Source organism: Apteryx mantelli, chromosome 5 (genome assembly GCF_036417845.1).
Source record: "Apteryx mantelli isolate bAptMan1 chromosome 5, bAptMan1.hap1, whole genome shotgun sequence".
Taxonomy (NCBI): domain Eukaryota; kingdom Metazoa; phylum Chordata; class Aves; order Apterygiformes; family Apterygidae; genus Apteryx; species Apteryx mantelli.
Window position 1 is genome coordinate 708569 of NC_089982.1, and position 59976 is coordinate 768544.

The 59976-nt window shown below is 55.5% G+C and overlaps 5 protein-coding genes across 5 annotated transcripts; 4 read left to right on the top strand and 1 right to left on the bottom strand.

The window, feature by feature from the left end:
• The first annotated feature begins 447 nt into the window (after nucleotides 1-447).
• PRAG1 (PEAK1 related, kinase-activating pseudokinase 1) lies at nucleotides 448-20208 on the top strand. Its single transcript, XM_067297298.1, has 5 exons — nucleotides 448-803; nucleotides 1997-3831; nucleotides 12116-12273; nucleotides 15490-16229; nucleotides 18693-20208. Exons 1-5 carry the CDS (start codon nucleotides 519-521, stop codon nucleotides 19728-19730), a joined length of 4056 nt encoding a protein of 1351 aa, XP_067153399.1. The 5' UTR covers nucleotides 448-518; the 3' UTR covers nucleotides 19731-20208.
• Nucleotides 20209-22398: 2190 nt separating this feature from the next.
• Nucleotides 22399-24424, bottom strand: MBOAT4 (membrane bound O-acyltransferase domain containing 4). The gene is made up of 3 exons (XM_013951182.2): nucleotides 24306-24424; nucleotides 23565-23780; nucleotides 22399-23311 (listed from the first exon to the last, which is right to left on the bottom strand). The coding sequence occupies exons 1-3, from the start codon at nucleotides 24422-24424 to the stop codon at nucleotides 22399-22401; spliced, it is 1248 nt and encodes a 415-aa protein (XP_013806636.2).
• Nucleotides 24425-35175: 10751 nt separating this feature from the next.
• Nucleotides 35176-39761, top strand: LOC136992242 (interferon-inducible GTPase 5-like). The gene is made up of 2 exons (XM_067297299.1): nucleotides 35176-35487; nucleotides 37916-39761. Exon 2 carries the CDS (start codon nucleotides 37947-37949, stop codon nucleotides 39249-39251), a length of 1305 nt encoding a protein of 434 aa, XP_067153400.1. The 5' UTR covers nucleotides 35176-35487; nucleotides 37916-37946; the 3' UTR covers nucleotides 39252-39761.
• A 6914-nt stretch (nucleotides 39762-46675) lies between these two features.
• Nucleotides 46676-47919, top strand: LOC136992122 (interferon-inducible GTPase 5-like). The gene has a single exon (XM_067296975.1). It carries the CDS (start codon nucleotides 46676-46678, stop codon nucleotides 47708-47710), a length of 1035 nt encoding a protein of 344 aa, XP_067153076.1. The 3' UTR covers nucleotides 47711-47919.
• A 4653-nt stretch (nucleotides 47920-52572) lies between these two features.
• Nucleotides 52573-55333, top strand: LOC136992123 (interferon-inducible GTPase 5-like). Its single transcript, XM_067296976.1, has 2 exons — nucleotides 52573-52829; nucleotides 53998-55333. Exon 2 carries the CDS (start codon nucleotides 54029-54031, stop codon nucleotides 55331-55333), a length of 1305 nt encoding a protein of 434 aa, XP_067153077.1. The 5' UTR covers nucleotides 52573-52829; nucleotides 53998-54028.
• Nucleotides 55334-59976: the final 4643 nt, after the last annotated feature.

The following is a 59976-nucleotide window of genomic DNA, read 5'->3' on the forward strand; positions in this document are numbered from 1 at the left end:
TCTATCTCCAGCCCTTTTTTTACTTTCCGGAGAGGGGATGTCACTTGGGAAAAGGAATTTTTCCTGCCTGGCTCTGCTTTTGGGGCTCTGAAGAGCTATTTCCAAGACCTCTTTCCTTTACCCTTGGTCTAAACCTTGCATGAGGTTGGTTGCAAGTGCTCGTTAAACGGGGAATTAAATCACGTAGGAATGCTGCTTGTTTGATGTCTTCTCTATTATAGAGTTATGCTTAGAAGTTGAGGCTTTTTAAGCGATTGTGTGGGCTTTGGCTAGGCTGTGAAAGAGGCCTCGTAAACAATGAGCCTTTGTAACGAAGGCAGACTAAGCGCAATTATAACCCTCTCCTATTAAAAACCTCGCCGTCTTCACGTACGACAAGACTAATTGGACGGCGTTGTGCTTTTGCAGGTAACGAGGCGGTCTTCAAGACTGGCGCCGGGGAGCGAACGCAAAATGAGCAGCAGCAGACGGTGCGGAAGACGCGGAGGGCTCTCAGTCTGAGCCGAGAGGATCCGAAGATGTCCGCGTGCGGCGAATTTGTGGAACACGTTTGGAAGCCCGGCTCCTGCAAGAACTGCTTCAACCCAAAGAGCTCCCATCGGCTGCAGACGGCCCCCGCCGCGGGTGCTTGCGGCGCGCTGCCGAATGGAGGCAGGACCAAGCCCGAGAGCCCCGTGTCGGAAGACGAAGGTGTAAATACCTCCTCTTTCTCGAAGCCGACCATTGCCGTGAAGCCGACTATGATCAGCTCGGATGTCTCCGACCCGTGGGCGGATATGAATATGAATTCGGATCTGTCGCAGGTAATGATTAACCAAGGGAGTGGCGATTCGGCACACACCTTCCCGTTACTCACCTCTAGAGGGGAGCACTAGGAATACCTGCTCGGGCCGTTTCCTTCCCGTTGTTTTTTCCTCCTGGCGTTGCCTCGGGTTTTTAAGATGCACGGCGGCTTCCGGAAGTGTTTTTGGCTCTCGCTGAACGAGACGGTGCTCGTGAGGCAGGTGCCAAGGGGCGCCCGTGCATTCGCTGCATCCGCTGCTAGGCTCCCGCTGCTCTGCCTCGCCTCTCCTTTAGGGATGGAGGGCACGGAGCGCAGGCTCCCGCCGGCGGGGCGGTTTGCTTTGCAGGCGCGCGTTGCGCCCTGCCTCTCCCGCTTCTCCTCTCCCTCGGCGAGCGGAGGAGCGGGAAGGATTCCCACTGTCCCGGGATCTCTTTCATGTCTTTCCACAGCTGACTCCCAGCCGGAGCTCACAGCGCTTAGCAGATGTGGGGGAAAAGAGAGGCTGCTGTGACCCTGCGACGGGGCGGCAGGCGTTACGCTTCCGCTTTGCTCTCCCGCTTTTTATCTCAGCTTTCCATCCTGCAAAACTGTGTCTTCTCAGAGCGGAGATACGGCTGGCAGTCTTCAGGCAGAGGGGCAGTTTAGCCAATTCCCTCGCTTCTCGGAAGAAACGACCCGAGATGGCGCAAATCGGGATAGATTTCCTGCAGATAGAAAGATTTCAGATGCGTTTCTCCGCCTGCTCCCCAGTCGCTCCTGCCGAGCGTAGCCGGGCTTATCCGGTGACAGTCTGTGCCTGCGCTCTGGAGCGTGCGGCTCTTGAGCGGTGGTGTGAAATGAAACAAAAATAGCAGGGGAAGCGCAAATATTCCTTCCCTTGCTGAATTTTTAATTGCACACTGACTCACAGACAGGATGACAAGCTGGAAACGTTCCCGGCCGCGAACCCTGTGGAAAGAGGAAGGAGAATGCCTTATTCGGTGCATCGCCGTTGTCAGCAACGCGGGGATTGCAAACGGTCCGGGAAGTAGGACGAGTGCAGTTTAGGTAGCAAAGGTTTGCGGCGGTTAGTTAGCAGCGGGGTGAGCACGGAGCGAGACGGGCTGCGAGCGCCCCAGGAGTTTTGCGGGGGACCTGCGCGTTTTCTTTGCTCCCCTTCTGTTCTGCGCGCGCGCACCCTGACGGCGCGTTTGTCTCTTCTGGCCCGTGCAGGTCGGCTGGGTTTCCGGCAAACACCTCCTCCTGAAGCCGGCGGACGCGCAGAGGATCCGCCTCGACGGCTTCGGCGGCGCCTCGGGCGCGCGGAAGCCCTTCGCGCCCAGCCCGCCGCACGACTGCTCGTCTCGCTGCGCTCCGAGCTACTCCGCGGTGAGCCTGCGCAGCCCGGAGAGCCGGGCGGAGAGGAGCGTCCCCGTCCGCGGCCTGGCGTTCGTAGCGGAGGCGAGCGGGCAGGAGGACCGAGCCAACGACAAGTTCGCCCTGCCGCGTCGGGCCTTCTGCCCTCGCCCGCCTGCCTTGGCGGAGAGGAGCGCTCCGGACCCCGGCAGGAGCCCCGCTTCCCGGGCGAGAGACGGAGCAGCGCTCCCCTCGGAGGAGGGCGGTTACGGCCACCCCTCTCCCGGCTTCGAAGGCGAGGGGGGCGAGTACTGCTCGATCGCCGACTGCCGCCGAGAGCACCCCGTCTCCCAGGAGCCGCCCTGCGCGGAGGGCAAGGGCTGCCGGGCCGAGAAGGAGAGCCCGGCTCCCTGGGGCTGGAGGCACCGGGATGCTCCCGAGGTTCCCAGGCCGAGCGGCAGGGCGGTGACGTTCGGCGACGAGGAGCGCAGAGCCGCGAGCGTGGCCTTCTGCATCCCCAACGACCAAGGCGACCCTCTCCCCTACGCCTCGCGTTCGGAGAGGAAAAAACCGGCCCCCCGCTCGGAGGCTGCCTCGCCGCCCGAGAGCGCTCCCTTCGCTCCCCCCTGGGAGAACGACTGCTCGCCTCTCCTCGGAGACCCGGACCTCGCCGGAGGCCCCCGGCCCGAGGGCTTGAGCGCTCCTCAGCAGGCGCTGGTGGAGCCGCGGCGCTCCCGCCTCGCCGAGCCGGCCCGCGGCGACCCCATCTACGCGGAGAGCACCAAGAGGAGGAAGGCTCAGCCGAAGGGCGTCGGCGGACACGCAAAGCCCGACGAGCCGGCCCGCGGCCCCGGCGGGGAGCGAGCCGACGGCGCCTGGAGGGACCGTGGCCGGGCTTCGAGCGCCGAGAAGGAGCACCAGGACTCCACCGCCCAGGTAGCGGCAAAGATAACTGTCATGACTGCGCACACCGAGGATGACCATAAGACTATATTCCTCAGCAGCCCCGACTCGGCCGTGGGAGTGCAGTGGCCGTGCGTTAGTCCCACGTCCCACCCCGACTTTGGGGCCTCGTCACCTGCCTTTGAGCCTGCAGAGATCTTTCAAGCGTCCGGAAGTGAAAACGGCCCGCGATTCCACCTGGCGCCTCCCGCCAAGACCTCCGTTGCTGAGAGTCCGGCCATTCCCCCAAAGATGTCCAAGAACAGCCAGCCGGGTAGCGAGGGGCCTCGCGCGCCCCCGGTCAGCTCCCCGGCAGCAAGGTTTGGTGACGACGATAGCCGTGATGGAAGCAGCGCTCAGCTGCTGCCTCGGAGCTGTACGGATACCGGTGCCTTCGGAGCGTCCCGCTCTCCATGTGCTCACGTGAGCGGGGTCCCCGCGGAGGAGGCCAGCAGAGGCACGGCAGGCTCGTCCTGCGACAGGAGGCAGAAACACTGCACCCCGGCATGGAGCAAGCAGTGCCGGATAGAGGAAGAGGAAGAGGAGGAGGAGGAGGAGGAGGAGGAGGAGCAGGGGCTCACAACCCCCCCGTGGGCGGGGGGAGCGGAGAACGGAAGAGCTGGTGCCCACCTCGCCGGCGACTGCTCGGTGCCGGAGAGCCAGGCTGGCATCAGCAAATCATCCTCTTTCTCCTTTGATTTCCCTAAAGACAAGAGCAACAGCGTGGAATTTGCACCACCGCCGCCACCGCCGCCGAAAAAGCAGTCCAGGTACGGCCAGGGGAGAGGGTGCGCGCGAGCGTCCTGAGCGTTTGCGGTCGCGATGCTCGTTGCAGGGGTCGATCGACCAGAAGGTGCTTCCCGTTCCTCCCTTTCTGTTTAACGGTGGGTTTCCGGGGGTATGGGAGGTGACTGCGCGGCTGTAAAACTGCCTCCCTAGCACGCCAGATCTTTGCGAGTCCCGGCCCGAATGCCGGGGGTGCTGGTTGCAGCCCTCCAGGGCCGCACGCGCTGCCTTGGGGTGCGATGTTCGAGTGAGAACAGTGCCTCTGCCCGGGATGGCTGGCGTTTCTGGGCCAGCTTTGCTCTCCGTCGTCACAGACCCCCAGCGTTGAGTAATGACCCAAAACCCGGCATTACAAGCCGCTCTCGGAGGTGGCACCGGGCAACTCCCTCTCTTGGCGCTCCGAAATCCTCGTTTGCGGTTTGGCTCTGGTGTCTTCTTGTCTTAGAGACTGATTCTCGAAGCTGCAGCTTCCCAGGGAGGGAGTCCTGCCCGCGAGCAAGTAATTGGAGCTTGTCTAACGCGTGCTGGCGGCGTGCGGGAGCTGCCGAGCTTCAGGTAGCCTTCCCCTAGCCGTGGCTCTCCCGGAATTCGGGTTTGGAGACGGAGTGACAGCAGGCTCTGCAAAGTGAATGTGAATGAGGGCGAGCTGTCCATCTGGGAAGGAAGGAGCTCTGCTAAGCAATTAATAAACCTGGCTTCCAATACTTTGTTTACATTCGGTATCTGCAGTTGCATGTGCATCAGAAAAAAAATAAAATAAAAGAGAGAAAACGGAGAAAGAAAGATTGATTTCCTTTCCATGCAACTGATGGATTAGGTTGTCTGATCACAGGGGAGGGATGCTTTCACGTTCTGCGCGTGTCCTGCATTTGCTTCACCGCATACTTCAGATTTGTTATATGGAACTGGGCCTTGCACAGCAGATCTGTCTCCAGCCCCTTGATTTAAAGGTCAAGAGAAGAAGGGAAGGGTGTTTGAAAGAGAACTTGCTTTTGGGGTCCTTGGTCAGACTTATGCGTAGGCATCAATGTCCTCTAGCATGGGTTTGTGGTTGAGTTGATTTGTCCTCCGCTTTCTTCTTGCACTGAATTTTCAACATTTTTCGGGTTGGCTAGCCTGGAGAACTAGTGCTTTAAATCAATTAGGTGGTGAACAAATTAGATTCCTCAAGGAAAGGGAACGGATGAACAAGAGGCTTCAGCTCTCCTTAGTGCTGGGCTTCCTGCTGGGCTGCTTTTTTGCTGAGGTTGTTTTTGCCACGTGAGACGGAGCGTTGCTGAAGTGCAGCAGTGCAGAGAGTTCTCGTGATATGGTGCTGTTGAGGAATGATCATTTAGGACCTGCCGAAAGTCCTCCAGGAAATGATTTCTTCCCCTCCGGACGCAGAGGTTGCTGGGCGGGCCAGAAGGGTGGTGGCACCCAAACTCAGCAACGGATGTCCCAGCAGCATCCTCCACGTGCAGTGCTGGGATCTCCTCCTGCTTCCAAACAAGGAGCCATACAGAGCCCTCTCCCCATATCCGGGGCAAGGATTTCTTCCCCTGGCAGTGCTCGGAGTCCCATTTCCAGCTGTGGTGGTTACAACCCATCACGCAGTAGCGGAGGCAGGAGGCTCCCGATGCGTCAGGGCATCCGCGTGAGCCGGACCAGCCGCGCTCCGAGTCAGGCGCATGCTCAGCAGTCGCCTCCCGCGTGCCAGTTTGATCCCTCCTGAGGAGTACGGAGCAGTTTCTGCTCCTCGGAGGGGCTGTTTCAGGCTGCCCGTGCGATCAGGCCATGCCAACGGTAGCGGTTGCTTCTGAGTCATCTTGAAAGCATTCCTGTGCTGAAAAGCCTCTGCGAAAGAGGGGAGGGAAGCGGAGGTCATGGAACGCGTGACGTCTGTGACCAGGATCTCCGGAGGAGCCGTAAGCCCCGCCAGGTGATTGAGGTGGGTGCTCTTCTCCTCTTGCGGCTGCAAGCGGTGGGTCCCGCTACGCGCGCTCGCCTCCCGAACGCCGCGATACCGGCAGCTGAGCGCCGGGGCGCCTGTCTCCAAGGGCGCAGCCCTCCCTCCGGCTGCCGAGCCCTCGGCAGCCACGGCGAGGAGCGATTCCGTAAGGCGGCGGCGGCGGGTTTCGCAAGCCGTGCAAACCCGGCTCGATTGGTCCCGCGTGTTTACCTTGAGCGCGCTCTCGGTTTCGTCCGGAGCTCCGCTTCTCTGAGCGTGTCAGTGCAGGGACCGGGGCGTTGTTAGCCGCACGTGGCGGTAGAAGGCTTTGCTTATGTGCTCGACCGGTTATAACCACCGGAGCCGGATTGCGTTACCCTGGGCCGTCGTTGCTTGCCGCTTCGGGTGACGGCATGCCTCTCGCCCGGTGCTGAAGGAACGTCTTTTTCCGTGTTCCTGGGCTGCAGCCAAACGCCCAAAGAAGGGAGGAGGTCTTGCGCACGGAGATGGCTTTGAGATGCGTTCACTCTCTCCTCGGCCTGGGCCGTCTGTGCCCATGAGCTTGTCCATACTGGAAGAACCGCTTATATTGCTGTTACACCGATCTAGTCCCCTCACGGTGGTGGAGCACATCAGCCTGAGATGTTTGCTGGTGGCACAGCTGCAAAGGCTCCTTCAGTGGATGGATATAGATGAAGCTGGTGTAGACCTGGCTGTGACAGGGTCTTGGCAGTTTGGGGCATAGCGTTTCCAGCGATTTGTAGTTCCTTGCTCACCTGGTTGTGCCGATGAAGGGAGTTGGGGCAAGATTAAGGCCATTCAGGTCCACGTTTCCTCCGTGTGCTGGAAGGATGCTGCCACTTGCTAGGGCAGAGCCAGGGCAGGGGACTCGCCGGGCAGAGGCAAACAAACCTGCCGGGTTTGCAGGAAATGCCTAAACCCACCCTGCAAATATGAGCATTTTTTGGCCTTGGTTGAATGAAGTAACTCGGTTGTAGCTGGAGCTACAGCGCTCCAGGACTGTTGCAGGCGAGGGTTTAGCTCAGCTGCAAGAAGAGTGTGCAACCATCCTTTTTCCTTCTAGATCTCGAGCTGTAGCAATATATTTGATTTCGTGGTGGAAAATGAAGCCTGCTTGTTTGGCTTTCCTAATTAAACTTAATTGCTTGTTTTAAAGAAAGCTCGCATGTGTGTTCAAACTAGTTTCAAGGCAGAGAAACAAAAAGCAAATATGTAGCACATTAGGATTTTTTTTGTTGTTGTTCATCTTGGCTCCAACAGTTAAAAGGGAAAAAAATTTAGCAGAGTGATTCCTGCCAGGCGCTGAGGAAACGCTGGTTCGCTATCTCCCAGGCTGGCTGAAGCAGTGCTTATAGACAGCTTTAAAAGCTGACGCACAAAGGGAAAATAATGGATTGGTGCCTGTTTCTCCCTATATAAAGACATTTTGGATCTCTTCTTTCTCTGTATGATTCTTTTCCCTGCTTGTTCGAAAGGCTGTAGATATTTAAGGTTTGCATGGTCCGGAATGAGATGGAAAATGGCTCGAACTGTGGCTTCACGAGAGGAAAGAGACTGGAAAAGGAAAACGGCAGCTGGTTTTCTTCCAAAGCTGGGGAGGTAGCTGGCCACAGGAAGGGCTCCCTGGGGGAACCAGGATCCGCAGGAATTACGCGTGCAACGGTGATTTAAAGGCCCTTCCCATGGGAAGTGCTCTAGCGTGTCCTTTGGTTACCTGTCGCAAGGAATGGATCCCTGGTGAAATTTATGCCTCTGTTGCGCACGATGGCGATGTTAGAAATGGGCTCACCAGGAGAAGTCCCTTGCTGGGTCGATGGTGCTGGCTAGCGGGACCGTGCTGTGCATCTCTTGCCGGGAATCGGGCTGTGACAGAGCAGCGCCACGTTGGAGACAGGATTTTTTTTTTCCTTTTAACGCCATCCCCAAGGCATCCGTTTCTCTCTGGAGCTTGGTGTCGGGATGTGCCCTGGTGGCAAAAGCGGACCAGTTTCATGGAGCTGCTGTGCAATCGGAAGGTCCCAGATTTTCACCCCTTCTCCATGATGGCATCATCCGTGGCTGACAGCAGGGACATGCTGTTTGGTCCAGGACAAGGCAGATTTATTATTATTAAACACACGCACACACACACACACACACACACACAAACACACAAAATCTGGACCAAGTTAAAAAAATAAAAATAAAAAAGGAGAAAGAGAGAGCAAAGAAAGGTGGGTGTCAAGAATCACACTCCAGCACGGGCAGGTAGTCGGTCTTTCAGAGCCAAATTTGGAGATGGCTTTCTTAAATGCTGTTTTGATCCCCCCCCCCCCCCCCCCATGATTTCTGTCTGGAACTAATCAGGAATTTCGCATGCTGCTTCTGCCAGCGGATCATTTTTGAAGTTTGTGACTTATCAGACAAGGCTTTTAGGAGAGGTCGTTTCTTTTAAAATGAGGGCCGTGCGCTTTTCTTGCTGCTTCTAATCTTGCCGCTTAAGGGGCCGTGCCGGAAAGTGAAATCCAATCTGTTGCCCTTCTCACCCACCTCGGAGAGGGGTGCAGTGATTCAATTTTTACCCACCAACCACCTTAATTCCGCACCCCATCCACATTTCCCCTTGGACCTCCAGGCTGCAAACACTCATTCCAGCCTAATCCGTGCTGCAGAAAATCCTTTTGGTACGGGGAGGAGAGGTATCATCGGCTTCGGGACAGAGCTGCGAGCGTTTTAAAACCGTCTCTTCGCGTCACCTTGATTTTTGGTTTCCCCCGCTGGCTGGGAGCGGAGGGGTAACTACGAATGCAAGCCTCAGACGTTGCAAGCTCCTTATGCCGGTTTTAACCGTGCAGAGGAAGATGCTGAAAGAAGTAGCAGCGGAGGGAGGAGAAAGATGTAATTATTCATGTTTCGTGACAGACAAGCATATGGTGCAACGGTGCTTCCTCTTGTGTAGTAATTATGCTCAGCCATGTGTTGTGTTTGACGCTAGAACAGTAGCTGTAATTTATTCCGGCTTTCCTCTTTGTCGTGCATTAGCTGCAGCGTTGTATTTTGGAAGGGGGGGGTATCCCGCTCACGTTGCAGCCCGTCTCATCCTGGAGCGCGGTTTGGTCCGCGGGGATTTGTTTGGGTTCCCTGCTTTCCTCTGCTTCCCTCCCACGTTTGCATGATTTATGAAGCTCGTCGTCTCCGTCATCTGGCTAAGCCCTGTCAGCCCACAGTTGCCCGGAGGGTTCTGGGGACACTTGTTTCATTCTGAGCGAAGAAAGCGGTTGCAATGAATGAAAATGTGCTTTCCCTGGGTGAAGCCCCCCCCAGGACGCTTTCTCTAGGAGCGGGAACGGCCTGGATGCTTCCGCGCCTGGCCGTGCCGCGACGGCCGGGACCTCCTTTGGCTGCAGAGCGTCCCCTGATGGGATGCAGAGCGTCCCCCGCCGAAGCGACAGCAACGGCGTGCTGCATTGCTGCTCTGCCGGTGGAGCAACCCTGAAAAACGTGCGTGGCTTCGTGGGTCGCTAGACACAGAGAAATCAAAAGCAGCAGGTGTTTTGGAAACTCCCGAGGCCAAACGCGTTCGGTCTGGGTTAGGCTGTTTCCTTTGAGGAGAAACGAGGCAGGAGCCGTCGTGTGGTGCCCATCTCCACCGCCTGGCCAAGAAGCGCAAGGCGCGGAGCAGCCCGCGACGCTGGCCTCCTGCGGCTCCAGCGCGGTGTGAGATGGGACCGCAGTCCGTGCACAAACGCCGAGCTAAACCGGCTGCTTCGTGAACGTGACGCCCAAGAGACACGAAGCGTTCTTCTGCCCCGGCCAAAGATGCAACGCGGAGCTTTGCAAATGGTCCGGCTCCCTCGGCAACGATATCGGCTTGCAGACTGTATTTTTGCGAGACCACTGTTTTCAACCTCGACTCGGTTTAGGAAGGACTGTGGAAATCACGTGGATAAGTCAGTTGGATGCCAGCATCTGGGATGGGAAATCTGGGGAACGGTGAATTGGAGGGGTTGCCGGTATTTTAATGCGTGCACATTGCAGGAGGTGCTTCCCGGCGGCGTTAGCCCGTCGCGTCTGAAACAAGAGCAGGATGTCGCTTCGGCGGCGAGCGGCTTCTCTCGCGGCGTCGCGCCGCGGCAGGAACTGCATTTTTGCAGAAGCCGCGGCGGCACGGAGAGGAAGCGGCGAAACGGTGCCAGCGGCCGCCAGGTCGCGCGGAGCGATAGGTGGGGCGGCGCGCGGCGGACCTTGCACCCCGCGGAGCAAAGTCTCAGCTCGGCCCGAGCGCCAGGAGGGTAAGGCGGCCCCGGGCGTTTGCGTTGCAGCGATGGGGAGGAAGCAGGAAACCCAGCGACGCTTCTTTGCGGGGGCATGTCGGGAGGGGGGGGGGAAAGGTGTCAGGAAGCCTCTGGTCGGCGCAGCTGGAGACCGGCTCTCTTGCAAAAATCTCCCTCTCCTCCTATGGATTCGAACGCTTCCTGGATTCTTACCGAGGCAGACGGCGTGCGCCCGTGCGTGGGTTTTTTTTTGGTTTTTGTTTTTTCCCCCCAAGTTACTAAAAGATAAACTCCTGAGTAAGATAGTTATGGGCTAAAGACATATTTTTATGATGTATTTAAAAAAAAGGAAAAAAAAAAAAAAGAGAGGATCTGAGTCCAGGAGATGGTTATTTTCAGCAGCATTCATGGTAACCGAGCTGAAAACCCCAGTGTATCTCTCTCTCTCTCTCTTTCTCTTTCTGTCTCCTTTTCCTCTTTTTTTTTTTTAAACTGCGAATTACGTGGTGCACGTGAAGTTTTGCAAATCGTCCCCGAGAGGCTTGCTGCGGCGACCGACTTGCACGTGGTAAACTCATCGCTGGTGCGAGACCAGCGTCTCCGCTGACTTACACCCAAGGTGGTGGGGTTTTTTTTTTCTTTTTTTTTTCTTTCAGGGCGCTTATTTTGCTCAGCCCCTGAATATTTTTAGAGCGAGGCGGCTCACGCGGACGAGGAAGTCTAGCAGAAGTTTCTTCCGGGCTTCTCGCGCTTTTCTACCCTCCGCGCGGTTGCGCCAGCACCTAGCGAGCCGGCGCTTTGTCCCGAGGTGGAGTGAAACGTTTCTCGACCTTAAAATAAAAAGCTCCCGGCATCTGCCGCGCGCCGGGGTTGCTAAAGAGGAGGAATTCTGGGCGTGTGAGCGGTTTGTCGCAGGAAAACAGTTGTGCATGTCTTTTGTTTGTCTTTCTCAACAGCCGCTCGGCCGCCTGATTAGGAAACGCCGGATACCTTCCAGCGAGATAGCTGGCGGGGGGGGAAGTCGTTTTTTCTTTTTCGCAAGTGCTCCGCTAACCGATTTCACTCTTGCTGCACGATGCGTTGAATTTTTATTTTTTATTTTATTTTATTTTTTCCCAGCGGACTGACAGTTTCCGTTCCAAAAAGAAGCGGGCAGGTAGCCTTCCTTTCGCACCCGGTAGGATCTGAGCCGTACCAAAGTGAGGGGTGTCCATGCCCCGATGCGCCGCTGTCTTATTTCAACAGCTCCCGTTGTTTTCCGGGGAGGCAAAAATGAAGAAAACGCGGGGGAAATTCTTTATCTCAGGGAAAAGTCCTGCTTTCCTACAGTCGGTCGTTTAGACTGAGGTTGTAAGCACAGCTTTTTTAATTTTTTTTTCCTTCCTCTCTTCCCCCCCCCCCAGCCAAAGCTGCGTGGGAAATAGTAGGTCTTGCATTAAAAGCTGTGCAGCAGGTCCCGAGGTTGGCGCACGCTCTCGTTTTCCGCAGAAGCGCGCTTCTCGTCTCCGAAGGTGTCGCTTGCTCCCGTGCAGCCCTGCGGAGCTGCGAGCAGCAGACCCCTCTCCCAGCTGCGCCCCCCCCGCCGTGAGGCAACCGGGCTCCGAAGCCCGGCCTCGACCTGCCCTTCTGTGAAATGGGAGGAGCGACGCCGCTCCCTTCTCCCGGGAGCTCTACCGACGGCAAACGCCGGTGGCGATGGCGGGAGAGGGCTGGCTGGGAAGGGACCTAGTCCAGGACCTCGCGTTTGCTGGGGGACGGAGGTGTCGCCTGGTGCTGGATGATGTTGGCTCGGTGGTTTTTTTCTCTGCTCGAGCACAGCTGTTTTGTCATGGGGGCCGGCTCTTTGCAAGGCTGTAACGTGCTCGGCATCGGTAGGATATTTTCCCCAGTTGCCGGAGAAAGAAGAAAAGCGCACGGGCCCGAGATACCACGGCAGGGTACATGGCTACACCGCGTCTTTGGGGGCGTGCGGGGGGCAAAGCCGGGCTGCTCTTGGCCTGAATCTCCGCGTGCGAGCGCCCGCGGCGCGTCTTTTGCTTGACTCATCCCTTCCGCTCTCCCTAGGCATGCTCTGAAAATGGACCCGAGCGTTGCTGAGCTGGAGAGGGTCAGCAACAGCTCCGCCGAGAGCCTCAGCCCGCCCTTCAGGAGCGTCCACGTCAGCTTCACGGCCGGCTCCACCGACAGCCTCGACTCGGACACGCGCACCGGCAGCGACGGCGGTAAGCGAGCGTCGGGTGCAGGAGAGGCAGCGTCGGGCCCGAGGAAGTGGTTACCCACATCCTGAGCCCTGCCCCTGAGGCAGGATCCACGGAGCCGGGACCGCGAGGGTCCCGCGAGCTACCCCTCCCAGCAACCCTTCATCCGTCTGCCGCTTCTGCCCTGCTGCTTCTTGGTGGCCTAGAGGTGCCCTCGATGGTGCCCTTGGGTGACTGAGCACTTGAACGGGTTGCCCAGAGAGGTTGTGAAGCCTCCGTGCTTGGAATATTTGACGTGGTCCTGGGCAACGTGCTCTAGGTGACCCTGCTTGAGCAAGGGGGTTGGACTAGATGATCTCCAGAGGCCCCTTCCAGCCTCAACCCTTCTGTGATTCTGTGAGATGCATGTGGCAGTCAGGCCGGTATCATCGTTCTTCTCTTTTTCAATTGGCTGGCGCCCAAACCGTTCATCCTGTGGTTCTCCTCTTGTTTGGATAAAAACCTCCGTCTGAAAGCAATTGGGCTCGTCCTGCGTGTGCTTCGTCCTGCACGTGCTTCGTACGTTGCGCAAGGCAACAGGTGGCCTTGCCGTAGGAAGTCCTCCGCTGATCTGAGGAGTACCAGAAGGAGTCCTGTGCTAGAGGTGATCTCTCTGTCTCGTTGTATTTGCAGCTGTTTCTTGAAGGGGAAAAATCTGCCTTCGCCCCTTTAACTGAGATCTAAAAATATTTATTATGAAGTCACCTTTTTCATAAGTGTGCGACTTAGGCATGTACCGACATGTTCAGCAGCTCAGCAAGTATTTCCTTTGCAAAAGCAGCCTCGGTGTAGTGGAAGTTCTGCCTCTCCAAGAGCAACAATTTGCAGCAATAAAGTCAAAGAGCAAGAGCTCTGGAAACTCCATTTTTCCCACTGCTAACTTGGAGTTTGAAGGTGGGACCGTGCCAGAAAATTTTACAGGGTAGAAAAAAAACTCACGTGTGTTAGGTCTTTACTTACTGGGCACAGGAGCAGATTGCTGTCAAAAATGTTGTGGGGCAAGAGGATTTCTCTGCCTCCACTGACAGGAGTAACTGTTTAAGCTCAGCTCAGTTTGGAAATGAATAAGCAGCGTGCGATTTTTCTGGCTGATGCGAGCAAGAAGTGATGCAGTCAGTCACCGAGCGAGCTCAGCTCGAGTTAAGTGGCTGTGCTGTTCGTTAAAACGTGAGGGGGGGGGGGGGACGCTTTAGCAGAAGGACTTTGCGCCGGAGGTGCGGAGCGCCGTCGGGGAAGTCGCGAGAGGGTTTCCCTCGCTTCCTGGGGGCAGAGCCCAGCAGCACGTTAAGAAGAGATAAGAGCTGCCTGGCGTCTGCGGGGCTAAGCGCGTGGGTCGGGTGCCAAAGTTTAGAGCGCGGACATTTCTTCCGTGAGCAGCCGCCCGAGTAAATCCGGCCCCTCAAAACGGGGGGACTCGGCTGCGCGTCCCGGCGGAGTTGCCTCCGTTGTGTCGCTCTTAGGCTGCGTGCTGAAGGACTTCTCCTGGCTGCATCCGCTGGCAAAGCCCCCGGGACTGGAAGTGGCGGGAGGTGCTGGGCCCGACGAATGCCGCTTGGGGGTTTCGCCGGTGTTTCAGCAGGGAGATGTGGGACGGAGGGGATCTTTCCCGTGGAGCGGGCAGGGTACGGCGCAGGCACCTGGGTTGACTGCTCCGCGACTGGGTGTCCGGTGCGGGCAGACAGCGGGGGCAAGGGCCGTGGCGGGAATCGGACACGGCCGGCGTGCAGGTGGAGCAAGAGAGACGCGCGCTGGCTGACGGCAGCCTCTGAAGAACCGTTTCGGAGCGTGCTGTGAGCGACGGGGTGCCGAAACTGCCTCCTGGGGGAAGCTGAACTTCCGCGGAAGCTGGAATCGCTGCTGTTGATCCCGGTTCCCAGGGCATTTCTCAACGCTGTCGCTCGGGATGTGGTGGATTGTAGCGGGAGCATCCAGGAAGCCTTGGCAATGGAAGCGACGCGTGAAAGCTGATGTTATTCCATTAAGGCTGCTCCGGCACAGCTGTGCACAGCCTGGCTAGGGGAACGGATCTGCTGCGCGCTCGAGGGCTCGCTACCGGTCTGAAAACGTCAGCTTTGGGAGCGGAGCTCAAAGAGAGCGATAGATCCCGCTGCCGGCTCAGCTTGCTCGGAGCAGAACCCCGTCGTGCGTCTTCCAAGGCCTGCGGCGGCGTGCAGGCGTTAGCAGAGCTCGGGTTTGCTGAAAGCCCCACCTGTCGTTCAAGCGATGTAGAATATTCTCTGAAATAATTATGTCCCTTCTTTAAATTTCCCCTGCAGACCCCTCCGCTCGACATTTGTTACATCTCCACAACCTGAAATTACTGCTCTTTATTTCAATGTCATCTTTTTTCCCCCCTTCTCCATGACATGCAATGGGCTTTACCCATCTTTAGGCAAATTTGTGTGCCAGCGGCACGTTGGGCTGCTTGGGGCTCGGCTACGTTGCGGGGCCAGGCTGCCCTCCGAGCAAAGCAGTCCGCGAATCCGCTGGCGGAGGCCCGGTTGCGGGGGGGAACCGGCCAAATTTCCGGCCTTCCTCTAGGATTTGAACCTTGCCCAGTGTGAGGCAAAAAAAAACAAAACAAAACCACCCCAAGTTCAATATCCTCCTCGGGCTGCTCCGGTGGCAGCTCGAGCCGGAGCTGCGTGTACCGTGAGTCACGCTCCCCTTCCTTATCGCGCCGAAACGAGACGCCGGGTAGCAGCTCCCAGATGCGGCGGGCTTTTGTTTCAGTGTTTGTTGCCGAACGAGTATCCCCCCCCCCCCCTCCCCACCGCCCCCGAGCGCTTCATTTCTCACCGCCTCGCGGGTGATGTCATGGCTTAAATATTTACCCTCTCCTGGCTTTTTACTGCGTGTGCAGTTCGGAGGCAAGGGTTTGGGGAGGGGGATTTTTTTTTTAGGTGGCCGCTGCAGCCTGCCTTGAAGACCTGCTGCACTGAATTGGATCAAATATCTAACCCTCTCAGTGCAATAGATCTTAACTGATGAGGCTCGCGCTTCGGGTCTGGGTGCAATCATCTCCTTTGCTTCTCGCTTTCTGGGCGAGACGGGCCGAGGGGCTTTGCTCCGTGGGGGGGGCTGGTGGAGATAACTTGTGGGGGCGATGGAGATGCGGCGAGGGACCGGTGCTCCCGGCTGGTGAGGACCATCCGTTCCCCTTGTTCGTTGCCCATTTTTCTGCGTGTCGTTGTCTCCTAGGGCACTCGTCGGAGCCGAGCCACTCCCCGCCGGCAGCCGAGAGCCGAGCGTTCCCCTCCATCCCTTTTGCCGCGGACTCCTGCGAGGACAGTGCCCGCTCTGGCCCCAGCCACCCGCCCCCGCTGCCCCAGAAGAAGACGGTGAGCAGAGCCGTGTCCTCCCCGGATGGCTTCTTCTGGGGACCGGCCTCTTCGGGCAGAGCGGCCAGCGCCGCCGGCCCCAGGCTGAACGTCAGCCACTCCGACAGCAACGTCTGCCTCCGCGAGGAGTCTCCCTTTGGCTACCCGGCGTGCCTGGGGGGCCCCCCTGGTGCCTTCTCCTCCTCCGAGTCCCTGGAGAAAGGCTCGAAAGGAAACGGCTCCTGGGGCTCGGCCGCCGGCAAAAGCACGGCGTCCTGCATCCCCAGCAGAAACCACCAGGCCCTTTCCTCCTCGCAGCTCAGCGTGTCCAGCCAGGTGTCTTCGGGCTCCAGCCTCCAGCTCCACAACCTCCTCAGCAACATCGACAGCAAGGAAGGGGTGTACGCCAAGCTGGGGGCCCTCTACGCCGAGTCCGTGCGCCGCCTGGTCGCCAAGTGCGAGGACTGCTTCATGCGGGAGCAGAAGAATGAGCTGCACTTCAACGAGAACAACTGGTCGCTCTTCAAGCTGACCTGCAACAAGCCCTGCTGTGATTCGGGGGACGCCATATACTACTGTGCCACCTGCTCCAAGGACCCCTCCACCACCTATGCTGTGAAGGTAGGTCTGTGCCTGGGAGGTGCCCAGGCTCATCCCCATCTGTAGTTGAGGATGAGGCAAAGAGCTACAGGGTCCGAGCAGAGCTGGGACTGAACCTCCAAGCTCCTTTTCCCTGTGTCCAGCATATGGTTGGGAATGACGGTCGGACGCAGACTTTGGGAAGCACCATCAGCCCAGGGTGGCCTGTTTTCTTGGTGCTTGTCCTTCTCCTAACTGAAGTTTGGCAAGTGAAACCCCCACCAAAATTACCGTTCCTCCCCCACCCCTTGCAAAAGATCACTTTGGAGAAGTAGTTCTCGTTGTAGCAAGTGTCAGTCAAATGCTTATGGCTGCAGAACAGTAGGGTCTGCAACCCAACCGTTTTCTCTAAAAAATCTTCGTTCTCTAGAGAAATATTATGTTGTAAGCTTGGAGGCTTTCACCTCTGACAACACAAGCTGATTAAAAGCTGTTCAGGAGACAGGCTGTTTCCTTCTGTGTGCCTTTAAAGTGGAAGGTCTGGCCCAGAAACCATGCGAGTGCTTCTATGATCTTGAAACTACATGCCTTAAGATGTTGCAGATCTCAGTAAAACAGTGCAAGGCTGACTTAGAGGTGCTGTCTAAGGTCAGATCTGAAATATATTTCCCGTAACTGTATGAAATCTGTGTTTGAAATGGAAATTTTCGATGCACAAATCCAGCTCCCTTAAACCTAGAGAAGCAAGCTTGTGCAACCCGTTTCATGCACATCCCATGGCTTTGGGGATCTTGACCTGGGTTACTGCGTGAACACAGAGCCTTTAATTTCTGCTTTGCCTCAACCCCAGGGGCACCTCATTGCTGCCGATTCCTCAGGTTATCTTCAAAACCTGAAATAATTGCCGAGAAAGCACTGCCAGAGATGCATTAAGCAGGAATAAAAAGCCCCGCTGAACTGATTCCACCAGTGCAAGCCCCAAGGGGACGTTTTAGTTAAGTGATAACTTTAAAGGCAGTTGATGCTCTTAAGAAAGCGCAGCCAAGCCAACAGGGGAGCTCTAAGCAACCAACCGGAGCGGTTAGGTGAGGGCTTGCCCCGGTGCCCCTAGCCCAGCGCTTGGAGCGTGCACGCGCGTCTCCTGCAAGAGTCCGGTACTTGGAGCTCGCTGCGTGGTGGACACCTCCGGTGCGGCCAAAGTCGCGAAGAACGGCTGGCCGGGGAAGATCCCCCTCGCTCCGTCCGGCTACGTGTATTCTGTCGGGGACTCCTCTTTCCCGGGAGTATTTCCTCTCTTCTTCCGAAGCCGTACGCCTCCTCCCTTTGCAGGGAGGAACGAGCCCGCTTGTTCGGTAGGGGGTTGGAAGGCTGCTTCTGCCTTCGGGGACCTTCCGCGGCTCGCTGCAGCCCGCCGCGCTAATCTGCAGCCTGTCCAACTCCCTGGAAATTATCTTTCCGCAGAATGAGCACGCAGCCGCAGCAGGGCATTTTTGTTTAGCGGAGAGAGGACAATAGGGATTCGAAATGCCCCTTCCCGGCGCTATCGTCTCGTCTGAGCAAATCGCCTGCAAACGCCTCGGTTCAGGCCGCCGCTAGAGGAACACAAAAGCAGCCCATTGCTCCAGCTCCGCTCCATTCTTGTGTTCATTTTTAACTCGGAAGCGAAATTGATTTCTTGTCCGATTTTGCACGCATGCCAGCGGCGTGCTCCAGGGTCTGAAACCTTTTACGCTGAGTTTCAGCCCATTGCTGCTTCCTGTGGGTGAGATATAAATACACCTCTAAATTAAAAAAAAAAAAAAAAAAAAGGCATATAATAGGAATGCCAGAAGGTCTGAGAGTTAATGGATACCTCTATAATAAACCTGGGTTTGGGTTTGTTCAATCTTTAATGCAGTCATAATGCTAAAACATAGAACAAAATGAAGATAAAGTCATGTGGGCTTACGAGAAACTAGACTGGAAATGCTTTTTTTTTTTTTTTTTTCCTTGAGTTTGCTGGACTCTCACATATTTCTAAGCCCGTTGTAAACTCTCACTTTCTCCCTAGTGTTTTCTTCACTGTGCCAGTCGAGTACAGTTTGTGGCTGGCTTTCCTTAGCCATTGATCAGGGCTTGGAGAGTAATTGCTGACACAAGGAAAAGGAGTGGTTGCAAAGGATATGGAAGTGGCTCCAGGACTTGGGATCAGAGAAGGGTTTAGGTGGGAAGGGAGCTCTGCTCCAAGTAGGGCCACCCTGACAGCCAGCTCAGGTTGCTCGGGGCCTCGTCCACGCAAGTGTTGACCATCCCCAGGGATGCAGGTGGCACATCGTTAGCCACAGCCTTTGCTTTTCCCTCTGCAAAGTGTCTCCTGCGTCACAGGGGGGGTCCTGCTTGTACTGAGGTCGTCCTTAGCAGCTGCAGATGGGAACCCACCCCTGAACTTTGGGAACTTTGGGATGGGAACTTTGCCCTGTCTCTGTCGCTGACCCGCTCTGCTTCGCTTTTGGTCTCTCTTGGCAGATTTGTAAAGCTCAAGAGTCGAAGGTGGCCGCTTCGTACTGCAGCCCCGCAGTGCCAGTCCACTTCAACATCCAGCAGGACTGTGGGCATTTTGTGGCCTCTGTCCCCTCCAGCATGCTGCTGGCCTCGGATGGGGGCAAAAGCGTTCCTGTGGATGGCCTCCGTCCCTCCCGCCCCGCCAACGAGCACGACTGCGTGGTGGTCATCACCCGGGAGGTGCCGAGCCAGACCACTGCCGACTTCGTGAGGGACTCGGTGGCGTTGCACCAGGCCAAGCCTGAGCTGTATGAACGCCGCGTTTGCTTCTTGCTCCTCCAGCTCTGCAATGGCCTGGAGCATCTCAAAGAGCATGGCATCATCCATCGCGACCTGTGCCTGGAGAACCTCCTCCTTGTCCCCTGCAAGCCCCCCATGGGCTGTGCGAAAGCCAAAGATGACAAACACTTACCCCGCCTCATCATCAGCAATTTCTTGAAAGCCAAACAGAAGCCAGGAGCTGGAGACTCCAAACTGAAGAAGAGCCAGGCCCGGCTGGCCCCGGAGATTGTGTCGGCTTCTCAGTACAAGAAGTTTGATGAGTTTCAGACTGGCATTCTCATTTACGAGCTGCTGCACCAGCCCAACCCCTTTGAGGAGAAGGTGCACCTCAGGGAGCAGGAGTACAGCCCTGAGGACCTCCCTGCTCTGCCCAGCCTGTCCATCTACTCGCGGGGGCTCCAGCAGCTGGCCCACCTGCTGCTGGAAGCGGATCCCATAAAGCGCGTGCGGATCACCGAGGCCAAGCGGATGCTGCAGTGTCTGCTCTGGGGGCCCCGGAAGGACCTCGCCGAGCAGCCCCTCAACCACGAGGAAGCCCTCCGCCAGGCGCTGCGGAACTGGGTCGACATGAAGCGTGCCCTGCTGATGATGAAGTTCGCCGAGAGGGCCGTGGACACAGAGCGGAGCGTCGAACTGGAGGACTGGCTGTGCTGCCAGTATTTAGCGTCCACCGAGCCCGCCTCTCTCTTGCACACGCTAAAGCTGCTGCAGCTGCTCTGACCTCGGACGTGTGTCTCGGAGGCGGCCGAGGGCTCCCGCTTTCCTCGCGGCTAAAGGTACGGAGCCCCGTGTACGTGAAAGGCAGGAACGTCCGCTGTGAATGTGCGTTTAGCTCCTGCCCTGCGCTCCGATCCGCATCAGACTTATTTGCTGCCTTGAGCACTGTCAATTGCGAGCAGGCGAAACTGGGAACTCACCCCGTTTTGGGGTGGGGATTTTTTTTTTTTTAACGGTATGGTAGGTCTGTGGACTAATAAACTCCTGCCTGTGTGTGTGTGTGTTTCTAATGAGCACGATATACTGGAGATGATTTCTGCGCCCGTGGACCATACCTTTGCTTTCCTGCCCGCCCCAAAAAGCATCAGCGTCTCTTTGCCTGGAAACAAGGTCCGCTCACCAGGGGCGAGCAGAGTTGTCCCCGTTCTCCTGGGGAACAACAGCAACTTGTGTAATGCTCCTTTGCAAGGGAGGACGGGGAGAGGCTTTCACGTTCACGGGTCTTTGCTTTTGGCATCTGTTTTGCATCTCTCTTTAGAAACAAAAAAAACCCCACAGCTCGTTTCTGTGTCTAGCCTGTCCTTTCTGCTGTGGGTAGCTCAACAGCCTCTGCCTGTTCCTGGCTCTGGATGCTAATGCAGCATCCCCGTCCTGCGCAGTGTTGCAGCCCTGCAGGCTGCTGATCGAGAAGAGAGGGCTGGGCTGGGCTGGGGCCGTTCACAGGGATGATGCCGCATGCTGGGAATTACCCCTTGTAAAGTTAATGAAATGGAAAATCCCCAATTCGCCTCCGAGGCCCCGGGGAGAAAGTCAGGGCCAGACTGCTCTGCTTTCCCCGGCCCTCGGAAGGGTGTCGGGCTGCTTTTGCCCTCTTCCACCCCCAACGTGAGGCAGAGCAGAGCTGTCCTGCTCCTGGGCCCAATTCTGCTGCCTGCGGAACAGGGGCAGGATCAGGGCACCTTGAGAGAGCCCAGCAGCAGGCAGCTTCGCTCAGGCTCGTCTACCCCCTTCCAGCTCAAAACGGGGAGAAATGCATGAGTCCTCTCCTCTAGCCTTGATTCACCTCCAGAACCAGCGTGATTTCTTGGAGGAATTTTAAATCCCCCCCCTTTTTTTTTTTTTGACACTTTGTGTGAATCTTTTCCAGGCCTCTCACCTGGATCGTTATCTGTTTGGCTGCAATTGCTGCTGATGGGAGGGAACGGTTCCTTGGCTGGGCACCCATTTGTGATGGATTTCCCCCCGATCCCCGCAGGGAGAAAGCTTTGCACGTCCCTGCCTGCTGAAAGAATGCAGGATGGCTCCAGCTGTGGTCGGCAGCGATTTTTTTTTATACGTTGGCTTTCTCGCATCCGACTCTTGTGTCCGCTCCCCTCCAACATAGGCATGACTCAGGAGCCTTCTGGCTCATGAACACTGCTCCATGGAGCATCTTGGACACGTTGCTGTTGAAAGCCTGGCCCTGGCCTGCTGCACGTGGTCTCACATGGACTGTGGGAGTGATTAAACAGCTGGAAAACCTGCCTGAAGGAGCCCAGCCTGTTTTGCATAGATAAGATGAAGAAATGACTGGATTTGTAAGCATGAATGTGGGGCACAAGTTGGAGGCAGCTCTGCAGGACAGCACCAAAGGTTGCAGAGAGAGATGGAGCCGTGACAAAAACAAACTTAATGTCAGCTGTGCTGGCCACAGGGAGATATAGTTTATTTGAGGCAAGTGGCTTGCAAGGCTTGGGCTGGGCACTCAGCAGGACCTAAGAAGTGGCCAAACGTCCAGCTGGCCCACATAAATAACGCATGTTCAGATCCATTTGGCATGCTAGGTTTCAGCTTAGTGACAACCACCGGCCCTGATGCAGGTGTTGTCTTGGGCAGGCTGGGCCGCCCCTAGGTGGTAGCCCTGCTGTGCCTAGCTGGCATCCTTGGCACCCCCGTGGCCAGGATCCTCTGCAAGGATGGTGGAGGGGAGAGAGCATCCTTGTCCCCAGTAAAGCAGAGGGGAAGTGCCCTGGGGACCTGGCATGTCACCAGCCTGGGGGATTGCAGGAGAGCGCTAACTGGGGGCCATAGCTCAGGGTCCGCACGCCGCGGGGAAGGGGCCAAGGGGCAATTGCAGGCTGAACATCACAGACCCGTCTATCCCGGTGGTACTGCTGAGTGGGGAAGGGGCTGCTTCTTGTCTCCTGCTGCCCCCAGACAGACTGCCAGCCCCTTTCCCTGTGCCCAGGCTCCTGGCGGCCTTTGCGTGCAAGAAAGCTGGCAGGCCATGGCTCCCTGCACCCACCTCCCATCCCCATGGAAGTCAGGTCCCCAGGAGCTGGACAGAGTTGTTGACCGGTGCATTTATAGCACAGATGAGTTTGGTAGGGGAGTGTTGCTTTCTTACCTGGGGTGAGGCCGAGGCCCAAAGCCCCAAGGCAAATACAGGGTAGTCAGTGCTGTTGGGAGCTCTTCTGCTCGGTGGTCCTGCGACCTCTCCTGCCCTGCCTGAGAGCATCCCTCGAAGCTGGGGGGATATCGCAGGAGCCAAAGCCACCCCGGTTCTCCCATTCCCTCCCTGTCTGTGAGCTGCTGTTATATGAGGCTGCTTGACAAATAGCCTTCTTGCCTTGTGTGCTCATGTGTGTGGGGACATTCCCCAGCTGGCAGCACAAGGTAGCTGAGGATGTGGTCAATTCTGCTTCAGTTTCTTGGTGAGCAGCAGCAGCAGCAATGCAAGGCTGTAAGAGAGGGGAAGGATGCTGTTGGAGGAAGTCCATAGCAGGTGGAGTTCGGAGAAGCTCTCGGACTCTATGGCCACCAGGATGTAGGAGACGATGAGCTGGGTGCAGAGCCAGGTTGCACCATGGTAGAGGAGCTTTGCACCGCGTGATGCAGCCCGTGAACGGAGGAAGGGATGGATGCGGTAGTCGGCCTCCACCATGATGGCCCAGCATAGGAAACCAAAGACCTGCCCGGGTTGGAGGCCGTGCCACCAGGCGGAGAAGGCAAAGGTGGCGAGGAGCGGCTGGGCAGGGCAACGCTGGAAGATGAGTCTCCTCAGCCAGCGGGATGTGCTCTTGTTCCAGGTTCGAGCAAAGACAGCCACGCGGTTGGTGGTCTCCAGCACCCACAGGTCGCTGCCCGAAAGGTCGCCTTGACCTGCCTCTGGCCCAAAGCCTGCTGCCTCGAGGAGGGCCTCATCCAGCATCCAGTGCGAATAGTAGGCCAGCTTGAAGAGCAGGGCTTGTGTCCACATGCTGTGCACACAGCTGAGGCCAGCGCAGCCCTGCATGGTGGCCAGCTGACCTTCCAGTTGTGTGCGCAGCACCTGCAGAGCCAGTGCACAGAGGCATCTCCGGCCAGCAGCCCCCAGCGGGCGGTGGGAAGTGCCCGGGAACTCTATCTGTGCCCGAAACCTCCTGAAGGAGCACAGGGGACCTCCTAGGAGGGCTGGAAAAAAGAGCAAGTAGCTACAGAGAGGCAATGCTCGCTGCAAAAGCCCCTGGCTGGGCTGGAGTGTCACGGTCCCTTCATGAACGTCCAGCGCCAGAGATGTGACTTTCTGGGTCAGCAGCATGACGGCAGAGAGGATGACGGCAGACCTGGAAGGAAAGTACCCAGGAGCTGCCGGGAGTCTTTTGAAGGGAGCATTGCAGGCACAGCAGCAAGGCTGTACGTGGAGGACGTGCCTCCCACATCCCCACCGTGCACAGGCGAGGTGGCGAGGGGAGGCCAGCTGCTGGGGAACAGCGAGCTCGCTTGGCTCAGGGGCTCTCCACCCTCCTGAAATGCCTGGGAGGGCTCCAAGCTCTCCAAGGGGGAGCAGGAGAGAGGCAGAGCAGGAGGGGGGGTTACCTGATGTCCTGTGGGTCCAGCTCCTGGCTCCTCAGGCCCAGGTGGCAGAGCGTCTGCCAGGACATCTGGAGGCTGAAGGCCCAGGTGTGGACATGCGCTGGGCTGGCGGAGAGGAGGACGAGCACGGAGCTGGCCACGGGGATGAGGAGCAGCGTGGCATAGCTGCCCATGGCTTGGCCGGCAAGGAGGCATCCTCCGGCAAGCAGGGAGATGTACCTGGAAGGGAAGGGATGCCCCGTGGCTGGCCGTTAGGAGAAATGAGGCTTGAAACTCCTGCTCTGCGTTGACGGTGGGGCTTCACCCAGGGCCAGCAGCCTCCCTGGTATCCCTGCAGTTCGTCCCTTAGCCTTCCATGGGGCCAAGAGGCCATTGGGGCCGTCGTGGCGGCACGTGGCAATGGGGAGGACTGGGACGGGTGTTGCTGGCCCTGCTCCCTGCTCCCCATCCTAGTCATGCCCGAAGCAGTCCCCATTCTCTTGCCCATGCACCCATGCTGATGCACCCCTAAACCCCTCTTTGACAACACAGGAGTGTCGGACAAGGCTGTTTTGGCCATAACTACCCCAAACCGGCCCCACTGTAGAGAGGGGATGAGGGACAGCTCACATTTGAGACATTACAAATGCCCCTAGCCGTGTCAGTCAGGTCTCGATGTCACGCGCCCTGCTGCGCCTCCGGCTGGGAGAGCCCCTGGAAGCTGTCAGCGGTCAGCTCAGCCGCGGGGGGGCAATGACCACATACCGGGCAGTCGGAGAGAGGCGCCCCGAAGCACTGAGGTGGTGGAAGAGAGCAGCGAAGGGGAAAGCCGCCAGCTGGTACGAGGCCACGGGGCAAAGGACAAGCAGGTTTGCCCAGCGCATCGAGCCACTTGCTTCTCTGATGGCCTCCGACGCCTGGAGAAAGGACCGAGCCGCGGGCTGCTCTGGCTCTTCTTTATATGTGGTGTGACCACACCACAAACTGCAAAAAAAAAAAAAAAAAAGGAGCAGGACCAAGGAAACGGAGGTATCTGCAGGAAGAGGAGCACAGTGTTTGCGTTCGTCAGCGCTGACTCCTTGAAGCACCTCTGTCCCAAGGTTTGTGTGCGGGTGGAAAAAATTTAGGCTTGGTGTTTGCTCTGCCAGACGCTTGAGCCATTGCGCTGGAGTGAGAGCGAGCCGCCAAGATAAGAGCAACCAACTCTTTGGGTTGCCACGTGCATCAGGCTGGGGTGCATTTCAGAGCAAATCCCCAGTCACATCCAGGGATTTATCAGGCTTGGTCCTTCCTCTCAGCTCAGCGCTTCACCCTCAGGAGCTGTGGCCTTCTCCCAGCTCTTGCCCTGCTTGTCATGGGGTGGCTGTGGAGACCTCCTGGCATTTACACCCCTGGTCGCAGAGAGGAGAAGACGGGCCCTGCTGCTCCGCAATGGGGCCCCAGTACTCAGACCAGGCCACAGGGCCTTTTCATTTACCAGAAATAGTTCTCTTCTTCCCAAACAGTTTTTCTTCAAGAAAATAAAGAAGCACAAAAAAATGGAATCACTGGGCTACGTGTCACGGTAGAAGTTAGTTGTTGCTGATAAACTCTTTAAAATACACATTCATTCAAAAAAAAAAAAAGCAGTCTGGGAAGGCAAAAGCTCCTCTTTTTGACCAGATGTGAAAAGTGATTTGAAAACTGACCTCTGGGGTGATGTGGAGTGAGTTACTATTGCTCCCCTGATGTCAGCCACAGTATTTCATGCTAAACTGGCAGAAAACCCAAGAAAATCAGCCTGCAAGACTTCACTTTTTTTTGGGGGGGGGGGGATGTAGTTAGAAAACCCAGAAAAGTCAAAAGAAATGGAAACATAGCTTTTTATTAAAACTTGGTTGATATCTGCTTTATTTTAGGCATATGAAAAGGTAAGTTCAGTGTCATTGCAAAGAGAAATACTATGACATTTCCCTCTGGAGGAAAAAAATAACATGTTGGAGGGGTAGAAGAAAAAAGGTTTTCCCCTTCCTGAGATGAATGCTTCAAAATATTTAGTCTTTTGATCATCATGAAAGAAATCTTAATTTTAAAAATAGATGAAGTCTGACATTTCTGAACGTCTCTACTCTCTAACAGCTTATTAAAATCAATAAGTTTTTCACAAGATTAAGTGACTCTGTTTTAATACATTTGGACTGGTGGAAATTCTAGTATTTGAGCAGTTGCTTTATTTTCATTTAAAGCTGAACCCCCAAGACTGTCTCAAATATGCAAGAAAACTGCTCCACCTAGAGAGCAAAGGATTCAATTTTGCAAAGTCTGCACTTAAAATCGGAAGATGAGTTGGGGCATCCTGAGCTGTTTCTGAATTACTCTTTTGCCTTGGCTATCTCTGGGTTCCCATATTGGACACGGTCAGTATGGAGCATTTTTAAAAAGTGATGTAAAATGTTGGTTACGCCTTTGATTTCTGAATCCCTTGGAGTTTCACCTACACTGCTGGCATCTGTGGGACCAAAACCCCATGGGAAAAAAAAATGACTTGCAGCAAATGCTGCAGAGAAACTGGCTCTTTGTTTTGCCGTATTTGTGCAGGGTGTGTTTTAAGAACAGGTTGTTAGGTGTTTGCAGTGTGTGTGCGATAACGCTGGAGAAAAGCTTCTTCCATGCCAATTTTGGCATGCGTGGCATGCAGCAGCAGCCTGGTTTCACAGGATTCACCCTGCCGGGTCCATGGAGGCCAGCATTGACTTTGCTGAGCAAATATTTTTCAAGACCTTTGCAGTAGCTATTCAAGCAACTCAGTGCTATGGTTCTGCAAAAATGCCCTTGCTTTTCAGGAGGCAGAAGTGACTTTCCCCAGTAGCACTGGAAATGTTGTGACACACTGCACAGTCCTCTCATTTTATACCAACAGATGCTAGGCTGTGGAAACGTGGTCTTGTAGTGTGCGTATGAGCCACAGGGAAGCATGAGAGAGAGCTTTAATTGCTTCATTTCTATGTACTACACAAGAAACAACCCTGTTCCTTTCTGAAGGATGAATTGCTTGGAAATGCAGCAGGCGAGAAGAGAGGGATGAGCACTGTCAAGGCAAATGCTGGGCACAAACTTGGAACAGATGCAACTCAGATGTGGTACAGCCTTGGACTAGTGTCCGGAGGCTTGATAGTTGCTTTCTTGGTGGAATATAGTACTGTTCTGGGAACAGTTTTGCTTGCCTATTGTAATGCAGCCTGCACTAATTTGCTGCAGGACGCATTGCGAAGTGAAGGACGTAAATCAAAAGCAAAAAAAAAAGGCATTTTAAAGAAAAAGTCAGACTGGTAGGGTTTGTCTTTTCTCTAGAGAAAAGCACATAAATAGGAAGGAAGCAAACTCATTAAAATAGGGTCCAGGATGCTTGGACTGAGCTCCTGTCTCAGACTTTGTGACCTTGGGAAAGCCACTCAATTTACCTGGCGATTCCTATCTACCAAGAGGGATGGTATTTTCTGCCTCCCTGTGGTATTATAAGGCGGAATCCATCAGAAACCTTGGGACTTAAATTCAGCTGGGATGAGCAGGACATGAAAGTACCTAAATAAAAAAAGGAATTAACAAATAAGCATAATGGTTTATTAAAACACAAAAACGTAAAAATCCTTCTTTTGCTCTCGAGTGCCAGCCCCCCACTAGCTCTGTGCTACTTGTTGCCATGACTGATTCGCTGGCTGTAAATGGCACATTGCTACTTTTGTCGATGGCCTTTTTCCCCCCTGGATAAAAGGCTGGTTGTTTCATCCCAGTAGTGGAGGGTCTCTGGAGGTCTCGTCGAGGTCTGAGAAGGTCATATGTGCCATATGGTAAGGTAGCTTTGAGCTAGGTCCCACTGGCTAGTGAGTGCTCTTGGCTGGCTCTAGACCTTCCAGGGACATCTAGTCAACGGAACATCAACAGGGACTTAGGTGGGAGTTAGGGAAATGAGATAGAATTCAAAAGCTTGGCTTTGGTTTGGGTAAAGCCCGTCTTCCTGAATGGCCGGCCTCATTGAACGGCCTCCCTCGCTGAACAAACAGCCTGGCCTTAATGCTGAGCTGGGCTTGACTGCTAAGCAATAGCCCCACACCTTCTGCAAGTGGAAATGGAGGGGAGTTGATCCAGAGTCCCTGCTGGTGATGAGGGATCTGTTGACAGTTAGTCTTCTGCATAAAGGTAGGCTGAAACTGTGAATGTGGTGTTTCCTATGCCTTAGATAAATAGACTTTGCGAAATGGTGACTAATTTTTGCCTTGAAAATTTCTCCCTTCAGATCCACCATGTTCCCTGGTGAGGTGTGCTTGAACACAGAAGGGAAAAAAAACAAGAGCTGCTCATGAGACAGAGACCCAAGGCGAAGGTGATGATCCTAGGGATATTTGGCACAATGAGAAGGATCTTGGGGATCCCTGTGGAATAATGGTTCAGCACTGCAATGGAAGAGGATCTCCTCCAAGTAACTTAGCCCAGAAGTTTGATTCTGGAAAGGGAACCAGGCAAGTGGAAGGCTGTTTCACGGAGCAGAGTCGCTGAAATCTCCACCGGGGCAGACAGTCTTGGCATTGTGTTTGCAGTACACATCATGTCTGCAGTATGCATTCTGCTCGCATTCTTGGCAACTTTTCTGGCTTTGGACTGTGACACAGCCCTTCTGATCATTTTTTGGTGAAAGCACACTTTGATTTTCAGTTTACATTGAGGTGGGCTTTCTTTCCCCAGCTTCACAACGGAAATCACAGTGTTGATTTGTAAGCGTAGATTTGGAGAATGAAGGCCTGCAGAACAAATGACCTTTAAACTCAGCAACCAATGTGAACTAAGAGATGTTCTGCATAGAAATCAGGTCCTTGCAGTCCAAATCCTTCTGCTGCACATTTTGTGTGAACATTGCTGTTTCTGCCTATTACTACAGGGAACACAAAAAGTGCAATCTGGGCAGTGGGAGACGCTTATCTCTTCCTTCTTGTTGGAGTGCATGGTTCCAAACAAGCTTGTGTTTACTCACTCCTCAAAATGCACTGAACGCGTTTACACTGATGTCTGCAGGAAGCATCACCAAAAATGTCCCTTCATCCTCCTATTCAAGCAGAATAGCTTGTGAAACGGTGCAGGCGTCTGATCTGCTTGCTGCGAACAACACAGGCACACACACAAACCTAAGCAAGACTACAAGGACATTCTATTTAGTTTCAAATTAACCATAACGCCAAAGTTCAAAGTCATGGTCCTGAGTACTAAGCCAGTTTGGCAGCTCATGCGAGATGTTTCTCTCTGCTCCAGTTCAGTACAGGGGTGGCTTCAGTGTTTGAGTTTTCTGGGAATGCGATAAGCATGGTGGTGCCTTCTACGAGCACATCAGTCCAGTCTTGTTGCTGATTTTGTACAGTGTAGTGTACGACTAACTGGGCTTCAGTGCCAGATGGCTGCAAAGCATTTAAAAGAAATCTTTGAAAAATAGTATGGTAAGATAGGTGGTAAGTCTTGCTTGTATTTTCCTGGACCTTTTTACCAGGACATATCGCTTGTAGTTTCCATTTTCTTTCTTTCTTTTTTTTTTTTCCTTTCTTTCAACTCTTGCATTGCCAGATGTCACCCAGAAATTTATAGCATTTGAACTGCTTGCCACAGGACAAAACTTGTTTGAAGCCTTCAGTCAAACTGCTGTCTTCAGTTAGCCATTTGCCACCAGCGTGTTTCTGCAGCTTTTTCATTTTTAGTGTTTTGCTGCCACCTTTTAAATTTATATGACAAATCATACTGGGAATAATGTCAACAACAAAAAACAACAGTTAAAAGAGTTACTGAGCCATTCAGTTTTCTGGCTCGCTGCTTGCTTGAATGACATGAATGCAGGTACAGCAGAGCACAGAGGGGCTCCTCTCATTTAGTGTGTGCTCTTTCCAGCAACAACCTTTTTAACTCCTCTTGAGCACATCCAAGTATTGATTACGGGGTACCCAGCACTGCTGGAATAGTTGGAGGGGTGCACTGGTATCGTCTACCCGGATGGGACCCCTTTCACCTTGGGATTTAAACCCTCACGCAGTTTCTCTGACTTCAAGAGTACTGGATAAATCAAAGCTTGGCTCAAAAGCAGAGGGATATTTTTTGAGTCATTGAAGTTCATTCAGTTTACCACGAGACCTGCAGTTGATAAAGTGTTAGGAGATGCCATAAAATGCCTATGTACCTGTTGTCTTCATGAGCCGTGTAAGGAAGACAAGTGGCTTAAAAGAAGAAAGACATAGAGTTTGTTGCTTTTGGCTATACTATCCATCACTCGTTCATGAAACTTTCAGATTGTTTTAGAAGGAGAAACTATGGAGGCTTGCAAGTTCAGTCTGCTGAATTTATCTGGAGGTGAGGAGAAGAAGCTGCAGATAACCAGACCTGGAGCCTGACCAAAGCTAGAAATATTTGCTAGGACCTAGCTCTGTTTGTCTCATCAAGTCCATCTCAAAGAGCAGGTCCTTTGGTTAATATACGCACAGGTGTGGAGCAATGGTAACAGTTTGTGGATGATGGCGCTTTGCAATTCCCTTGTGCAGTGGTGTTCATTGGGTGAGGCTGAAATAAAATGACTTAGCAACAAATATGCGTGATGGCAGTCCGCGATAGTTGGTATGTTTTGGATGTGACCAAACGGTGTATGTGTTACTCAGTAAAAGGGCATTTGTGAGATGTGTCATGGGGACGTATTTGCTGAAGAGACAATTCCCGTTCTGAGCAGCTCTGCCTCTTTGGTGGTGCTGTGCTGCCCTCAGGTGGGATTTTGGAGAAATAGCCCGATTTTCAGTGCCAGCCTTCACTAACTGAGCACTTTTAAACGGATGTGCTGCGGCTTGGTGTTTTGCTCCGCTCTTCAGTGGGCATGTTAGAAAGTTCCCCAGGACACCTGCTCCATGTTGAGTTTGCACGGAGAGCCCTTCGGACAAAGCAGCGGGATTACCGTGTAAAAATCAAGGAATTCAGGGAGGGAAGCCAAAGTGATGCTGGTGGTGTTAGTTAATGCCACAGCCACTTTCAGAGTGATGTGCTGAGGCAAGGGGGAAAGAGGACATGTGTGCTCCAGTGAGTACTTTTTGATACTGAAAAATGTGGTCAAAGATGAAAGGTGGAGACAGACGTGTGCACTGTACTGCTCACTGTGCAGTCCTCCAACAACGTCAGATCAGCTTCTCTGGGTACTAGCGACAAGTGAAACCTCGTCTAGCAGTGGTGGCATGAGGTCCAACTCTGGCCGTGAAAGGCAAATCAAGGCGTAAAGCCATCACAGAGAAGGTGCTGTGCTGAAACTGCATCAGAGGCTTGGCTCATAGGCAGCCTCCAACACATCAGGTCCATACAGACCCTCTGGCTGCACAAGCCTCTGGGGACAAGCCCTGTCCTGGAGCTGGTTTGAGAGCAAAGAGGGAGCATCTCTTTTGTTAGGTGCCATTGAAGCAAAGGGTTTCCCAGCCTCCATTTCCTCTCACAGATGGTCTCAAGGTCCAAGTGCTGATCTCCCTTGTAAAGCTCACTTAAGGAGCCACCCCCTTCCCCCACCCAATTTCCTCTAGCTAATCCAGCCTCCCTCCCCAGTCAGGACTAGTAACATCAACCTCCTACCCCTGCCCCAGGTTCCTAATTAAGCCAATTAGTGCCTGGGAGCTTATTTAAAGGCTCTTCCCAGGGGGCTGCTGGTGCAGGTGCTGCTCTGCTTTGTGCTGGAGCTCCATCCCTGCTGGTTGCCCGGAGAGGTTGTGGGGTCTCCATCCTTGGAGATCTTCAGAGGTGGTCTGGACATGGTGCTGGACAACGTGCTCCAGGTGACCCTGCTTCAGCAGGGGGGTTGGCCTAGCAGATCTCCAGAGGTCCCTTCCACCCTTTTGTCATGCTGTGATTTGGGTGGGAATTGGGGAGGGGAGAGCCTGGGCTCCTCCTGCCCCTTGACCTGGGGTTTGGGGCCTCCCCTGCCCCGCTGATTTTGCCTTTATCCAGCCCAATCTGGTGGCACCGAGGTAGGTTTGAGTCCTCTTTCTCCCCCTCTAGCCTTCTGCCTACTTGGGAGAGAAAAGCTGTAGTGTGGGGGTTGTCTGTGATCCCATCACGGTTGCAGAGGGGCCTGTCCCAAAGCGAGGAGCTGGGTGAGTCATGCAAGAGGGGTCGGGCTGGAAAGAAGCCAACCTCATGGGCTATTTACCCACCCCCCATCCATCTGCCCTGCGCATGGTGGGGAATCCTCTGGGAGCAGAGTGCTCAGGCCCCCAAAGCCACCTTGGGGCCAAATGGGGACCAGGAGGGACAGAAAATGGTGAATGAAGGGATCTGGGGGGTAAAGAAAGCCAGATGGGGGCATTGGGGAGAGGGGGCACAAAACCTGCCCTCAGAGGCAGCACGGGAGCTCCCAAAAGAGAAATGGAGAGATCTAGGAGGCACAAAAAGCCAAGCAGAGGGATTTGGGGGGGGGGGCACAAAAACGTGGAAGGAGGGATCTTGGGTGGGCACAAAGCCAAAGCTGGGGGGGTACCAGGATTTGGGGAGCCCCCGTGATGCCACCCTGGACCTGCTGCCCAGTGCCCAGAGTTTGTCCAGGGGCTCCTTGTTCGTCCATGCAGGTCTCCTGCCATCTTTGCTTGCCTTCCCGATTATTGGGATGGACTGTTCTTGGCCTTGGAGGAGGTGATCCTTGAATATGGACCAGCTTTCTAGGACCCCTCTTCCCACTAGGCCCCTGTCCCCTGGGCTTCTTTCAAGCAAGTCCCCGAAGAGGCCACAGTTGCTTTCCTGAAGTCCGGGGTTGTAATCCTCCTTCTTGCGCTGCTCTCAGGGTCCTGAACCCCACCACCTCATGGTCACTGCAGCCAAGGCTGCCCCCAACCTTTATATCCCCAGCTGGCCCTTGCTTGCTCGAAGGTACGAGGTCCAGCAGAGCATGTCGTCTTCTTGAGGACTCCTCTATCATATCACCCGTAGCTGGAAGTTGTCACTGATGCTCTCCAGGAACCTGCTGGTTTGCTTGTGCCCTGCTGTGTTGTCCCTCCAGCAGTTATGAGGGTGGTTCAAGTCCCCCCTGAGGATCAGCGCCTGTGAACATGGGGCTCCTACTGGCTTTGGTACTTTCCAGGTTGCCACGGCAGTATCTTTGGTGCTCACTTGGAAGAGCAGCAGGGGTAATCGTCCGAGGGGTGGACAAGCTGTGGCAGTCTCTCCACAGCACTGTGGATCCAAGCCCCCAGCAAGCAGCAATCGTCTCCAGGTGACAGGTGAGGTCTGCAGATGAGCGCCTCTGTCACTTGCAGCAGGCGCTAACCCACCGCAGTCACTCACCACTTCCTCCACCCCAAGAACGACTGAACATTAGTGTCGTAGAAAGCTGCTAGCAGCGATTTGGTTCAGAGCGCCCTTATTCCCACGCGCCAGCAGCAGCAGGGGAAGTGTGCCTGATGCACAGGTCAGGCAGAGGCTTCCCTGCTTACAACAAGCAAATGACTTGCGTACGGTTCTTAGGGTGGTACAGTCACCCTCTGATTGGCTAAATGTTCACTGAGGAGCTAAGAGAATGTGTTTTGGGGGGGGTTTCACTAGCAACCTCTACAACTTCCAACTGCTTTTATCCACTTTGACTTCCTGTGTTTTACAAGGTACAAGACCTCACCCAAGGTTCAAGACTTCATTCCTTGTTCTATCTCAAGGTGGCAGTGATTAGTAAAATGAAGTTAGCCTTGCTGCTCTTGATTCTCCTTTGCTTCCCCGTTGGAATAGGATGCCCAGGGAAGGGGTGGACTCCCCGTCCCCAGCAATATTCGAGACTCGCCTTGACAGGGCTCTGGAGAACCTCATCATATGACTATGAGTCAATCATCTCCCCCTCCCCATAACTAGGGGGCAGCCCAGAGCCCCTGGAGCTCTCCTGCACAGCAGCGGGCTGCACTGCAGAACCTCCTCTTGAGCAGGGATGCCTCTCAAGGTTACTCCTCGAGGCTGAGAGATTCCCTACCCACGACAGATCCTCAGTAAGTGATTAATAGCATGCTGAACTTTATGAAACTTTCATGAGCTATATCTCTGATTAATTGTGCACATATTCCCTTAGACATATACCGTTGACCAAGTCTGGGACTAGGACTGGATCCAGCCACACCCAGGCTCCTCTCCGAAGGAGTTTAGAAAGCAAGGGGGTCCTTTCTGAACCTCGTGACTCAACGAGAGAGATTCCTGCGCACACACTCCTTTAGACATGAACCGTTGACCAAGTCTGGGACTAGGATCAGATCCAGCCGCACCCAGGCTCCTCTCCGAAGGAGTTTAGAAAGCAAGGGGGTCCTTTCTGAACCTCGTGACTCAACGGGAGGGTCTCCGTTGCGCATGCATCTGACCTTGTCCTTCATGCAGTAAATAACTGAGTGAGCCTTGCCAATCAAACCTCGTTAAATCGTTCTTATTTACAACTGAACTTTGTTAAGTCGCTGTCTTACCGCAATAAACGTAGTGCTGCTTCCCTCTTACGAGGGGAGTGCATCGCTCCTTCCGCGACACAGGGTCTCTCAGCCAAGCAGGAGGGGACGTGAGCGGAGGACGAGCAAGGAGGGGCTCTCCCCTTCCCCACTAGACACACTCTCCCAAAGACAGCCGCTGGCTGTGGGTCCTTCTGCCGATTCCTTCCCTTACTCCTGCGGAGGCAGAGAGGAGCTCGCTCGCGCGCTTGCTCGCTCTCTCAGGCCTCTGAGCCCATCACCCTCGTATTGCCCAAGCCCTGCCTACAGAGAAAGTGAAAGAAAGAACCTGCAAGAGCGAAAACATGTGGAGGGGAGTGCCTGGCCTGGGGCTGGAAGGACTTTGCTTTCCTCCCCTGGGGTGAGGTTGTGTTGGCTTTGAGGGGGTGCTGGCTTTGTGTCCAATTCGGGGTGGGCTGTGCCTCCTCTTCCCGCTCTGAGTGTCTCCTCGGCGCAGCCTTTAGCTGAGGGCAGCGGTTCTGGCTGCCCCGGGTGGCCTGGGGACGAGTTTGCCTTGCTGCCGGGAAGGCGATGGAGAAGAGCTCAGGCAAGCTGTGGGAAAGGGTCCCCGTCCCTGCTCAAACTCTCTTAGTTTCCAAGTTCCTTTTTATATGACTGGGACTCTGGGCAAACACTGCTTTTGCTGACCTCTGCGAGTCGCACCAGCACAGGACTGTTTCTTCTTTTTCTGCTTCGAAAGTCCGTGCTAGCGAGGGAAGACCGCAGTACCTCCGTATCGCTTCCTCCCTCCCTGTGGTCCATGCAGTTTCTATTCCACGGCCTTGCACGTAGTGTTGACAAACTTCTCCAATCCTGTTAACTCTTTACTCACTCGTCATGCGGTTGACTCTGTTCAAGAAAGAGTGCAAAATGGGAGAGAGTCTGGCAGAGGGCCACCAAGGTGAACAGAGGGCTGGAGAACTTGCCTATGGGAAAGGCTGAAGGAGTTGGCTCTATCGCAGCCTGGAGAAGCTCCAGCTCGTGGGGATCTAATCCCACTCTCCCAATACCTACAGGGGAGTTAGAGAGGAGCGGAGAGCCCTGTCTTCGTGAGGATGGACAGTGACAGGAGAAGAAGCAGTGGGCACAGGCTTTTGGGGGGGGGGGTGGGAATTCAGTCCGCGTGGCAGGAGCAGCAGGGGTAGCCGGCTGTGCCCGCGGGCTCCCTCCTGCCCTTCCTGCCGTGCTGCAGAACCTGCCGATAGCCAGCAGGAAGACTTTTTCCCTGCCAGCCGAGCTCACTTCCCCTGGCTTTGGGGAGCAACCTCCAGCTGCTGGCTGCTCAGGAGCCTCCTTAAATGCAAAGCCAGCCCTCTTGGCTGCACGTCACACCTGGGCTGAACATTTAAACTCAGGAGAGCAGGAGAGCAGGAGCACAGGGCTGGTGCGGGCCAGCCAGGAGCCTTTTGTTGGTCCTCAGCTGCTGCGCGGAGGGGTGAGAGCTGCCTTGGGCGCCCCTGCCCAGGCGCCAGGTACTGCTGCGGAGGTGTGCGGGAGCGAGGGGCTGGGTGGTGTCCTCGGGGCATGAGTGGTGGAAGCAAGCGGAGCCTGCCAGAGGGCTGGGGCTGGCCTTGGCGCTTCCCTAGAGGGGTCTGAGCGTGCAGAGATGAGGACGCGGTCCCCGAGAGAGGTCGGGCCAGTTGCCGTGGTGGTTCCTGCTGTGCTGTGCGTGGTCCTGGTGCAGGGGTGTGAGGCTTCCCTGAGCTCTTCTCTGCTCCCTGGGTTCCCTGGTGGCTGGAGAGAAGGTCCCTATGGGACGGGGTAAAGAATACCTCGCCCATGATTAGTCCGTTCAGATTGCGCTGTGGTCTTCTGATTTGCTCTTGCCGTTGCTCGTGGTGCTCCCAGTGTGCTTCTTCTGGACCTTTCTGGACGCTCTCGCACTTCCTGATGACCATCAGGCTGTTTGCACAGCTTGGCTGTGTGCTCCCTTGGGGGCACGCCAAAACGACGCTGTATTTTGGGACAGGTGGTTTCCTATTTCTCCTCCCCGAGCAAAAAGAGGGTTAACGTTCACAGGCTTCTGCAAACAGCTACCCTAACTCGGCCTGCCTCGTGCTGGCTGCTACGCCGGCTAGTTCCCAGGGCAGGAAGGGCTTTGGCTTCCCGCAGGGTGACGCTGCGGAGTCTGCTAGTGGGTCTCAGCGGCTGTGAGAAGCGGCTGGTGCTGGTCTGTGTGACAGTGTGCTCCTTCCCCCCCACTGATGTGCTCTCTCCCCCTCAACCTGACCTCCCAGTAAACAGCACGTATGCAGGGGCTAGTTGGGCATGCGCCAACTAAAGCCCGTCTAGTATGCAAATATGACTGTGTCAGTCATCTCCCCCCCCATAAATAGGCGGCAGCCCAGAGCCCCTGGAGCTCTCCTGCACAGCAGCGGGCTGCACTGCAGAACCTCCTCTTGAGCAGGGACACCTCTCAAGGTTACTCCTCCAGGTTGACAGATTCCTTACCCACGACACATCCTCGGTAAGTGATTAATAGCATGCTGAACTTTTGTGAACTTTGTGCAACTTTGCTGAGTTATATCTCTGACTGACTGCGCACATAATTCCTTAGACATAAACCGTTGACCAAGTCTGAGACTAGGACTGGATTCAGCCGCACCTAGGCTCCTCCAAGGAGGAGTTTAGAAAGCAAGGGTGTCCAGTCTGAACCTCGTGACTCAACGGGAGGGTCTCCATTTCGCACTCACCCCTTTAGACATAAACCGTTGACCAAGTCTGGGACTAAGACTGGATTCAGCTGTAACCAAGCTCCTCTCCGAAGGAGTTTAGAAAGCAAGGGTGTCCAGTCTGAACCTCGTGACTCAACGGGAGGGTCTCCATTTCGCACTCACCCCTTTAGACACAAACCGTTGACCAAGTCTGGGACTAAGACTGGATTCAGCTGTAACCAAGCTCCTCTCCGAAGGAGTTTAGAAAGCAAGGGTGTCCAGTCTGAACCTCGTGACTCAACGGGAGGGTCTCCATTTCGCACTCACCCCTTTAGACACAAACCGTTGACCAAGTCTGGGACTAAGACTGGATTCAGCTGTAACCAAGCTCCTCTCCGAAGGAGTTTAGAAAGCAAGGGTGTCCAGTCTGAACCTTGTGACTCAACGGGAGGGTTCCTTTCGCACACACACGTTTAGATATGAACCGTTGACCAAGTCTGGGACTAGGATTGGATCCAGCTGAACCTAGATTCGTCTTCGGAGGAGTTTAGAAAGCAAGGGTGTCCAGTCTGAACCTCGTGACTCAACGGGAGGGTCTCCGTTGCGCACGCATCTGACCCTGTCTTTCATGCAGTAAATAACTGAGTGAACCTTGCCAGTCGAACCTCGTTAAATCATTCCTATTTGCGACTGAACTTTGTTAAGTCGCTGTCTTACCGCAATAAACGTAGCACTGCTTCCCTCTTACGAGGGGAGTGCATCGCTCCTTCCGCGACAGTCTGTGAAAAGCAGCTGTGCAAGCAGGCAGCAAGAGAGAGAACCCTGCGGTCCACCCTGCTCTGGGCTCCCCTGCCCATCTGCCCCGTGCTTGGGCCCGTTTCCTGGCAATCCCCTCTGAGACAAGACACCCCCTCTTCACCCAGCCGTTCTCCCGCAGCTCTGAGACTGCCCCCAGGCACCTCTTCTGCTGCTTCCTCAGCGCATCCCAGCTCGGATCCCTCTTCTCCATCCCCACAGCACCTTGGCCCACGCTCCCCAGGCCTCCTCCTGCCTCCCAGCGTGCACAGCCTCAGAGTCCTTCCTCGTACCCCAGGCTTGGCTGGGCTTCAACGTGGCTGGCAGAGGGGAGCGGGCACGCTGGACAGGCTGCTTTGGTGGCCACGCTCTGCCTGCGGCTCAAGCCTTGTGCTGAATTCCTCTTTCTGCTGCTACGCATGGGGAGAGACAGCCTGTGCTCTTCTTCCAGGTTCACCGGGCACCCACTCGCTGCAGCTGCCATGGCCAGCGCTGAGGCACACTTGGAGGTGGAGGCTCTTCCCCCTATTTCTGAAGGAGACATGAATGAGATAAGGGCTGCACTAGAGAAAGGAGACCTCAGAGCAGCGGCCACAAAAGCACAGGAGATCCTGGCTAATGAAGAACAGATCCAGCTCCACATTGCTGTAACAGGTGAGTCAGGCTCCGGGAAATCATCTTTCATCAATGCCATGCGTGGCCTGCAGGACCATGAGGAGGGCGCAGCTGAGATTGGAGTGATGGAGACAACGATGGAGTGCAGCCCTTATCCTCACCCCCAGGACTCCCATGTGACTTTCTGGGACCTGCCTGGGATTGGGACACCCGATTTCACACCGGACACCTACCTTAAGGAGGTGCAGTTTGACCGCTATGACTTCTTCATCATCATTTCCTCCAGCCGCTTCACATACAATGATGCAACTCTTGCAGAGGAGATTCAGGCTCGGGGGAAGCATTTCTACTTTGTGCGCTCCAAGGTGGATCAGGACATGAGCAATGAGCGAAGACTGTACGATGAGGAGGGAGTCCTGAAGGCAAAAGGGAAGCAAGCTACTGAGATCCGGCCACAGCGATATGATGAGATGGCACTCCTGGCTAGCATCAGGCAGGACTGTGAAAGGAACCTGGCACGTCTGGGCATAAGGTCCCCTCAAGTCTTTCTTGTCTGCAGGGATGATTTTAGCATGAAGTACGATGGTCCCAGACTGCTGCAAACCTTCCTGGATGATCTGCCAAGTGAGAAGAAACTCAGCTTCCTACGGCCCCTGGCCATCACTTCCAAGGAGGTCCTGAGACAGAAAAAGAAGGAGCTGATGAAGTATGTCTGGCTGAAAAGCCTTACGTCATGTGGAGCATCCGCTGTTCCCATCCCTGGTCTCTCTACCTCTGTTGACATTGCAATCCTGGTGACATCCCTGAAAGAGTACTGCCGGACCTTTGGCCTGGCTGAGGAATCCCTCCAGAAGCTTGCAGAACAGGTGAACAAGCCTGTCGAAGAGCTGAAGGCTGTCATAAAGACCCCCCTAGACCATGAAATAACCAAGGATGTTGTAATTAAGCTGTTGACCAAAAGCATTGGGAGTGCTGTGCAATATCCTCTGCTTGTGTTAAAAGTCATCCCTGTAGTCGGGTGGGTCATAGGCTCTCTGGCATCTGCAGCAATTTCTTTCCCCAGCACGTTCTTTCTGTTGAGGAATTTTCTGTCTGATGCTGCTGCTGATGCCGAACGTGTTCTGCAGAAGGCTTTAGAGGGGACGACTCAAAAGAGCCACTTGTGGAGCTGAGCACAAACTGTGTGAAAGGAGTGTGTGGAGCTGCCAAGAGCAGAGGGGAGAGGGGCTGAGTCCGGCCAGCTGAATTCTCCACGGGTGGCCAATGCCTTGCTGTGTGGAAGTGCTGCGGGGTGCTCTGCTGGCGCTGGGGAGTGGGGGGAACTGCTGAAGCTATGTGTGTCTTGGCAGCAGGACAGCTCAGGAGGAGTGTGGCCAAGACTGCTCCTGCAGTAGTCTGTTGCTCTCTTGTGAAGCTAGTTAGCAGTAGGTCTTCTATTGGGAATTAACATAGTATTATTTTTTTTTATGCCAATGCTTTTCTATTGTCTCCTGTTCTATTAATATTTCTAGTAGTATTGTTCTAGAGTATTTCTACTGTTGTGTGACTGTTTCTACAGCCTTTATGTTAATATTTGAATTATGATTTTAGTTTTCCTTTTAGTGGTATTCCTAGCTTAATTCTTGTCTTTACTTGCCTTTCATGACTGTTCATCGCTTTTAATAGCACTAATGCAAAGATTCCATTTTGTCATGGGTATTTCTGTGATTTTCAACACAATGAAATCTAGGCTCCCTGCCTATGTTTAATCCTCTGCCTACGATGAATACCTGCCCCGGTCTAGAGCCTCCGAAGTCCTGCCGTCGGGTGCACAAGCGCACCAGGCGTGCAGGTCCCTGGAGTATCAGCCCAGGCTCTCAGTCCTTCTAACATCCCTGCCTGGACCAGGAGCACAGGTGCCCCCAGGCTCTCGTGTCACGGGCACCCAGCCCTGCGGCTCCCGTGTCCCACAGCCCCTCTCCAGCTGCTGCTCCTCAGACCTCTCAATGCACCCGCGCACCGAGCAGACAACAACCTCGCACAGAAATACGGTTTCATGAGAAGGTAGCCCAGACTGCGGCACTGGGGCACAGGGTGCGAGCAGACGAGCGCACGGACCAGCTGCTCTCTTGCACCCCGCCTGCCCCTCTTGTCCCCCTTCTCTCCATTTCCCCGTGCCTCTTCTCCTCCCACCCACCTCCATCTCTCCCTTTCTCCACCCTTGTCTCCTTCCACATAAACAACCAGCCCCTAATTACTTTCTCCCCCACTGGTCCCCGTTTCAATACCTCCAAGCTACGTGAAAGCTACCCCATAAATGCTACCAATAAATTGTAGAAAGAGCTTTTCATCTCTCAAAGAGATTCTAAAATTTGAACAAATTAGTCTCTGAACTGAGCTAATTGAACTATTTGGAAGCAAGGAAATTTCCTCCATATACCTTGGGGTGGGGGTGGGGGTGGGGGTGAGCCCCGCCCAGCCCCAGGTACGCGGGGGAGCTCAGGAACGAGCTCCGTGGCTGCTCCGGGGCCTTGGGAAAGGCAGGGTGAGGGGGCGGATGTTGGGTTATGGGTGCTCAGACCCAGTCCTGGTATTCCTGCCACGCTGCCTGTCCCGGCTTCCACCTGCTGCATACTGCCTTGTTACGTCTGAGTTTGTCCAGGGGCTCCTTGTTCATCCATGCAGGTCTCCTGCCATCTTTGCTTGCCTTCCCGATTATTGGGATGGACTGTTCTTGGCCTTGGAGGAGGTGATCCTTGAATATGGACCAGCTTTCTAGGACCCCTCTTCCCACTAGGCCCCTGTCCCTTGGGCTTCTTTCAAGCAAGTCCCCAAAGAGGCCACAGTTGCTTTCCTGAAGTCCGGGGTTGTAATCCTCCTTCTTGCGCTGCTCTCAGGGTCCTGAACCCCACCACCTCATGGTCACTGCAGCCAAGGCTGCCCCCAACCTTTATATCCCCAGCCAGCCCTTGCTTGCTCGAAGGTACGAGGTCCAGCAGAGGTCTTCTTGAGGACTCCTCTAGCATATCACCCGTAGCTGGAAGTTGTCACTGATGCTCTCCAGGAACCTGCTGGTTTGCTTGTGCCCTGCTGTGTTGTCCCTCCAGCAGTTATGAGGGTGGTTCAAGTCCCCCCTGAGGATCAGCGCCTGTGAACATGGGGCTCCTACTGGCTTTGGTACTTTCCAGGTTGCCACGGCAGTATCTTTGGTGCTCACTTGGAAGAGCAGCAGGGGTAATCGTCCGAGGGGTGGACAAGCTGTGGCAGTCTCTCCACAGCACTGTGGATCCAAGCCCCCAGCAAGCAGCAATCGTCTCCAGGTGACAGGTGAGGTCTGCAGATGAGCGCCTCTGTCACTTGCAGCAGGCACTAACCCACCGCAGTCACTCACCACTTCCTCCACCCCAAGAACGACTGAACATTAGTGTCGTAGAAAGCTGCTAGCAGCGATTTGGTTCAGAGCGCCCTTATTCCCACGCACCGGCAGCAGCAGGGGAAGTGTGCCTGATGCACAGGTCAGGCAGAGGCTTCCCTGCTTACAACAAGCAAATGACTTGCGTACGGTTCTTAGGGTGGTACAGTCACCCTCTGATTGGCTAAATGTTCACTGAGGAGCTAAGAGAATGTGTTTTGGGGGGGGTTTCACTAGCAACCTCTACAACTTCCAACTGCTTTTATCCACTTTGACTTCCTGTGTTTTACAAGGTACAAGACCTCACCCAAGGTTCAAGACTTCATTCCTTGTTCTATCTCAAGGTGGCAGTGATTAGTAAAATGAAGTTAGCCTTGCTGCTCTTGATTCTCCTTTGCTTCCCCGTTGGAATAGGATGCCCAGGGAAGGGGTGGACTCCCCGTCCCCAGCAATATTCGAGACTCGCCTTGACAGGGCTCTGGAGAACCTCATCATATGACTATGAGTCAATCATCTCCCCCTCCCCATAACTAGGGGGCAGCCCAGAGCCCCTGGAGCTCTCCTGCACAGCAGCGGGCTGCACTGCAGAACCTCCTCTTGAGCAGGGATGCCTCTCAAGGTTACTCCTCGAGGCTGAGAGATTCCCTACCCACGACAGATCCTCAGTAAGTGATTAATAGCATGCTGAACTTTATGAAACTTTCATGAGCTATATCTCTGATTAATTGTGCACATATTCCCTTAGACATATACCGTTGACCAAGTCTGGGACTAGGACTGGATCCAGCCACACCCAGGCTCCTCTCCGAAGGAGTTTAGAAAGCAAGGGGGTCCTTTCTGAACCTCGTGACTCAACGAGAGAGATTCCTGCGCACACACTCCTTTAGACATGAACCGTTGACCAAGTCTGGGACTAGGATCAGATCCAGCCGCACCCAGGCTCCTCTCCGAAGGAGTTTAGAAAGCAAGGGGGTCCTTTCTGAACCTCGTGACTCAACGAGAGAGATTCCTGCGCACACACTCCTTTAGACATGAACCGTTGACCAAGTCTGGGACTAGGATCAGATCCAGCCGCACCCAGGCTCCTCTCCGAAGGAGTTTAGAAAGCAAGGGGGTCCTTTCTGAACCTCGTGACTCAACGGGAGGGTCTCCGTTGCGCATGCATCTGACCTTGTCCTTCATGCAGTAAATAACTGAGTGAGCCTTGCCAATCAAACCTCGTTAAATCGTTCTTATTTACAACTGAACTTTGTTAAGTCGCTGTCTTACCGCAATAAACGTAGTGCTGCTTCCCTCTTACGAGGGGAGTGCATCGCTCCTTCCGCGACACAGGGTCTCTCAGCCAAGCAGGAGGGGACGTGAGCGGAGGACGAGCAAGGAGGGGCTCTCCCCTTCCCCACTAGACACACTCTCCCAAAGACAGCCGCTGGCTGTGGGTCCTTCTGCCGATTCCTTCCCTTACTCCTGCGGAGGCAGAGAGGAGCTTGCTCGCGCGCTTGCTCGCTCTCTCAGGCCTCTGAGCCCATCGCCCTCGTATTGCCCAAGCCCTGCCTACAGAGAAAGTGAAAGAAGGAACCTGCAAGAGCGAAAACATGTGGAGGGGAGTGCCTGGCCTGGGGCTGGAAGGACTTTGCTTTCCTCCCCTGGGGTGAGGTTGTGTTGGCTTTGAGGGGGTGCTGGCTTTGTGTCTAATTCGGGGTGGGCTGTGCCTCCTCTTCCCGCTCTGGGTGTCTCCTCGGCGCAGCCTTTAGCTGAGGGCAGCAGTTCTGGCTGCCCCGGGTGGCCTGGGGACGAGTTTGCCTTGCTGCCGGGAAGGCGATGGAGAAGAGCTCAGGCAAGCTGTGGGAAAGGGTCCCCGTCCCTGCTCAAACTCTCTTAGTTTCCAAGTTCCTTTTTATATGACTGGGACTCTGGGCAAACACTGCTTTTGCTGACCTCTGCGAGTCGCACCAGCACAGGACTGTTTCTTCTTTTTCTGCTTCAAAAGTCCGTGCTAGCGAGGGAAGACCACAGTACCTCCGTATCGCTTCCTCCCTCCCTGTGGTCCATGCAGTTTCTATTCCACGGCCTTGCACGTAGTGTTGACAAACTTCTCCAATCCTGTTAACTCTTTACTCACTCGTCATGCGGTTGACTCTGTTCAAGAAAGAGTGCAAAATGGGAGAGAGTCTGGCAGAGGGCCACCAAGGTGAACAGAGGGCTGGAGAACTTGCCTATGGGAAAGGCTGAAGGAGTTGGCTCTATCGCAGCCTGGAGAAGCTCCAGCTCGTGGGGATCTAATCCCACTCTCCCAATACCTACAGGGGAGTTAGTTAGAGAGGAGCGGAGAGCCCTGTCTTCGTGAGGATGGGAGGTGACAGGAGAAGCAGCAGTGGGCACAGGCTTTTGGGGGGGGGGTGGGAATTCAGTCCGCGTGGCAGGAGCAGCAGGGGTAGCCGGCTGTGCCCGCGGGCTCCCTCCTGCCCTTCCTGCCGTGCTGCAGAACCTGCCGATAGCCAGCAGGAAGACTTTTTCCCTGCCAGCCGAGCTCACTTCCCCTGGCTTTGGGGAGCAACCTCCAGCTGCTGGCTGCTCAGGAGCCTCCTTAAATGCAAAGCCAGCCCTCTTGGCTGCACGTCACACCTGGGCTGAACATTTAAACTCAGGAGAGCAGGAGAGCAGGAGCACAGGGCTGGTGCGGGCCAGCCAGGAGCCTTTTGTTGGTCCTCAGCTGCTGTGCGGAGGGGTGAGAGCTGCCTTGGGCGCCCCTGCCCAGGCGCCAGGTACTGCTGCGGAGGTGTGCGGGAGCGAGGGGCTGGGTGGTGTCCTCGGGGCATGAGTGGTGGAAGCAAGCGGAGCCTGCCAGAGGGCTGGGGCTGGCCTTGGCGCTTCCCTAGAGGGGTCTGAGCGTGCAGAGATGAGGACGCGGTCCCCGAGAGAGGTCGGGCCAGTTGCCGTGGTGGTTCCTGCTGTGCTGTGCGTGGTCCTGGTGCAGGGGTGTGAGGCTTCCCTGAGCTCTTCTCTGCTCCCTGGGTTCCCTGGTGGCTGGAGAGAAGGTCCCTATGGGACGGGGTAAAGAATACCTCGCTGATGATTAGTCCGTTCAGATTGCGCTGTGGTCTTCTGATTTGCTCTTGCCGTTGCTCGTGGTGCTCCCAGTGTGCTTCTTCTGGACCTTTCTGGACGCTCTCGCACTTCCTGATGACCATCAGGCTGTTTGCACAGCTTGGCTATGTGCTCCCTTGGGGGCACGCCAAAACGACGCTGTAGTTTGGGACAGGTGGTTTCCTATTTCTCCTCCCCGAGCAAAAAGAGGGTTAACGTTCACAGGCTTCTGCAAACAGCTACCCTAACTTGGCCTGCCTCGTGCTGGCTGCTACGCCGGCTAGTTCCCGGGGCAGGAAGGGCTTTGGCTTCCCGCAGGGTGACGCTGCGGAGTCTGCTAGTGGGTCTCAGCAGCTGTGAGAAGCAGCTGGTCCTGGTCTGTGTGACAGTGTGCTCCTTCCCCCCCACTGATGTGCTCTCTCCCCCTCAACCTGACCTCCCAGTAAACAGCACGTATGCAGGGGCTAGTTGGGCATGCGCCAACTAAAGCCCGTCTAGTATGCAAATATGACTGTGTCAGTCATCTCCCCCCCCATAAATAGGCGGCAGCCCAGAGCCCCTGGAGCTCTCCTGCACAGCAGCGGGCTGCACTGCAGAACCTCCTCTTGAGCAGGGACACCTCTCAAGGTTACTCCTCCAGGTTGACAGATTCCTTACCCACGACACATCCTCGGTAAGTGATTAATAGCATGCTGAACTTTTGTGAACTTTGTGCAACTTTGCTGAGTTATATCTCTGACTGACTGCGCACATAATTCCGTAGACATAAACCGTTGACCAAGTCTGAGACTAGGACTGGATTCAGCCGCACCTAGGCTCCTCCAAGGAGGAGTTTAGAAAGCAAGGGTGTCCAGTCTGAACCTCGTGACTCAACGGGAGGGTCTCCATTTCGCACTCACCCCTTTAGACATAAACCGTTGACCAAGTCTGGGACTAAGACTGGATTCAGCTGTAACCAAGCTCCTCTCCGAAGGAGTTTAGAAAGCAAGGGTGTCCAGTCTGAACCTCGTGACTCAACGGGAGGGTCTCCGTTTCGCACTCACCCCTTTAGACATAAACCGTTGACCAAGTCTGGGACTAAGACTGGATTCAGCTGTAACCAAGCTCCTCTCCGAAGGAGTTTAGAAAGCAAGGGTGTCCAGTCTGAACCTCGTGACTCAACGGGAGGGTCTCCGTTGCGCACGCATCTGACCCTGTCTTTCATGCAGTAAATAACTGAGTGAACCTTGCCAGTCGAACCTCGTTAAATCGTTCCTATTTGCGACTGAACTTTGTTAAGTCGCTGTCTTACTGCAATAAACGTAGCACTGCTTCCCTCTTACGAGTGGAGTGCATCGCTCCTTCCGCGACAGTCTGTGAAAAGCAGCTGTGCAAGCAGGCAGCAAGAGAGAGAACCCTGCGGTCCACCCTGCTCTGGGCTCCCCTGCCCATCTGCCCCGTGCTTGGGCCCGTTTCCTGGCAATCCCCTCTGAGACAAGACACCCCCTCTTCACCCAGCCGTTCTCCCGCAGCTCTGAGACTGCCCCCAGGCACCTCTTCTGCTGCTTCCTCAGCGCATCCCAGCTCGGATCCCTCTTCTCCATCCCCACAGCACCTTGGCCCACGCTCCCCAGGCCTCCTCCTGCCTCCCAGCGTGCACAGCCCCAGAGTCCTTCCTCGTACCCCAGGCTTGGCTGGGCTTCAACGTGGCTGGCAGAGGGGAGCGGGCACGCTGGACAGGCTGCTTTGGTGGCCACGCTCTGCCTGCGGCTCAAGCCTTGTGCTGAATTCCTCTTTCTGCTGCTACGCATGGGGAGAGACAGCCTGTGCTCTTCTTCCAGGTTCACCGGGCACCCACTCGCTGCAGCTGCCATGGCCAGCGCTGAGGCACACTTGGAGGCGGAGGCTCTTCCCCCTATTTCTGAAGGAGACATGAATGAGATAAGGGCTGCACTAGAGAAAGGAGACCTCACAGCAGCAGCCACAAAAGCACACGAGGTCCTGGCTAATGAAGAAAAGATCCAGCTCCACATTGCTGTAACAGGTGAGTCAGGCTCTGGGAAATCATCTTTCGTCAATGCCGTGCGTGGCCTGCAGGACCATGAGGAGGGCGCAGCTGAGACTGGAGTGACGGAGACAACGATGGAGTGCAGCCCTTATCCTCACCCCCAGGACTCCCATGTGACTGTCTGGGACCTGCCTGGGATTGGGACACCCAATTTCAGACCAGACACCTACCTTAAGGAGGTGCAGTTTGACCGCTATGACTTCTTCATCATCATCTCCTCCAGCCGCTTCACATACAATGCTGCAACTCTTGCAAAGGAGATTCAGGCTCAGGGGAAGCGTTTCTACTTTGTGCGCTCCAAGGTGGATCAGGATGTGAGCAATGAGCGAAGACTGTACGATGAGGAGGGAGTCCTGAAGGCAAAAGGGAAGCAAGCTACTGAGACCCGGCCACAGCTGTTTGATGAGATGGCAGTCCTGGCTAGCATCAGGCAGGACTGTGAAAGGAAGCTGGCAGATCTGGGCATAAGGTCCCCTCAAGTCTTTCTTGTCTGCAGGGATGATTTTAGCATGATGTACAATGGTCCGAGACTGCTGAAAACCTTCCTGGATGATCTGCCAAGTGAGAAGAAACTCAGCTTCCTACGGCCCCTGGCCATCACTTCCAAGGAGGTCCTGAGACAGAAAAAGAAGGAGCTGATGAAGTATGTCTGGCTGAAAAGCCTTACGTCATGTGGAGCATCCGCTGTTCCCATCCCTGGTCTCTCTACCTCTGTTGACATTGCAATCCTGGTGACATCCCTGAAAGAGTACTGCCGGACCTTTGGCCTGTCTGAGGAATCCCTCCAGAAGCTTGCAGAACAGGTGAACAAGCCTGTCGAAGAGCTGAAGGCTGTCATAAAGACCCCCCTGGACCATGAAATAACCAAGGATGTTGTAATTAAGCTGTTGACCAAAAGCATTGGGAGTGCTGTGCAATATCCTCTGCTTGTGTTAAAAGTCATCCCTGTAGTCGGGTGGGTCATAGGCTCTCTGGCATCTGCAGCAATTTCTTTCCCCAGCACGTTCTTTCTGTTGAGGAATTTTCTGTCTGATGCTGCTGCTGATGCCGAACGTGTTCTGCAGAAGGCTTTAGAGGGAACGACTCAAAAGAGCCACTTGTGGAACTGAGCACAAACTGTGTGAAAGGAGTGTGTGGAGCTGCCAAGAGCAGGGGGGAGAGGGGCTGAGTCCAGCCAGCTGAATTCTCCACGGGTGGCCAATGCCTTGCTGTGTGGAAGTGCTGCGGGGTGCTCTGCTGGCGCTGGGGAGTGGGGGGAACTGCTGAAGCTATGTGTGTCTTGGCAGCAGGACAGCTCAGGAGGAGTGTGGCCAAGACCGCTCCTGCAGTAGTCTGTTGCTCTCTTGTGAAGCTAGTTAGCAGTAGGTCTTCTATTGGGAATTAACATAGTATTATTTTTTTTTATGCCAATGCTTTTCTATTGTCTCCTGTTCTATTAATATTTCTAGTAGTATTGTTCTAGAGTATTTCTACTGTTGTGTGACTGTTTCTACAGCCTTTATGTTAATATTTGAATTATGATTTTAGTTTTCCTTTTAGTGGTATTCCTAGCTTAATTCTTGTCTTTACTTGCCTTTCATGACTGTTCATCGCTTTTAATAGCACTCATGCAAAGATTCCATTTTGTCATGGGTATTTCTGTGATTTTCAACACAATGAAATCTAGGCTCCCTGCCTATGTTGAATCCTCTGCCTACGATGAATACCTGCCCCGGTCTAGAGCCTCCGAAGTCCCGCCGTCGGGTGCACAAGCGCACCAGGCGTGCAGGTCCCTGGAGTATCAGCCCAGGCTCTCAGTCCTTCTAACATCCCTGCCTGGACCAGGAGCACAGGTGCCCCCAGGCTCTCGTGTCACGGGCACCCAGCTCTGCGGCTCCCGTGTCCCACAGCCCCTCTCCAGCTGCTGCTCCTCAGACCTCTCAATGCACCCGCGCACCAAGCAGACAACAACCTCGCACAGAAATACGGTTTCATGAGAAGGTAGCCCAGACTGCGGCACTGGGGCACGGGGTGCGAGCAGACGAGCGCACGGACCAGCTGCTCTCTTGCACCCCGCCTGCCCCTCTTGTCCCCCTTCTCTCCATTTCCCCGTGCCTCTTCTCCTCCCACCCACCTCCATCTCTCCCTTTCTCCACCCTTGTCTCCTTCCACATAAACAACCAGCCCCTAATTACTTTCTTCCCCACTGGTCCCCGTTTCAATACCTCCAAGCTACGTGAAAGCTACCCCATAAATGCTACCAATAAATTGTAGAAAGAGCTTTTCATCTCTCAAAGAGATTCTAAAATTTGAACAAATTAGTCTCTGAACTGAGCTAATTGAACTATTTGGAAGCAAGGAAATTTCCTCCATATACCTTGGGGTGGGGGTGGGGGTGGGGGTGAGCCCCGCCCAGCCCCAGGTACGCGGGGGAGCTCAGGAACGAGCTCCGTGGCTGCTCCGGGGCCTTGGGAAAGGCAGGGTGAGGGGGCGGGTGTTGGGTTATGGGTGCTCAGACCCAGTCCTGGCATTCCTGCCACGCTGCCTGTCCCGGCTTCCACCTGCTGCATACTGCCTTGTTATGTCTGAGTTTCTCCAGGGGCTCCTTGTTTGTCCATGCAGGTCTCCTGCCATCTTTGCTTGCCTTCCCGATTATTGGGATGGACTGTTCTTGGCCTTGGAGGAGGTGATCCTTGAATATGGACCAGCTTTCTAGGACCCCTCTTCCCACTAGGCCCCTATCCCCTGGGCTTCTTTCAAGCAAGTCCCCGAAGAGGCCACAGTTGCTTTCCTGAAGTCCGGGGTTGTAATCCTCCTTCTTGCGCTGCTCTCAGGGTCCTGAACCCCACCACCTCATGGTCACTGCAGCCAAGGCTGCCCCCAACCTTTATATCCCCAGCTGGCCCTTGCTTGCTCGAAGGTACGAGGTCCAGCAGAGCATGTCGTCTTCTTGAGGACTCCTCTATCATATCACCCGTAGCTGGAAGTTGTCACTGATGCTCTCCAGGAACCTGCTGGTTTGCTTGTGCCCTGCTGTGTTGTCCCTCCAGCAGTTATGAGGGTGGTTCAAGTCCCCCCTGAGGATCAGCGCCTGTGAACATGGGGCTCCTACTGGCTTTGGTACTTTCCAGGTTGCCACGGCAGTATCTTTGGTGCTCACTTGGAAGAGCAGCAGGGGTAATCGTCCGAGGGGTGGACAAGCTGTGGCAGTCTCTCCACAGCACTGTGGATCCAAGCCCCCAGCAAGCAGCAATCGTCTCCAGGTGACAGGTGAGGTCTGCAGATGAGCGCCTCTGTCACTTGCAGCAGGCACTAACCCACCGCAGTCACTCACCACTTCCTCCACCCCAAGAACGACTGAACATTAGTGTCGTAGAAAGCTGCTAGCAGCGATTTGGTTCAGAGCGCCCTTATTCCCACGCACCGGCAGCAGCAGGGGAAGTGTGCCTGATGCACAGGTCAGGCAGAGGCTTCCCTGCTTACAACAAGCAAATGACTTGCGTACGGTTCTTAGGGTGGTACAGTCACCCTCTGATTGGCTAAATGTTCACTGAGGAGCTAAGAGAATGTGTTTTGGGGGGGGTTTCACTAGCAACCTCTACAACTTCCAACTGCTTTTATCCACTTTGACTTCCTGTGTTTTACAAGGTACAAGACCTCACCCAAGGTTCAAGACTTCATTCCTTGTTCTATCTCAAGGTGGCAGTGATTAGTAAAATGAAGTTAGCCTTGCTGCTCTTGATTCTCCTTTGCTTCCCCGTTGGAATAGGATGCCCAGGGAAGGGGTGGACTCCCCGTCCCCAGCAATATTCGAGACTCGCCTTGACAGGGCTCTGGAGAACCTCATCATATGACTATGAGTCAATCATCTCCCCCTCCCCATAACTAGGGGGCAGCCCAGAGCCCCTGGAGCTCTCCTGCACAGCAGCGGGCTGCACTGCAGAACCTCCTCTTGAGCAGGGATGCCTCTCAAGGTTACTCCTCGAGGCTGAGAGATTCCCTACCCACGACAGATCCTCAGTAAGTGATTAATAGCATGCTGAACTTTATGAAACTTTCATGAGCTATATCTCTGATTAATTGTGCACATATTCCCTTAGACATATACCGTTGACCAAGTCTGGGACTAGGACTGGATCCAGCCACACCCAGGCTCCTCTCCGAAGGAGTTTAGAAAGCAAGGGGGTCCTTTCTGAACCTCGTGACTCAACGAGAGAGATTCCTGCGCACACACTCCTTTAGACATGAACCGTTGACCAAGTCTGGGACTAGGATCAGATCCAGCTGCACCCAGGCTCCTCTCCGAAGGAGTTTAGAAAGCAAGGGGGTCCTTTCTGAACCTCGTGACTCAACGAGAGAGATTCCTGCGCACACACTCCTTTAGACATGAACCGTTGACCAAGTCTGGGACTAGGATCAGATCCAGCCGCACCCAGGCTCCTCTCCGAAGGAGTTTAGAAAGCAAGGGGGTCCTTTCTGAACCTCGTGACTCAACGAGAGAGATTCCTGCGCACACACTCCTTTAGACATGAACCGTTGACCAAGTCTGGGACTAGGATCAGATCCAGCCGCACCCAGGCTCCTCTCCGAAGGAGTTTAGAAAGCAAGGGGGTCCTTTCTGAACCTCGTGACTCAACGGGAGGGTCTCTGTTGCGCATGCATCTGACCTTGTCCTTCATGCAGTAAATAACTGAGTGAACCTTGCCAATCGAACCTCGTTAAATCGTTCTTATTTACAACTGAACTTTGTTAAGTCGTTGTCTTACCGCAATAAACGTAGTGCTGCTTCCCTCTTACGAGGGGAGTGCATCGCTCCTTCCGCGACACAGGGTCTCTCAGCCAAGCAGGAGGGGACGTGAGCGGAGGACGAGCAAGGAGGGGCTCTCCCCTTCCCCACTAGACACACTCTCCCAAAGACAGCCGCTGACTGTGGGTCCTTCTGCCGATTCCTTCCCTTACTCCTGCAGAGGCAGAGAGGAGCTCGCTCGCGCGCTTGCTCGCTCTCTCAGGCCTCTGAGCCCATCACCCTCGTATTGCCCAAGCCCTGCCTACAGAGAAAGCGAAAGAAGGAACCTGCAAGAGCGAAAACATGTGGAGGGGAGTGCCTGGCCTGGGGCTGGAAGGACTTTGCTTTCCTCCCCTGGGGTGGGGTTGTGTTGGCTTTGAGGGGGTGCTGGCTTTGTGTCCAATTCGGGGTGGGCTGTGCCTCCTCTTCCCGCTCTGAGTGTCTCCTCGGTGCAGCCTTTAGCTGAGGGCAGTGGTTCTGGCTGCCCCGGGTGGCCTGGGGACGAGTTTGCTTGATGCCGGGAAGGCAATGGAGAAGAGCTCAGGCAAGCCGTGGGAAAGGGTCCCCATCCCTGCTCAAACTCTCTTAGTTTCCAAGTTCCTTTTTATATGACTGGGACTCTGGGCAAACACTGCTTTTGCTGACCTCTGCGAGTCGCACCAGCACAGGACTGTTTCTTCTTTTTCTGCTTCAAAAGTCCGTGCTAGCGAGGGAAGACCACAGTACCTCCGTATCGCTTCCTCCCTCCCTGTGGTCCATGCAGTTTCTATTCCACGGCCTTGCACGTAGTGTTGGCAAACTTCTCCAATCCTGTTAACTCTTTACTCACTCGTCATGCGGTCGACTCTGTTCAAGAAAGAGTGCAAAATGGGAGAGCGTCTGGCAGAGGGCCACCAAGGTGAACAGAGGGCTGGAGAACTTGCCTATGGGAAAGGCTGAAGCAGTTGGCTCTATCGCAGCCTGGAGAAGCTCCAGCTCGTGGGGATCTAATCCCACTCTCCCAATACCTACAGGGGAGTTAGAGAGGAGCGGAGAGCCCTGTCTTCATGAGGATGGGCGGTGACAGGAGAAGAAGCAGTGGGCACAGGCTTTTTGAGGGGGGAATTCAGTCCGTGTGGCAGGAGCAGCAGGGGTAGCCGGCTGTGCCCGCGGGCTCCCTCCTGCCCTTTCTGCCGTGCTGCAGAACCTGCCGATAGCCAGCAGGAAGACTTTTTCCCTGCCAGCCGAGCTCACTTCCCCTGGCTTTGGGGAGCAACCTCCAGCTGCTGGCTGCTCAGGAGCCTCCTTAAACGCAAAGCCAGCCCTCTTGGCTGCACGTCACACCTGGGCTGAACATTTAAACTCAGGAGAGCAGGAGAGCAGGAGCACAGGGCTGGTGCGGGCCAGCCAGGAGCCTTTTGTTGGTCCTCAGCTGCTGTGCGGAGGGGTGAGAGCTGCCTTGGGCGCCCCTGCCCAGGCGCCAGGTACTGCTGCGGAGGTGTGCGGGAGCGAGGGGCTGGGTGGTGTCCTCGGGGCATGAGTGGTGGAAGCAAGTGGAGCCTGCAAGAGGGCTGGGGCTGGCCTTGGCGCTTCCCTAGAGGGGTCCGAGCGTGCGGAGATGAGGACGCGGTCCCCGAGAGAGGTCGGGCCAGTTGCCGTGGTGGTTCCTGCTGTGCTGTGCGTGGTCCTGGTGCAGGGGTGTGAGGCTTCCCTGAGCTCTTCTCTGCTCCCTGGGTTCCCTGGTGGCTGGAGAGAAGGTCCCTATGGGACGGGGTAAAGAATACCTCGCCCATGATTAGTCCGTTCAGATTGCGCTGTGGTCTTCTGATTTGCTCTTGCCATTGCTCGTGGTGCTCCCAGTGTGCTTCTTCTGGACCTTTCTGGACGCTCTCGCACTTCCTGATGACCATCAGGCTGTTTGCACAGCTTGGCTGTGTGCTCCCTTGGGGGCACGCCAAAATGACGCTGTAGTTTGGGACAGGTGGTTTCCTATTTCTCCTCCCCGAGCAAAAAGAGGATTAACGTTCACAGGCTTCTGCAAACAGCTACCCTAACTCGGCCTCCCTCATGCTGGCTGCTACCCCGGCTAGTTCCCGGGGCAGGAAGGGCTTTGGTTTCCTGCAGGGTGACGCCGCCGAGTGTGCTAGTGGGTCTCAGCGGCTGGGAGAGGCGTCTGGTGCTGGTCTGTGAAAAGCAACTGTTCAAGCAGGCAGCAAGAGAGAGGACCCTGCGGTGCACCCCGCTCTGGGCTCCCCTGCCCATCTGCCCCGTGCTCGGGCCCGTTTCCCGGCAATCCCCTCTGAGACAAGACACCCCCCTCTTCACCCAGCCCTTGTCCCGCAGCTCTGAGACTGCCCCCAAGCACCTCTTCTGCTGCTTCCTCAGCCCATTCCAGCTCGGATCCCTCTTCTCCGTCCCCACAGCACCTTGGCCCACGCTCCCCAGGCCTCCTCCTGCCTCCCAGCGTGCACAGCCCCAGAGTCCTTCCTCGTACCCCAGGCTTGGCTGGGCTTCAACGTGGCTGGCAGAGGGGAGCAGGCACGCTGGACAGGCTGCTTTGGTGGCCACGCTCTGCCTGCGGCTCAAGCCTTGTGCTGAATTCCTCTTTCTGCTGCTACGCATGGGGAGAGACAGCCTGTGCTCTTCTTCCAGGTTCACCGGGCACCCACTCGCTGCAGCTGCCATGGCCAGCGCTGAGGCACACTTGGAGGCGGAGGCTCTTCCCCCTATTTCTGAAGGAGACATGAATGAGATAAGGGCTGCACTAGAGAAAGGAGACCTCACAGCAGCAGCCACAAAAGCACACGAGATCCTGTCCAATGAAGAAAAGATCCAGCTCCACATTGCTGTAACAGGTGAGTCAGGCTCCGGGAAATCATCTTTCATCAATGCCATGCGTGGCCTGCAGGACCATGAGGAGGGCGCAGCTGAGATTGGAGTGATGGAGACAACGATGGAGTGCAGCCCTTATCCTCACCCCCAGCACTCCCACGTGATTTTCTGGGACCTGCCTGGGATTGGGACACCCGATTTCACACCGGACACCTACCTTAAGCAGGTGCAGTTTGACCGCTATGACTTCTTCATCATCATCTCCTCCAGCCGCTTCACATACAATGCTGCAACTCTTGCAGAGGAGATTCAGGCTCAGGGGAAGCGTTTCTACTTTGTGCGCTCCAAGGTGGATCAGGACGTGAGCAATGAGCGAAGACTGTACGATGAGCAGGGAGTCCTGAAGGCAAAAGGGAAGCAAGCTACTGAGACCCGGCCACAGCTGTTTGATGAGATGGCAGTCCTGGCTAGCATCAGGCAGGACTGTGAAAGGAACCTGGCACGTCTGGGCATAAGGTCCCCTCAAGTCTTTCTTGTCTGCAGGGATGATTTTAGCATGAAGTATGATGGTCCCAGACTACTGCAAACCTTCCTGGATGATCTGCCAAGTGAGAAGAAACTCCGCTTCCTACGGCCCCTGGCCATCACTTCATGGGAGGTCGTGAGACAGAAAAAGAAGGAGCTGATGAAGTATGTCTGGCTGAAAAGCCTTGCGTCATGTGGAGCATCTGCTGTTCCCATCCCTGGTCTCTCTACCTCTGTTGACACTGCAATCCTGGTGACATCCCTGAAAGAGTACTGCCGGACCTTTGGCCTGACTGAGGAATCCCTCCAGAAGCTTGCAAAGCAAGTGAACAAGCCTGTCAAGGAGCTGAAGGCCATCATAAAGTCCCCCCTGGACCATGAAATAACCAAGGATGTTGTAATTAAGCTGTTGACCAAAAGCCTTGGGAGCGCTGTGCAATATCCTCTGGTTTTGTTAAAATTCATCCCTGTAGTCTGGGGGGTCATAGGCTGTCTGGTGTCTGCAGCAATTGCTTTCCCCAGCACATTCTTTCTCTTGAGGAATTTTCTGTCTGATGCTGCTGCTGATGCTGAACGTGTTCTGCAGAAGGCTTTAGAGGGGACGACTCAAAAGAGCCACATGGGGAGCTGAGCACAAACTGTGTGAAAGGAGTGTGTGGAGCTGCCAAGAGCAGGGGGGAGAGGGGCTGAGTCCGGCCAGCTGAATTCTCCACGGGTGGCCAATGCCTTGCTGTGTGGAAGTGCTGCGGGGTGCTCTGCTGGTGCTGGGGAGTGGGGGGAACCGCTGAAGCTATGTGTGTCTTGGCAGCAGGACAACTGAGGAAGAGTGTGGCCAGGGGCACGCTGAGGTGGGCGTAGCAGGAGACGTTGTCACCTAGAAGCTCTGCGGTTCAGGAGGAGCCTCTCAGGAGGAGCGTCTGGGCACAGAGGCATCTCCTTTGGGAGCCCCTTGAGGGCTGGGGCTGTGCAGCATGGATGCCAGGCAAGGCTGGGGACAGGCCTGTGAGTTGGGGGAAGTCGCCAACCACGTGTCCATGGTGCTAACACTCGCTCGCTCGGGCGCAGGCTCAGGTTACAATCTGTGCCTTGAGGAGGCCACCAGTGATTATTCCCTGAGGCTCTGCTTCTGAAGAGCTGAAGGACAGTCTGGTTAAGGAGAAATCTTGCAGCCCTGAGGACAAAGGTCCTGGACCACATGGCCGGGATGCCGCTGTCCAGCGTGGCTGCCTGCAGGGGAGATCTCTGCCTTGGCGCTGGGGGTGCTGCCTTCCCCATGGGCGAGGAGAAGCAAGCTGCTCTGCGATGTGAGTCCCAGACCCAAGTCCAGGTCTATGCTTGGCCAGATGCATGCCCCTGCCCTCAGTGCCCCCTTTGGCCCTCTGCCTGGCTGCCCCACCAGCTGCCGTCTGCTTTCCCCAAAGCTGACACACCGGTACCCACAAAACACCCCCCATCCCAGCTTGGCCACGAGGTGCGCTACTGCCTCCATGGCCAGCCCCATGGGGCCTTCAGGCATTGCATGCTACCCGTGCCATGCACAGCTCACCCTTCTTGGGGCTGCCCCTCTCCCTTGGACACCCCTGCCATCTTCCCCGGGGACGGTCAGTGCTCCAGGCTAGGGAGGACTCTCTGCTCCTCCTTTGCGCCATGTGTGTCATGGGGACAGCCACTGCTGCCTGCTCTTGGGTGCTGCTGCACGACCATCACAGCAATGAAATAAAGTGTGCTTAGAACAATCCCTGTGCAAGTCTCTTCTCCTAGATCTGGACCAGCTTGCCGAGAAGCAAGTGCTGCTTTGTTTTGCAGAAGGGGAGGAAAGGAAACTTTGACCAGAGGAGCGGCTTGGATCTTTGCCCTCATCCAGGCACCTGTGATCTGGGTGTACAAGCATGCCCAGAGCAATACCGCCTGCAGGTGAGACGGCTGCGTCAGAAAATCCCGCCTTCCATGTCAGCTGCTCCTCCTGCAGCAAACACACAAACGGCTGAACCAGGGGAGAGTCTCGCATATAGGAAAACGTAGCAAGTGCTGGTGTTGCTGGGACATTATCTGATGGTTGGTTAGAGGGAGGTGCAGCAAGCCAGAGGTGCTAGGGTCTCGCTCAGGAAGTTCTTGGCCAAGATTGGGTGGATTTGGATTTGGTCCGGAGAAAGCACTCCAAGGAGCCAGTCCCTCCCCAGAGCACCACCGGCATGATGCCTTCTTTCGGCAAATTCATACCAAATTCCATGGGTACGTGAGCACGGGCACAGACCCCAAGGCAGCTGGCCAGGAGACTGTCTAACGCCTGGTGCCTTGCTAACGATTGCTTTGATGCATCGCAGTGAAGGCTTGCAAGGTTGTGCCTTGGGGATTCTGGGTACGTGCTGCTTCCCCGCAGTGGTTTCAGAGGAGCTGTTTGAAGCAGAGAGGGCCAAGCTCTCTCTCGGTGCTCACGCTGCCGAGTGGCAAATGCTTACCGTTCGTGTAGCAGCATGGCTTCCCGTCTCGGGGTGTCCTCCCTCCTCCCCCCTATTCGCACAGTCAAAGCATAGCTGACGTGGAGGCTGTCAGAGTCAGCATTTCCATCCTGGGGCAAAGTACGCTATTGCGGCACGTGTTTCCGTCCAGCGTGGGGAGTAACCCCGAACTTCACCGCCTTTCCTCGTGGGAGGGGGACAGCGCAATGATGTGCTACAAAAGCTTCCCCTGGCTCCGAGTGGCCCCGTCGGGCCCCTGCTCTGCCCACTCCACCAGGCGAGGCTGCAGCCCCTCTCGCTGCGGACCCTGCTCTGCCTCACCTGTGTCGCGGGCCAGGCAAGCCAGGTAGCACGCGCCACACGCATTCCTGGTTTACCCACAAGCTCCGCGTGGCTTCCTGGTGCTGCAGGAAGCCTGTTCCCGGGACGTGGGCTGGAGGGCTCAGAGCTCCCTCTGCTCTCTCTCACATGGCCCTGGCGAGGATGCCTGTAGCTGTCTTAAAAAGACGGGAGCTACTTCCACCAGTGACCGTGCTGCTGTGTGGCCCAGGAGCACAGGAAAACGGTGCCGCGTCTGCTCCTTGGCGTTTGGGTGTTTCTGTGCCCCAGACCGCCCAGGCTTTAGGCTGCTCCGTGCACGTGGTGCTGCGGTGAGAGAGCCGGTGCTCTGGAGGGGAAGAAGAGAAATTCCTCGTCTTCCAGGAGAGGGGCGCTTCTGGTTTAGGGCCACGCAGAGCCCCACCTCTCCCCTCAGCTTGCAGGCTTTCGTGTCATTTCTCCCAGGACGCATGCAAGGCTTGGCCAAAAAGATGGTGATGGTGTGCTTTCCTCACTGCAGCCTTTGCCTTCCCCACAGCTGAAGGGCAAAGCGCAGCCTGGCCAGACTCTGCTCGGCACGATGGGCTGTGCAGCTCAGCGGGGCTCCCAGGGCAGCGCTGGCGGTGAAGGGGGAAGTTGCTCTCTCGCTCGCTTTTACCCTCGGCTCCACTAACGATCCAGAAGCATTCCCATACGTAGGGCTTTGCCTAAAGCACCTGAGAGGTGGTGGAAAAAATCTTGCTTGAGAACGACATGTGTTTGGGCCTGTCCCACATGCTTTCACTCCACTCGAACCTCATCTGGACCTGTGTGACCTGGAGATTCAGCTCCTGTGCATGGATCTCAGCTCTCGTGCTTGGGATTTTCCCCTCTCGGAGTATTTCCTTGAAGAAGGGAGTAGAAATCCTGTCTGCGTAGGGCTTGCGTGTTCCCCGTGCTGGGGACATGGGCAGATTTCCCCCATAAATCAGACCTTTGCTCTTTGGAATGTGTTGCAAAAGCCGCTCCAGGCTCCCGCAAACGGCAGGGGCTCCCAGCCAAGCAGGAGGGGACGTGAGCGGAGGGAGAGCAAGGAGGGGCTCTTCCCTTCCCCACTAGACACACTCTCCCAAAGACAGCCGCTGACTGTGGGTCCTCTGCCGATTCCTTCCCTTACTCCTGCAGAGGCAGAGAGGAGCTCGCTCACGCGCTTGCTCGCTCTCTCAGGCCTCTGAGCCCATCGCCCTCGTATTGCCCAAGCCCTGCCTACAGAGAAAGCGAAAGAAGGAACCTGCAAGAGCGAAAACATGTGGAGGGGAGTGCCTGGCCTGGGGCTGGAAGGACTTTGCTTTCCTCCCCTGGGGTGAGGTTTTGTTGGCTTTGAGGGGGTGCTGGCTTTGTGTCCAATTCGGGGTGGGCTGTGCCTCCTCTTCCCGCTCTGAGTGTCTCCTCGGCGCAGCCCTTAGCTGAGGGCAGCGGTTCTGGCTGCCCCGGGTGGCCTGGGGACGAGTTTGCCTTGCTGCCGGGAAGGCGACGGAGAAGAGCTCAGGCAAGCCGTGGGAAAGGGTCCCCGGCCGAGGACGGGCGCCCCTTTGGCGTCCTCTCCGTCGCAATCTGCAGTCCCAAACGCTGCTTTATAGCACAGCCAGGCATCCCCACTGGGCCCTGGCAGGCCGGGAGCCCTGCGTCGCTCTCCCGGTCCCACGTCAGTGGCGCGAGACTGTTGCTTTCTTGTGAGCAAAACCTTAGCCCTGCTCCCGGCAGCCCACACCCCAGGCTGCTCCGCACAGCACCGACTCCTTGTCACGGGCTCCTTGTCCGTCGTTTGCGTGCTGCGGTGGTGACCAGGCCGGGTCTCCTCCCCAAGAAGCCCCTTGGGCCTGTTCTCCCCTCCTAGAGAAGGAGGTTCAGAAACTGCAAGGCCTGTGCTAAGTCACCTGTCACACACAGCGCCTGCGTGGTGCAAGCAGCTTTCCCGCCGGGATTAAAAACCTCATCCCTTCAGATCCAGTCGCTTTCCTCACAGCTGCAGCCTGGCGGAGAGGCAGGAGCTATCTGCCCAGCTTCAGGTGCCGTCAGGGCACGCGCAAGGGCTGCGCTTGGCTCCGCCGCAGCTCCCCCTGCTCGGCCTCCCAGCTCGGCTCCCGCTGTGCCCTTGCACACACACGCTCTCCGGCAGGCACAACGCCTCCGGCCTTTGGTCGGGGGCTCGGAGCGTCGCCCGGAGGTTATTCGGCCCGGGAGGGACTGCGTGCCCTTGCGGGAACCGCACAGGTCTGCTGCGCCCGGGCGCTCCCGTTAAGGACGCTCTGGCTCCGTGGTCGCTACGAGCCGCAGCAGGCTGACAGCCGACGAGAAGGGCTGGGCCGCCGTCACGTGAGGCATCAGCCCCGGTGCCGTCTGCGCCCGGCTCCGCCGCAGCCCCGCAGGGTTTGGCGGCAGAGGGAGGGCCTTCAACGAGAGCAGCTTCTGCCCTCCCGCCAAGGGCCTGGGGGGCTGAGCGCCCGGCCCCGCGGGT

Bases quoted from the DNA above. Each gene is read 5' to 3' on its own strand.
- PRAG1 (XM_067297298.1), top strand. From the start codon at position 519: ATGTCCGCGTGCGGCGAATTTGTGGAACACGTTTGGAAGCCCGGCTCC. The intron at 804-1,996 runs GTAATGATTAAC...TGGCCCGTGCAG, and splicing joins TGAATTCGGATCTGTCGCAG to GTCGGCTGGGTTTCCGGCAA. The intron at 12,274-15,489 runs GTAAGCGAGCGT...GTTGTCTCCTAG, and splicing joins GCGCACCGGCAGCGACGGCG to GGCACTCGTCGGAGCCGAGC.
- MBOAT4 (XM_013951182.2), bottom strand. From the start codon at position 24,424: ATGCGCTGGGCAAACCTGCTTGTCCTTTGCCCCGTGGCCTCGTACCAG. The intron at 23,781-24,305 runs GTATGTGGTCAT...CTTCCCTTCCAG, and splicing joins CGCCTCTCTCCGACTGCCCG to GTACATCTCCCTGCTTGCCG. The intron at 23,312-23,564 runs GTAACCCCCCCT...CTTTCCTTCCAG, and splicing joins CTGGACCCACAGGACATCAG to GTCTGCCGTCATCCTCTCTG.
- LOC136992242 (XM_067297299.1), top strand. From the start codon at position 37,947: ATGGCCAGCGCTGAGGCACACTTGGAGGTGGAGGCTCTTCCCCCTATT.
- LOC136992122 (XM_067296975.1), top strand. From the start codon at position 46,676: ATGGAGTGCAGCCCTTATCCTCACCCCCAGGACTCCCATGTGACTGTC.
- LOC136992123 (XM_067296976.1), top strand. From the start codon at position 54,029: ATGGCCAGCGCTGAGGCACACTTGGAGGCGGAGGCTCTTCCCCCTATT.